The sequence below is a fragment of the Sorex araneus genome, chromosome 6 (genome assembly GCF_027595985.1).
Source record: "Sorex araneus isolate mSorAra2 chromosome 6, mSorAra2.pri, whole genome shotgun sequence".
NCBI classification, from domain to species: domain Eukaryota; kingdom Metazoa; phylum Chordata; class Mammalia; order Eulipotyphla; family Soricidae; genus Sorex; species Sorex araneus.
The window spans coordinates 167,131,508-167,198,724 of record NC_073307.1 but is presented as its reverse complement, the minus strand read 5'-3'; the positions used below and the strand labels follow the sequence as shown (position 1 = coordinate 167,198,724).

The 67,217-nt window shown below is 65.3% G+C and overlaps 3 protein-coding genes across 8 annotated transcripts in view; all 3 read right to left on the bottom strand.

Moving 5' to 3' along the window:
• Positions 1-4,028, bottom strand: part of CARS1 (cysteinyl-tRNA synthetase 1) — a 17,735-nt gene extending 13,707 nt beyond the window's left edge. For both annotated transcript variants that reach the window (XM_055142760.1, XM_055142759.1), the window contains exons 1-5: positions 3,943-4,028; positions 1,099-1,190; positions 913-1,001; positions 140-236; positions 1-10 (exon numbers count right to left, since the gene is read on the bottom strand). The exon at positions 1-10 is cut by the window's left edge and continues 89 nt beyond it. In XM_055142760.1, coding sequence (XP_054998735.1) covers positions 1-10; positions 140-236; positions 913-1,001; positions 1,099-1,190; positions 3,943-3,967 — 313 coding nt within the window. In that variant the 5' untranslated portion in view covers positions 3,968-4,028. The remainder of the gene's footprint in view (positions 11-139; positions 237-912; positions 1,002-1,098; positions 1,191-3,942) is intronic.
• A 3,705-nt stretch (positions 4,029-7,733) lies between these two features.
• Positions 7,734-21,407, bottom strand: LOC129405843 (collagen alpha-1(I) chain-like). Of its 4 annotated transcripts, none has more exons than XM_055143485.1 (11): positions 21,322-21,405; positions 18,841-18,904; positions 16,830-16,899; positions 15,425-15,504; positions 15,249-15,347; positions 14,348-14,485; positions 11,380-11,436; positions 11,268-11,293; positions 10,753-10,899; positions 9,544-9,588; positions 7,734-8,882 (listed from the first exon to the last, which is right to left on the bottom strand). In XM_055143485.1, exons 1-10 carry the CDS (start codon positions 21,367-21,369, stop codon positions 9,583-9,585), a joined length of 735 nt encoding a protein of 244 aa, XP_054999460.1. In that variant the 5' UTR covers positions 21,370-21,405; the 3' UTR covers positions 7,734-8,882; positions 9,544-9,582. The 4 variants fall into 4 exon arrangements, with proteins under 4 accessions (XP_054999460.1, XP_054999459.1, XP_054999462.1 ...); XM_055143484.1 differs by lacking the exon at positions 21,322-21,405 and adding an exon at positions 16,098-16,348 and having other exon boundaries at positions 18,841-18,909; XM_055143487.1 differs by lacking the exon at positions 15,249-15,347 and having other exon boundaries at positions 21,322-21,407.
• Positions 21,408-29,347: 7,940 nt separating this feature from the next.
• OSBPL5 (oxysterol binding protein like 5) lies at positions 29,348-66,041 on the bottom strand. 2 transcript variants are annotated; one of them, XM_055143449.1, is made up of 22 exons: positions 65,855-66,041; positions 44,611-44,761; positions 43,875-43,957; positions 42,050-42,130; positions 41,793-41,894; positions 40,454-40,657; positions 39,922-40,006; positions 38,160-38,334; positions 37,803-38,001; positions 36,838-37,022; positions 36,630-36,711; positions 35,558-35,656; positions 35,291-35,387; positions 34,933-35,031; positions 33,945-34,042; positions 33,776-33,865; positions 33,007-33,137; positions 32,765-32,920; positions 32,360-32,486; positions 31,497-31,614; positions 31,228-31,330; positions 29,348-29,917 (listed from the first exon to the last, which is right to left on the bottom strand). In XM_055143449.1, exons 1-22 carry the CDS (start codon positions 65,867-65,869, stop codon positions 29,785-29,787), a joined length of 2,613 nt encoding a protein of 870 aa, XP_054999424.1. In that variant the 5' UTR covers positions 65,870-66,041; the 3' UTR covers positions 29,348-29,784. The 2 variants fall into 2 exon arrangements, with proteins under 2 accessions (XP_054999424.1, XP_054999425.1); XM_055143450.1 differs by lacking the exon at positions 65,855-66,041 and adding an exon at positions 55,019-55,100.
• Between the last annotated feature and the right edge of the window lie 1,176 nt (positions 66,042-67,217).

Here is a 67,217-nt window from a genome sequence, read left to right as displayed (position 1 = left end):
GCCTGATGATCTGCAGAGACGGGCGAGGCCGGGCTCAGGGGGCGAGCTGGGGGCGCCCACCCCACCGGGCCCTGCGGGCCGGGCCGGGCCAGGCCGCCCCCCGCCCCCCACGCCCCACGCCCAGGGAGGCCCTGGCCACCTTGTCGTCGATGTCCGTGATGTTCATGCAGTAGAAGACGTCGTACCCGAAATAGTCGCGCATCACCCGCCGCAGGATGTCGAAGGAGATGTAGGACCTGCGGGGAGGCGGCCTCAGGGGCGGCCCCTGGACGGGGGGCGGGGGGGGGGTGGCTCGGGGACACCAGCGGGAGGGGCCGTGGGGCGCGCCCGCCCGGGTGAGCACATCCCTGGGGACGGGAGGAGTGTCCAGGGGGGAGAACGTCCGTCTGGGCAGTGTCTGCAGGGACAGTGGACGGGCCCCGGGGCCCAGCCCTCGGACACAGCCCCAGGCCGGCACCAAGACTCTGGCGTAAGGGGGGACCCGGGGCGGCCTGACCCCGCCAGGATGTGGCCCGGAGGACCGTGGGGTGTGACCCCAACGATAGAAATAAAATTAATATTTGCTTACAGCCATATTATTTATTTCGTTTTGTTTTTTTTTTTAGTTTTTTATTTTTTGCTTTTTGGGTCACACCCGGCGATGCACAGGGGTCACTCCTGGCTCTGCACTCAGGAGTTACTCCTGGCGGTGCTCAGGGGACCATATGGGATGCTGGGAATCGAACCCAGGTCGGCCGCATGCAAGGCAAACGCCCTCCCCGCTGTGCTATCGCTCCAGCCCCCGTATTATTTATTTTGAAGTAAAATAAATAACATAACAAGTTAGTCTGTAAAATCCCACGTCAACACATCTGCGACACGTGTGTTTCTCCAGCACCCTGTGTCGGCCTCCCCGCATTGCCGCGGGCCTACCTGGCGTGGCCCATGTGCGCCGCATCATACACGGTCGGGCCGCAGCTGTACCACGTGACCTTCCGCCCGTGCTGGGGGACAAACACGTCCTGCGGGCGAGGGGCCGTGAGGCGGGCGGGACGGCCGGGCGGGGCCCATGTCACCCGGGAAGTGCCCCCCCACCCCCCGCGGCCCCCGCGCCCTGACCTTGCTCCTCGTGAGGCTGTTGTACAGTCGCAGCTTGCATGGCTCCGACCCGGCCGGGGGGCTCCACTGGGGCTGTGCCCGGCGGCCCTTTCCTGGGCACAGGAAACCAGGTGACCGCCAGGACACCTGTCACAGGGCCTGCGCTGGCCCTGCAGGGAGCCCGTCCCGCCTGACCCCATCCCCCTGCCGACCTGCAGTGACCCCATCCCCCTGCTGACCCTGCAGTGACCCCGTCCCCCATCTGACCTGCAGTGACCCCGTCCCCCATCTGACCCTGCAGTGACCCATCCCCCTTCTGACCCTGCAGTGGCCCCGCCCCCCATCTGACCCTGCAGTGACCCCATCCCCCTTCTGACCCTGCAGTGACCCCGCCCCCCTGCTAACCCTGCAGGGACCCGCCCCCTTCTGACCTGCAGTGACCTGCCCCCCTACTGACCCTGCAGTAACCTGTCCCCCATCTGACCCTGCAGTGACCCCGTCCCCCCTTCTGATCTGCAGTGACCCGACCCCCTCTGTGCACGGCCCCTGGCACCCCAACGCTCAGCCCGAGGCTAGGGCCGACCCCGGGCTGCCTTGCGGCCTGCTGCCCACACTCAGTGACCAGGGTTCCACCGCCGTGTGACAGCTCGCAGAGGCCAGCTGCCTTGCGGGGAGGGGAGGGTGCCCGGGGGCGGGGGGGCAGCCACAGTGTGTCCGGAACACACCAGCCACCACCTGGGTCACATGCTCCGGGCCCACACACGGCCACGGGCTCAGCAGCCACAGCGAGAACCGAGCACTGAACACAGAGCACTGCCTGCAGTGAGGGGTCCATGGGGTGTGGGGCCCGCAGAGGCCACACTTGGGCAGAGCACTGGGCCGGGGAGTCCCCTGCCCCCCGGAAGCTGGGGCGCCCCTCGTTCATCAGGGAGACCCCCACGGCCTCAGACACACCCTCGTCAGGGTCCCCAACTGTCAGACTCCAGGCCCAGGGCTGCTGACCGACCAACGCAGCCCCACGAGGCCCGCACGCTGGGAGCTGCCCCGGCCAGCACGGGAGGACTGAGCACCGTGGTCAGAGCCGACCCGGCCAGCAGGGGGTACTGAGCACAGGGCGCACGCTCCCAACTGCTCTCTGTGCTCAGGGCTGACTCTGATCTCTGTGCTCAGGGCTGACTCTGGTCTCTGTGCTCATGGCTGACTCCCACTCTGTGCTCAGGGCTGACTCCCACTCTGTGCTCATGGCTGACTCTGGTCTCTGTGCTCAGGGCCGACTCTAGTCCTGTGCTCAGGGCTGACTCCAGGCTCTGTGCTCAGGGCTGACTCTGGTCTCTGTGCTCAGGGCTGACTCTGGTCTCTGTGCTCAGGGCTGACTCCCACTCTGTGCTCAGGGCTGACTCCTGGCGGTGCTCGGGGCACCCTAGGTGAGCTATGAGCACGGAAGTGCCTTCCCCCCCTGCCCCATCTCTCCGGCCCCAAGGCCGTCACTTCCAGGAACCAGCACAGGGAAAGCACTCGGGGGCTGAACCCAGAGCCGCAAGCCCGCCCAGCGGGTCAGGGGGCGGGTGCAGGGGCCTGGCCCTGCAGGGGGCAGCGGGCTCACAGGGAGACCCGAGCAGAGGCCCAGACTTCCGGGCTTCATGGCCAGCTCCGTGGCCCATTGTCCCCTCGCCCGCGACACCCCTTCTGCACAGCAAGACCACCCAGCTGCAGGGCGGCGGGACCCCCACGCTCAGACTCGGGGAAGCCGGGCACAGCGGGCGGGCCAGGCGGGGCTGAGAAGCTGCCTGAGAGCCGCCCCCCAGGAAGGGCAGCGGGGACAGGCCCTGGCCTCGGCGTCCCGGGTCAGGGCGAGTCCCCCCCCCCCCCCCGCCCCCTGCCCCAGGGCAGGGCCCACCTGCCAGGAGGAGCAGGGCCACGGCAAGGGCCGTGATGGGAAGCCGGGGGCCCGGGATGTCACGGCCGCTGTCGCAAGAGAGGGCACTGACCGGGGACACACGCGGGGACAGGGCCCCAGGGGAGCGTGGGAAAAGGGCAGCGCCCCGTTTCCTGCTGGGGACTCGGTGACCCAGACGGTGAGCGGCAGCCCCGAGGGTGGGGGGCGCCAATAAAGCGGGTAATAACGCTGCCCGCCCGCCCTGCCCGCCCTTTCATGTGGGCGCAGGAGCCAGGCGACGCCGCCCAGCCTGGGTGCCACCAAGCCACCACGGCCTGCCCCCACGGCCACGGAGCGCGCGGGCGGGCACGGCACACCTTCCGGGTGAGGGTGCTGGGGGCGACCACGGAGGGGCAGACCCCACCCCCAGTCACCGGGACCCCTTCCCGCCTCTCCCTCAGACCCCCGTCCCTCCCCTCCATCTCCTCAGTCCAGCCCCCTCCGCTGTCACCTGCTCCCGGGACACTCCACATCACCCCAACTCCGGGTACCCTCCCCTGTCACCCCCATTCCTGGTACCCTCCTACCCTGACCCCTGCTCCCGGGTACCCTCCCGCCCTGACCCCTGCTCCCGGGTACCCTCCCGCCCTGACCCCTGCTCCCGGGTACCCTCCCGCCGCGATCCCTGCTCCCGGGTACCCTCCCGCCGTGACCCCATTCCTGGTACCCTCCCGCCCTGACTCCTGCTCCCGGGTACCCTCCCGCCGCGATCCCTGCTCCCGGGTACCCTCCCCGCCGTGACCCCATTCCTGGTACCCTCCCGCCCTGACCCCTGCTCCCGGGTACCCTCCCGCCCTGACCCCTGCTCCCGGGTACCCTCCCGCCCTGACCCCTGCTCCCGGGTACCCTCCCGCCCTGACCCCTGCTCCCGGGTCCTCTCCCGCACCCCCACCGTGCCCGGCACCCTCCCCCCCCCCCCCCGCACTCACCCTGATCCCCGGTGGAACCCGCCATCGCAGCGCCCGAGCCGGCTTCAGAGCTCCAGAATCTGATGCAACCGCCGCCCCGGAAGTCCCACCCCGCCCGCTGGCCCCGCCTTCCGGGAACCTGGCAGCCGTCGCTAAGCAACCGGGACGCCGTCGGCGCGGGGCATGCCGGGAGCCGAGGTTCCCAGGACCTGCGGCGTCCCGGCAACAGGCGGTCTTTGCTGCCCCCTGGCGTCCCAGCGGTGTCCCTGCGGCGTCCCTGTCTCGCAGCCAGCCCGACCATTAAAAATACATACTGGGAACACTGTAGGCCTGAAACTCTACTATGAATCTCTCTGCAAACCCCAGCGCCTCAATTAAAAATAAATTTAACGGACGGTGATTTCGAATGATATACATCTTTTAAAATTTCTTAGTTTGGGGGGCCGGAGCGATAGCACAGCGGGTAGGGCGTTTGCCTTGCACGCGGCCGACCCGGGTTCGATCCCCGGCATCCCATATGGTCCCCCAAGCACCGCCAGGAGTAGTTCCTGAGTGCAAAGCCAGGAGTAACCCCTGAGCATCGCTGGGTGTGACCCAAAAAGCAAAAAACAAAACAAACAAACAAAAAAATTTCTTAGTTTGGGGCTGGAGCGATAGCACAGCGGGTAGGGCGTTTGTCTTGCCACGGCCGACCCGGGTTCAATTCCCGGGTTCCCTGAGCACCACTAGGAATAATTAAAAAAAAATAAATTAAAAAATAATTTTTTAAAAAAAGGAAAGCAGCTAAAACTCACCCACACCCCCGCGTCACGGAAGTTCACCTCCCCGCCGAGCTCAGAGACTCATGAGGTCGAAAGAGATCAACCAGCCTCAAGCTCTTCTCAGACCCTCTGACCAGGCTGAGCCCCGCAGGGTGCCCTCAGGAGGGGCCAGCCGGCAGCTGCTGCCATGCCAACGACCCAAACTGCCGAAACATTCAACTACACTAGGTTTTCTTGGCCCAAAACTTCCAAGCCTCTGGGGTTGTGGGGTTGTGGGTTGTGGGTTGTGGGGGGCGACCTTCCCCAGAGCTCCAGAAGCCCTGACGGTCACACATGACCTGCAGCCGCCACCACATTAGTTCACTGCCCAGTGGAACATTCTAGATTTTAGCACTATTCACAGTAGCCAGAAGATGGAAAACAACCTGAGTGCCCGAGAACAGACCCATGGATAAAAAAAGGGAAAAAAAACAAACTATGGTACACCTACACAATGAAATACTACACAGCTGTTAGGGAAAATGAGGCCATGAATCTGTCTATAAACGACAGACTCGGAGAGGTCATGCTGAGTGAGGTGAGTCAGAGGGGAGGGACAGATACAGGAGGCCTACATTTGGGGCTGGAGCAATAGTACAGCAGGGAGGGCGTTTGCCTTGCGTGCGGCTGACCCAGGTCCGATTCCCAGCAACGCATATGGTCCCCTGAGCATCACCAGGAGTAATTCTTGAGTGCAGAGCCAGGAGTAACCCCTGTGCATTGCCGGGTGTGACCCAGAGAGAGAGAAAAAAAGCACATACATATAACCAGTATGACACTAATACCCAATGCCAGGGAAATTGGGCCAGGAGGACTGGTCAGTGGTTGGTCGGTGGTGTGGGGGGTGGAGGGTAGTTAAGACAGAGGAGGTCCGTCACGACAACACTAGTTGGAAACGATCACTCTGGACAAGAACTGAGTGCTGAAAGCAGGTAAAAGGAGACAGCTGATAACGTTTCAGCATCACAAACCATAATGCCGAAAATGAGATAGAGACACAGAGAGAGACAGAGAGAGGAGAGAGGTGTCTGCCATAGAGGCAGGCTGGGGTGGGGGGTGGCTTGAAGGGGTGGGAGGGAATCTGCGGACACTGGTGCTGGGAAATTACACTAGTGGAGGGATGAGTGTGGAACATTGTGTGACTGAAACACGACCACGAACAACTTTGCAATGCTCTATCTCATGGTGATTCAGTTAGAAATATTGAAAAATACTCTGGATTTCCTGGCGTGGACAGCTGCATTCGTGGCCACGTGACATCTCCAAACTCTACCACATGAGCACCCCAGTAGGAGCCCGCCAGGCTGGACGGGAACGTAAGACAGAATGAGCTCAGAAGGCCCGACCAGCGACAGCAGCACAGTAAACCCTCAGACAAGGACCCACTGTCCCCATAGTGACATACAATACTTTCCATGGATTTTTGTTTGCTGAAATATATGTTTGGTTTTGGTTGTGGTTTTTGGGCCACACCTGGCGATGCTCAGAACTAGCTCGTGGCTCTTCACTCAGGAATTACCCCTGGCGGTGCTCAGGGGACCATATGGGATGCTGGGATTCGAACCCGGGTTGGCCGCGTGCAAGGCAAACGCCCTTACCGCTGTGCTATCGCTCCAGCCCCTGGTTGTGGTTTTTGGGCCACACCTGGCGATGCTCAGAATTAGCTCGTGCCTCTGCACTCAGGAATTACTCCTGGCAGTGCTAGCAGGACCGCGCGGGATGCCAGAGATCGAACCCGGGCTGGCGGTGTGTAAGGTGAGCGCCCTCCCCACTGCACTATGTCTCCAGCCCCTGTGAAATATTTTTAGATAATTCCATTAGCCACTCAGTGGTAACAAGCAATGTAAAATCAATTATTTGGGGCCTGCTATGGGGGCAGACTTGAGGTGTGGCTGGGAAAATGGGAACGGCAGGAAAGAGAGATCGGGGCTGGAATATTAGATACCTGTGACAAAGGCATCAGGAAGAACTTTGTAAACCACGATATTTAAATAAAGTGGGAAATTTTTAAAAATGCTTAAGACACAAAGACTGGCACACATCAAAAAGAACAAGAGCCAGGGGCTGGAGCAATAGTACAGTGGGTAGGGTGTTTGCCTTACACACAGCCGACCCTGGTTCAAATCCCAGCATCCCATATGGTCCCCTGAGCACCGCCAGGAGTAACTCCTGAGTGCAGAGCCAGGAGTAACCCCTGTGCATTGCCGGGTGTGACCCAAAAAACAAAAACAAAAGAACAAGAGCCAGTCCTGGCACGGATGCGGGGAGAAAGGGACCCTCACTCACTGCCGGTGGGAATGCTGACTGGCCCAGCCTTTCCGAAAAACAATATGGGCATCCCTCAAACAGCTAAACATTGAGCTTCCACACGACCCTGCAGTACCACTTCTAGGAATATACCACAGGAGCCAAAAAAGAAATAAAACACACCAAAAAGGCATTTGCTCTCCTAGGTTCACGGCCGCGCTATTCACAACAGCCGGGATCTGGAAATAACTCGAGTGTCCAAGTACAGACGTCTGGATAAAGAAACCAGGGCAATCGGGGGCCGGCGCAATAGCACAGCGGGGAGGGCGTTTGCCTTGCACGCAGCTGACCCGGGTTCATTCCCTGGCGGCCCATATGGTCCCCCCCAAGCACCGCCAGGAGTAATTCCTGAGTGCAAAGCCAGGAGTAACCCCTGAGCATCGCTGGGTGTGACCCCCCCCCCCGCAAAAAAACAACAACAACAAAAGAAACTGGGGCAATCTATGCAACGGAATACTACGCAGCTGGCAGGAAAAATGAAGTCATGAAATTTGCTTAGACATGGGGGGGACACGGAGAGAATCACGCTGAGCGAAGTGAGTCGGGCGAGTGACAGACGTGGAGTGACGGCACTCACTGTGGGACGGGTAACACAGCACGAGCGCACAGCCCGAGGGGCGGAGCAAACTCGTGCGTGCTCTGACTGCTAGCTCACAGATGCTGGGTGAACTGTGCGCCAGGAACGAGCAGGCGCGGACACAGGGGTCGCCAGCGGCAACTTTATTAGGGGCAAACAGGGTCACAGAGAGGCAAAAGGAACGAGATCCACGCGGGGTGAGAACGGGGCAAAGGGGGACAGAGAAGGGGTCAAGGGTTACATATTCACATCAGCGGGAAGGTGAAGGTGCCGGAAACGGGGGAAGTGAACGGCCAGGCCTGGGGCTTGTCCAGCACTGGCGTCAGGCTGGACGTGTGGGTGAGGAGGCAGTGACCCCGAGACGCTCGGGGGGAGCACCGGCTGGGAGCACCGTAGACTCCGCGATCAAGCCCTTCTCCCTGCAGCTGACCCCCGCTAGAAGCTGACCACACCTCGGGAAGGGCCAGTCCCAGCGGGCCCGAGGCGGAGCCGGGCCCAGGCTCTCTCTGGAGGAGGCCCGGGAGCACCACAGGGGCGGCACGCCCGCTGTGCAGTGCCGTGGGGGCTCAGGGACACGCGGAAGGTCCAGCAGGGCTCAGGGCAGAGAGATGGCACAGCGGGAACGGTGCTCCCATGGCTCGGGGCCAGGCCCAGCCCCCGTCTGGGCCCCCGAGCCCAGGCAGGAGTGAGCCCCGAGCACCACCGGGTGTGACCCAGAAAGCCAAAAAAATCTTATCAAAAGTCACAGTCTCATGACGACGTCACCTAACCTACAGTACTGGTTAAAATAATAACTGTATTATTATCATATATAATATTATGTATAATATATAAATATGCCCTTATTACATATAATATATATTGCAGCTTCGCCCACGAGGTCAGTGGCCCTTCCCGGCCTGGGTCCGCTCTCGGCCTCGCGGCTTCTCTCCGTGAGCCCATTCCCGACCTCTCAATAACCACGGACAGTGAGATAGAGTCAGACACAGTGACGTGTCCTGGGAGAAGCTGGCAGTGACGTATCCTGGGAGAAGCTGGCAGGGGCCCGGGGCCCAGGCCTGGGAGGTTTCCAGCACCAAGCTGTGGGGGATGCTTTGCCGAGCTCCGGGCCCCGTCAGGAGCCGAACAGAGGCGCCTCCTTCCCCAGCTTGATGTGCCCTGCAGGAGACTCCGGGGACGTTGCTCCGTCGCACGGTCACTGGTCCCACAAACCTCACCGGCGAGCACCCCCATCGCCCGGCACCATGACCCAAACACGCAGGAAGGCGTGTCGGGAGCTGAGGAAATAAAAACGAAAGGAAGAGTCTGCTTAGCTTCCGGGACGCGTGCAGCGTCCCCCCCCCCCCCCGCGCCAGCCAGCCACACCCCCAGAGGGCCCAGCCCCGCACGGGAGACCCCCGGCCCAGGCTCCCCAGCCCGCAGCAGCAGCCAGGAGCCCGTGAACACGGCCGGGCGCTGGGCTCAGGCCTCGAGCTCCAAGTGGTCGGGACCGAGACCTGGGCCCATTAGGACGAGACCGGGGCGAGCTCTGAGAGCCCTGCTGCCCAGTTCCACACCCTGCGCCCTGGAGACACCCCAGGGCTGCCTGGGGAAGATCTAAACGTGAATGCAGGAAGCCACAGCACCTCCCTCGTCCCTGCCACGCGAGAGGACCCCAGTGCACAGGACATCCAGCTTTTTTTTTTTTTTTTGCTTTTTGGGTCACACCCGGCGATGCACAGGGGTTACTCCTAGCTCTGCACTCAGGAATTACCCCTGGCGGTGCTCAGGGGACCCTATGGGATGCTGGGAATCGAACCCAGGTCGGCCGCGTGCAAGGCAAACGCCCTCCCCGCTGTGCTGTCACTCCAGCCCCAACACCCAGCTCTGAGCTGGCCCGCCGGCCCCTTCAGCTGACAGTCCACCAACAAGGGTCAGCCCCGGGGCGTCCAGACTCACCGTCAGGGAGGGAGGGTTGGTGAGACGCCAGGCCTGCTCCTATTCCTGGAGAGAGGAATGCAGTGAGACGAGACCTGGGGGGCTCCTGAGAGGGGTCTACTGACGCCCAGGCCCAGGGGGTGTCTGGACGCACTGGTGGGGCCTCGGCGCAAGGGCAACCCTGCGTCGGGGGCAGCGTCACCCACGCAGCAGAACTCACGGCCCACCTGGGCCCACTGGGCCACGCCCCCTGGGGACACAACCTGGAGGTGACCTGTCCACCACCCTGAGACAGCAGGGCAGGGGCCCCTAGTTTAGGGAAGGAGCAGGAGCACTGTGGGGACAGTTTGACCCCCACCCCCACGCGGTCCCCCAGCACCATGAGAAAAGGCTCCGGAGCTCGGGCCAGGAGGGCCCCTGAGCATCACAGGGATTCAGGCCTGATTTGCATATGCATCCCATTGGTTGTCCCACAGAGATGGGACTCAGGGAGGGGAGTACCAGAGTGCTGGGGGGGCAAGCTCACAGCCCTAATTTGCATATATGGTCCAATTGGTCATCCCACAGACCTTATTTGCATAAGCGCCCTGAGCGCCTCTTGCAGACCCTTATAAGGGCAGGTGCAAGCTGATTGGCCGGCCCACAGTTGCCCATCCCCATCCGCACACATCACCAGGTTGCAGGTTGCAGATGACCTCATAGGGTGGAACCAATCGGATGGCAGAAACATTAGTGGGCTGGAGAAGCGGGAAGCACAGGGAGGGGTGAGTGGTCAGGAGGAAGAGGAGCAGCTGGACAGCCCTGGGGTCACTGTGCAGTGAGGCCCGTCCTGAGAGCACAGCACCCTCTCCGCTGGGGGTCGCCACGTGCAGCCGCCCAGCACCCACCCCTGGCCCAGGCAGCTGGGGTTGTTCTGGGCAGGGCGGGCACGCTGGGTGGGGCCGGGCGGGGGAGACCCTCATCCTTACACAGGGGGCTTGTCTGAGGGGTGCAGCATGGAGCCCCGGGCCCTGTCTCTGGCCCAAGGATAGGCGAGCAGGTGTCCACCCGGTGGGGCCCGCCTCCTGAGCACTGTTTGGGATGCAGCTCCTGGGGCTGCTCGCGGGTCCCACGGGAGCAGTTTCACGGTGGGGGCAGAGCGGGGGTAGGAGGGTATTTTCAGAACTCCAGGCAGCAGCGAGACGCCGGAGGCCGGCTGCCCGTGGGCTCGGGGGCTCCCCGTTCCCTCACCTGCTCCACACGGCCGGGCTCCCGGGGCAGCAGCTCCATGCCAGGTTGGTCAGCGGGTGGGCGGTCACCGAGGCTGGCCACCGCCTCCTCGGGGTCCGGGGCGTCTCTGGAGGGCTGCGGCAGAGCCTTCAGCAGGGGGGCCGGGAGTGCAGGACAGACCCTCGGAGTCGTCAGTGCGGACAGAGCCTCGGGGACCCCCTCATGTCCTGACCCCCGGGACCACACTGAGATCACATTGTGCTCGGGGCGACTGGGAAGGGCGTGTTTCCATGAGGGGCTCAGAGCCCCGCCTCTCGACAGACTTGGGCTCCCGAAGGGAGGCGGGGAGGGCAGGTGGGGGGTTAGGGGAGGGGGGCAGGGGGCCCGGCCCCTCCCCGAGGCCCTGCTCCCTGCAGCAGCTGGCACTGCTCAGCTCCCTGCTACGGGCCCCAGTCTGAGGGCGGCTGGGGCGGGACCCTGGGCCGTCCCCGACACCCCAGGGCCCAGAGCCACGCTGCCAAAGCCCAGGTACTCACCGGGCCGCTCAGCATCCTCACCGCTCCTGAAACCCGGATGCCAGAGAGAAACGGGTCAGCGGGAAGCCAGCGGCACCGGGCAGGCGGGCAACACCAGGCCCCGCGCACTCACCTGCAAGCAGGTTCCCGCGGTCCAGGAGACACCGACGGAGCCTCCAGAGCCTCCGGCCTGGGGGTGCAGAGGGGCCCACTCAGTCCCTCTCCCGCACCCCGGGGTGGCCCCGTCCCGCCCGCCTCCCAACTGAGGGGACCCGACACCCCACCTCTGGGCAGCTGACCTGAGACACGGGGTGCAGCCCTGCTCCAGCCCGGGCTCCGGGGTGACCATGGGACACACAGACTCACACACACACAACATACTCACACAAACACATTCACACACATACACACTCACACACACACTGACATACATCACTGTATCACTGTCATCCCGTTGTTCATGGATTTACTCAATCGGGTGCCAGTAATGTCTCCATTTGTTCCAGCCCTGAGAGATAGCACAGCGGTTGGGCGAGTTCGATTCTTCCGCCCCTCTCGGAGAGCCCGGCAAGCTACCGAGACTATGGAGCCCGCGAGGCACAGCCTGGCAAGCTACCCGTGCGTATTGGATATGCCAGAAACAGTAACAATAAGTCTCTCAATGAGAGACGTTACTGGTGCCCACTCAAACAAATCGATGAGCAACGGGATGACAGTGATTCTCTCTACCACAATGAATCACTCCAGGGTACAGTTACAAACTTGCAAACCTCCGTGTTTGCATGTTGGCCATACAGTGGTCATTCACATCCCTCCACCAGTGCCCGATCTCCTCCACCAATGTTCCCAGTATCCCTCCCTCCACCCCGCCCCATCCCCCACCACCCCACCCTGCTTCTGTAGCAGGGCATCCCCTTTCGTTCTCCTTTTGGGTGTTGTAGTTTGCAAAAGAGGTGTTGAGTGGCCATCGTGTTCAGTCTATAGTCTACTTTCGGCACGCAGCTTTCAACCCGAATGGGTCCTCCCAACATCCTCTACTTGGTGTTCCCTTCTCTATCTCAGCTGCCCTTTCCCCCAGCATGTGAGGCCAGTTTCCAAGCTGTGGGGCAGACCTCCTGGTCCTTCTTTCTACTACTCTTGGGTGTTAGTCTCCCACGCTGTTACTTTCTGTTCCACAGATGAGTGCCATCTTTCTATGTCTCTCTCTTTCTCATTTCACTTAACATGATATACTTCCCATGCTGATCCACTTATATGCAAATTTCATGACTTCATCTTTTCTAACAGCTGCATAGTATTCCACTATACAGATGTACCAAAGTTTCTTTAACCCGTCATTTGTTTTTGGGCACTCCGTTTTTTCCCAAATTTTGGCTATTGTAAACAGTGCTGCAATGAACATACAAGTGCAGATGTCATTTCCACTATACCTTTTTGTCTTTCTGGGATATATTCGCAGGAGTGGAATTGCTGGGTCAAGTGGGAGCTCAATTTCTATTTCTTTTTCTTTTTTGGGTCACACCAGTGATGCACAGGGGTTACTCCTGGCTCTGCACTCAGGAATTACTCCTAGTGGTGCTCAGGGGACATATAGGATGCTGGGAATCGAACCCGGGTCGGCCGCGTGCAAGGCAAACGCCCTACCCGCTGTGCTATTGCTCCAGACCCATCAATTTCTAATTTTTTGAGAATCGTCCCTATTGTTTTCCAAAAGGGCTGAACCAGTCAGCATTCCCACCAGCAGTGAAGGAGAGTCCCTTCTCCCTACATCCGCGCCAACGCCGGTTCCAGCCCTGAGAGTTTAGCAGCCTCTCCTTACTCATCTTTCCCAAGGACTGGAGGCTCTTTCAGGGTCAGGGGAACGAGACTTATTATTGTTACTGTATTTGGCATATCGAATACGCCACGGGGAGCGTGCCAGGCTCTGCCGTGCGGGTGGGATGCTCTCCGGGCTCCCCGAGAGGCATATATATATATATATATATATATATATATATATATATATATATATGTATGTATATATATATACACACACATATATATTTCCCTCTGATTTTATGGAAAATGGGTAGGGAGCATCTTATGATGTGTCTGCGCGGTCCATGAATATGTTCACTCGTGCGTGAGGCTGGGCCCGAGCGTGTGGAAAGCGGCCTGGGGCGTGACGGCGGTTGGGCAGTGGGGGGCGGCTGCCGGGGCTGGGTCCCTCGGGGTGGGGAGGGCTCTCACCTGCCCCCTCTGGGGCGCCCCCAGTGGAAACTCTGGCGCGGAGTCCGGTGGGGTAGTTATGGGGCCTCGTCTTACGCTCCTTCCGGGAGAAGCAGCCGTGGGTTCCGGAGGTGCCAGGAGGGGGCTCATGGGCCTTACCCCGGGTCGCTGGAGACTGGGGGAAGCAGGCGGAGGATGTCTGTGCCCGGGGCCCGTGCGAGGTTGGGGTGCCCCAGAGGGGGCGGGCGAGAGCCCTCCCCGCCCCGAGGGACCAGCCCCGCAGCCGCCCCCCACTGCCCAACCCCCGCCACGCCCCAGGCCGCTTTCCACACGCTCCTGCCCAGCCTCACGCATGAGCAAAGTCCCACGGAGCCCAGGTAATGCGGGACTTTGTGACTCACATACAAACTCGCACAAACACATTCACACCCACACATACACACTCGCACACACACACACCTGATCCTAAAGCCAGAACTCCTCTGAAGAACCTTCTGGAGCGAGGCCCAGCCCATTCCCAGCCCCTGACACCGACTTTCTTTTCTGTTCTTTCTGGGTGCTCTTGGGTCACACTTGGCAGTGCTCAGGAGTCCCTCCTGGCTGTGCCCAGAGGACCCTCAGGGATCCCGAGCACTGAACTCGGGGCCGCTGAGCCCTCCCTCGGGACTCTCGCTCCGGCCCCTGCCTTTTCTTCAGAGCAGGTCCAGCCGGGACTCACTCTGGGTTTTGTTCGCTCTTATTATAGTTATTTTTATGCGACTTTCCCCCCGGGGCACCGTGGCTCACAGGCCTGCTCGTGGTGGGCTCCACACGCACCGAGTCCCAGCCCGCCCGGCCACCAGGGACCCTCCCCCCGCCCCACCCCCCGTGTGCTGTGGCCTTACGCTGCCTACCTGTGTCAGAGAGGCAGGCACGCCCCCGCGGGAACTTAATGAGCACCAGGAACACTATGGCTAAGACGGCTAAGACGGCTAAGGAGCCCAGGACGCACGCCAGGAGAGGGCCCGCACCGCCTCCGCTCCCCGAGCCTTCTGCAGGAGACAAAGCCGAGAGCCGGGCGTCAGGGGCAGCGGGGCGGGGACTGTCCTCCCAGAGAGGGTGCGGGCACCTGGATGCACACGCGGCATGGCCCGCACACCCCAAACACCCAAGTGCGGGCTCCGGGGGCGGGAAGGTTGAGTGACGCTTCCTCAGGAGGGTGTTTGCTGAGAGGGAGTGCTCCCAGGGGACCGAGAGTGCTCCCCAGGGGGCTGAGAGTGCTCCCAGGGGACCGAGAGTGCTCCCCAGGGGGCTGAGAGTGCTCCCAGGGGACTGAGAATGCTCCCAGGGGACCAAGAGAGTGCTCCCCAGGGGGCTGAGAGTGCTCCCAGGAGGCTGAGAGTGCTCCCAGGGGACCAAGAGAATGCTCCCCAGGGGGCTGAGAGTGCTCCCAGGGGGCTGAGAGTGCTCCTAGGGGACCAAGAGAGTGCTCCCCAGAGGGCTGAGAGTGCTCCCAGGGAACCGAGAGTGCTCCCCAGGGGGCTGAGAGAGGCCGAAACCCCTGCTCGGGGTCCAAGAGTCCCCAGGCACCCGCTGGAACAAGCCCAGCGGTGGCAGTGGAGGGTGGAGGGTGCGGGCCCAGCAGGGGGCCCCGAGGAGGGCCCAGCCCTGAGCCTGCGTCCCGTGCTGGGACACCCACATGCGTGATCGACTGTCCCGGGTTAGTGTCCACGCTCTCACCAGACCCAGAGAGGTGGGCACCGCTCCCGCCCCCACGCGGGGGGTGGGGGCAGAGCTGGGCGTGGCGCGGCCCACCTGTGGGTGCTGGGCCGGGGTCCCCGGCTCCCCGGGTGGGGCGCGTCCTGCCTGGGAGTCCGGTGACGGCATCGCTGCCCGAGGGTCTGGCTGCAGGGGCTAGGAGCAGACGGGCAGAGGTGAGTACCCGGGCCCGCCGAGGCGACCTTGCGAGACCCCGAGACCCACGGACTCACCGGGCCCCGGGCGCGCGTCTCCAGCACAGACTCTGTCGCTCGTGGGCGTGCAGGGGCGAGTCTCAGCAGCATTCTCACAGCTAGGAGCAAGGGGAAGGACGCCCCGGGTTACTGCCTCCGGCCTCCCAGCCGGGACACAGCACCCTCCTCGCCACGGGGGCCCAGGACGGAAGGGACCAGGCCTGGGGCACCCGCTGAGCCAGGGAAAGCGGATACACTAGGAGGACTGTGCTCTGGATGGGCACAGACACAGGAAGGAGGGGGAGGAAGAGGCCCCGGGGAAGGCAACAGGAAGCAAGTCCAAGGAAGGAAGCGCCCTGATCAAGCCACACCTGAAGGCAGCACGTGCTCGGCTGGGCAGGCGCCCAGGACCCTGCAACGGCCTTGTAAGCAGGAGCTATTTGGGGCTTTTTGTTTGTTTTTGGGTCACACCCGGCGATGCACAGGAGTCACTCCTGGCTCTGCACTCGGGAATGACTCCTGCCGGTGCTCAGGGGACCATATGGGATGCTGAGGGTTGAACCCGGCTCAGCCGCGTGCAAGGCAAACGCCCGCCCCCTGTGCTGCCGCCCCAGCCCGCAGGAGCTTCCTGTCACTGGCTGTAAGCGCCTCCCCGCAAAGGAACCCCCATACCCACTCCGGTCTAGACCCTCGGGGGACCCACGGGACCTACGCCTGCAGATGTAACGGGTTTGGGTGTCCGACAGACCCGGGCGGGCCCGAATGGCCAGGGTCCGACCGAGGGAGATTCATCAAGACGGCGAGAAGCAGAGAAGTCAGAGCCCAGACGGGCGCGAGGAGGCGGCGCGGAGACGGAGCAGAGCCGGAGAGAAGCTTTGGAAGACAGAGGCCGAGGCAGGAGGCGGCGAGGGGCCCGGCCGCAGCCCGAGCCCGCCCCGGGGAGCGCGGGCACAGACGCCCCATCTGCGGAGCCGTGAGACGGGTTCTCTGAGGTTCCAGGGCAGAGCCCGGGCCAAGCCTGGACGCCTCTGCCCCCACCCGCCCACCAGAGAGGCCGCGGCTCCTCCTCCCTCCCTGGGGCCTCTGCTCAGCCGCTGCACTGCATGTGCAGAGACGCATGAACATGTGCACATGTGTGCACCAAGCATGCCAGCACACACGTGTGCATGCAGAGACGTGTACCCACGAGTGCATGAGTGTGCTGCGTGAGCCTGCTGACGTGTGCGTGCGTGTTTGTGTACGTGTGCGCACACGTGTGCGCACGTGTGTGTCTGCACGTGTGTGTGTGTGTTTGTGCACCCACGGGTATTCGATGCAGGCGGGTGGGGGAGGGGAGCCTGGGGGTGCCTCAGCCCCCTCAGTACAAGGGGCTGAGAATCCGGGTGAGCAGAGGAAGACCCCCAGCCTGGGCGGGTGGGGGCGCCGTGCCAGCCCCCGCGGGTACCTTCGGCATGGGTGACACGTCTCCGGGTGGTCCTGGTCTTTGAAATACCCCAGGTTGCACTCGGCCGGGCCTGAGAGAGAGGAAGTGGGGCGGTCAGCGGGGGGAGGGCAGGGCAGCGGGAAGTGACCCCGCTGGAGCCCGAGTCTGCCCTGGCACGTCCTCTCGGACAGCCCGCACACACGACCCGAGTCCCGGCGCCAGCACAGCCCACGGTCCCCCCGCCCCACCAGGAGGGACCCCCGGGCACAGCAGGAGGAATTCCTGAGCCTGCTAGGGGGCACGGAACCCCTCAGGCCGCACCCGTCCTCACAGCAGCCCACAGCCCGGGCCAGCTGCCACTCACTCGGGCACCCAGGGGCACGCGGGCGACCCTGAGTGACCCCACACACGCCCCGGGGGAAACTCACTCACACTGCACACCTTTTGTCTTTATTTCTTTAATACTGCTTTTTGGGCTACACCCAGCATTACTCAGGGCTGACTCCCGGCTCTGTGCTCAGGGCAAACTCCCAGCTCTGTGCTCAGGGCTGACTCCCGGCTCTGTGCTCAGGGCAAACTCCCGGCTCTGTGCTCAGGGCTCACTCCCGGCTCTGTGCTCAGGGCTCACTCCGGGCAGGGATTCAATGACTACATGGTCAGGGGCATGTAGGACAGAAGCCCACTCTCTAGCCCCCTTATTTTTGTTTAATTTGGGGGCCACAGCAGGCGGTGCTCAGGGGACCAGACCGTGCTGGGGTCAAACCAAGCCTCCGGTGGGCCACGCGGGCCCCTGCCCAAGGGGCAGCTCCTTCCCGGGGCTGTGCTGCGGCCACAAAGCGCCTGCGTGTTGACCCTCCTTGACTGGCCCTGGCCGGTTCCCGGCCTCAAGCGTCTGGCTAGTCTCCAAGTCCGACACGGTGACTTCACGTGTTCGGTGGGTTTGGGGGCCACACCCAGGGGTGCTCAGGGAGGACTCCTGTGGGTTCGGGGGGCCCTACGGGGCGCTGGGGAGCGGCTGGGGGGGGACTGGCTCAGGGGCAGCTCCTCCCGCTGTGCTATGGCTCCCGCCCCCTCGGATGGTGCTCAGGGACCGTGAGACGCAGGGAGTGAGTGCAGGGCAGCCCCCCTCCCCTGCCCCCTCCCCACCCACCCCTGACCAGCCTCATGGCGAACAATCTGGCATCTCTCTGCGTATCGGTGGGTTTTCCTGGGGGGCGCCAGCTTTGCTCAGGCTGACCCCGGCTCTCACTTGGGCATCAGTCCTGGCAGGGCTGAGGGGCCCTGCGGGGTGCCGGGGCTTGAACCCCCAGACTCCGGCGCCTTCCAGCCGTCTGCTCACCTCACCGCGTGTGGTTTGCCAGCTGCCTCCCGATCTTCACTTGGGTTTGATATTTCCCAATGTCAAGGGCACGTTTAGAGCAGAGGCAGGCCGAGAGATTCGGGGTTCCCCGTCGTGGACACGGCCAGCTCCACCCTGTCCACGGGCTGCCTCCTCGCTCTGGCGGCAGCCCACGTGCCTCTCACCGCCCTGAGGGGCGGCATGCAGGGGGCAGAGACACGTAGAGACATGTGTGGGCCATGTACAGGGGAGGAACACAAAAGACACGTGTGGATCATGTACATGGGAGGAACACGCAAAGATATGTGTGGGCCCTGTGCAGGGAAGGAACATGTAAAGACATGTGTGAGCCATTTGCAGGGGTAGGAATATGCAGACATGTGCAGGCCATGTACAGAGGCAGGGACACGCAGGGACATGTGTGAGCCGTGTGCATGGGCAGGGACACGTAGAGACATGTGTGCACTGTGTACAGGTCAGGTGAGTGCTGGTGTGCATACATGTGCAGGTATGCAGAGAGCCAGGCAGGGCATGGGGCACAGAGGCACCAGGCTATGTATGAATGTGTGACAGTGTACAGGCGTGTTCATACAGACTGGGCCCGTGAGTTCTGTATGTTTGCGGGTGCGTGTGCTTGTGTGAGCTTGTACAGGCGTGTTCATGCAGACTGGGCGAGTGTGTTCTCGTACTCACCGGGTGGGCTTTGCTTGTCGCTGACGCCGTCCCTGGGGTCACCAGCACAGAGGAGCCCAAGGGCCTGCTGGGGGGAGAGGGGGGCGGGCTTAGGGGAGGGCGGGCACGGCCCCAGGGGCCTCCCCAGGGGGCTCTGCGTCGCTGCCCCTGGGCCCAGCCCGCCCAGACCCGCCACAGACCACCACCATGAGCATGGCCAGCGCGGCCCTGAGCAGCACAGGGCACGGCCCCGCCAACCCGCACACGCATGTAAGAGAAGCCGGCGTCAGGGGTCTGTGTGTACACACGTGCACACACATGTACACGCGTCTGCTCCTCTGTGCCTGGTCACGTCCTTTCTGCTCTTCACGTTTCTGAGGCGCAGGGAGACAGGCGCAGCCTGAGGGACCCGGCGGCCTCTCAGGAGCACCCGCCGCCCTGAGCCGACTGGGAGTGGACGCCCACCGCCAGGGCCAGCCCGCGGCCCTCCCTGCACGGGCACGGCAGCCCGCATGGCGCCCTGGCTCGGGCCGGCCAAGGCCGTCGGGTCACAGGAGCTCGGCCTCTGTCGCCGCGGCCCCCTCAGGGGAGCGAGAGCCCGTGGGGCCCGGCCTCTCTCCGCTCCGCAACGCAGCCTGCTTAGTGTTGGCGCCACGCCTGGCACCAAACCAAGACCAGTTGTGCGGAAGGCGAGAGCCGCCCCCGCAGAGCGGTGGCTCAGGCCCCAGGGCCACGACTCATGAGTGTGCCCGGAGGGACCGGGGGCTGATGATGTGGAGTCCCTGGGTTCAGTCCCAGTGTGCATGCACACGCGCACACACACGTGTGCACACACAACGCACACACATAAGTGCACACATACACGCACGCACACACATGTATGCACACATACACATGCACACACACGTGTACACACACACATACACACACGCATGCACGCACGCCCCGTTCTGTCTTCCCGTCCCCGTCTCCTCTCCACCAGGGTCTGCTCGCCTGACCCCGCCGCCCTTAGATCCCTTCCCCTTTCCTGGAAAGTGACTGACCGGTGTCTCGGGTGTCTCAGGAAACTTGTGGAAAATGAAGAAAATAAGTAGTCCAAAAGTACCAAAATAATCTAAACAAGAAATCCAGCTTGTGAGCACGCTGGAGCATTGAGCTGGATCCACCAGTCAGTTCTCGGGCCAGGGAGAAGGACGAGGCCCCGGCGTCAGCCTGGCACACGAGGACCGAGACCCCCGCGAGGGCCACCGAGTCCAGCCCAGACCCGCCTGGGGACCCAGCGCAGTGCAGCCCAGACCCACGGAGGCCCACCTGGGGTCCAGCCCCACACAGTCCAGATCCGCTGCGAGACCCACCCTGGGCCCACCCTGGGCCCGTCTGAGCAGAGCGTAGCTCCGGGGCCCCCAGCCTGATGGTCATTTCCCAGCTGGGGGTCACACAGGGGTTAAGGCAGCTGCTTTTTATTTATTTATTTATTTATTTATTTATTTATTTATTTTGCTTTTTGGGTCACACCGAGCGATGCACAGGGGTTACTCCTGGCTCTGCACTCAGGAATTACCCCTGGCGGTGCTCAGGGGATCATATGGGATGCTGGGATTTGAACCCGGGTCGGCCGCGTGCAAGGCAAACACCCTACCCGCTGTGCTATCGCTCCAGCCCCATTATTTATTTATTTATTTATTTTGCTTTTTGGGTCTCACCTGGCGATGCACTGGGGTTACTCCTGGCTCTGCACTCAGGAATTACCCCAGCCTGTGCCCCCCCACCGCCGTCCCCGCCCCCCGGCCCAAAGCCCCGCCCCCAGCCCCATCCTGTGGCCCCCCCACCCCGCCCCCGCCACCTCTGGCCCGTAGCACCGCCCCCCGGCCCGTAGCACCGCCCCGCCCGAAGCCCCGTCCCCGCCCCATCCTGTGCCCCCCACCCGCCGTCCCCGCCGGCCCGTAACCCCGCACCCCCGGCTCCAGCCTGTGCCCCCCACAGCCGTCCCCGCCGGCCCGTAGCCCCCCCCCCGCCCCAGCCTGTGCCCCCCACCGCCGTCCCCGCCGGCCCGTAGCCCCCCCCGCCCCAGCCTGTGCCCCCCACCGCCGTCCCCGCCGGCCCGTAGCCCCCCCCGCCCCAGCCTGTGCCCCCCACCGCCGTCCCCGCCGGCCCGTAGCCCCCCCCGCCCCAGCCTGTGCCCCCCACCGCCGTCCCCGCCGGCCCGTAGCCCCCCCCGCCCCAGCCTGTGCCCCCCACCGCCGTCCCCGCCGGCCCGTAGCCCCCCCCGCCCCAGCCTGTGCCCCCGGCCCCGCCGGCCCCTCCCGCTGCCCACCCTGCCGACCCACCGCTTCGCGCCTCCCCTCGGCGCTCCTGGCTCGGGTCCGCAGCGCCCATCACCCCGCGGGCGGGACCCCGCGCCGCTCCGGCCGGCCGACCCCGCGCCCTGTGTAGCCCCACGGGCGGCGAACCTACCCCGCGCCCACCGCCACGGCGGAGACCCCCGCCGCGCCCCGCACCCACCGTCAGCGCGAGGAGCCCCAGCAGCAGCCGCCCGACAGGCCGAGGCATGGTCCAGCGAAAGCGGCGGCGAAGGCAGGATGCGACCGGCGGGCACAGCCACGGGGACTGCCCGGGAGGGAGGCGGACCCGGTATTTATAGCGTACGGATAGGCGTGACCCGGCCCGGACCACGCGGACCTGTGGCACAGCGACCGCGCCAGTACGTCACGACACCGCCCCGCCAAGCCACGCCCCTGCCTTAGGCCCCGCCCCCTGCATTAGGCGGATGCGGTTGTTTGGCACCTGCGCACTCTGACCCCGCAGCTACATTAGAATAGTGACTTAATTACTTTGTTTGGGGGCCACACCCAGTGGTACGCAGGGCTCACTCCTGGCTCGGTGCTCAGAGGCCACCTAGGCGGCCTGGGGGACAACAGCTGAGCCGGGGTTGGCTGTGTCCAAGCCCTGCTCGCTGCGCAGTGCTCGGCCCTGGGTGTCACTGATTATCCCTAAAGGGTCCCCAGGGGAGGCGCAGTGGTGAGGCACCTGCCTTGAGAGCTGGAGGCCATGACCCCCACCCCCAGTTCCCCACAGGCCGTCTCCATCCCGGGACCCCACACACCCCGCCCCCACAGTTTGCCTGCAATCTCGGGCCGCAGCCAGGGACACCCCTGTGAGCACTTCAGCTAGAGAACTACGTGCACTTGGCAGGGTGCGAGCCCCTGTGCCGCAACTAAGGTGTGTGACGCCTCCCCGCACCATGGCAAGGTGCACAGAGAAGTGTGTGTGTGTCTGTGTGTGTCTGTGCTCTGTGTGTCTGAGCTGTGTGTGTGTGTCTGTGTGTGTCTGTGTGTATGTGCTGTGTCTGTATGTGTCTGTGCTGTGTGTGAGTCTGTGTGTGTCTGTATTGTGTGTCTGTATCTATGCTGTGTGTGAGTCTGTGTGTCTGTGCTGTGTATGTGTGTATATGTGTGTGTCTCTGTGTGTATCTGTATGTGTGCGTGTATTTGTGTGTGCCTGTGTATTTGTGCGTGTGCCTGTTTGTATATGTATTTCTGTGTGTCTGTGTGCGTGTCTGTTGCCATTGGTTTCGGACATAAAACCCGCCTGGAGGCGGGTCACTGGGATATGCCAGGGACCCGCCTATTTCCTGTTTCAGGCACAGTCTCAGTCTCTAGAATGGGACCCTGGGCCCGGGCGATGGGGCTCCAGCTGTGGGGCCCTCGGCGGGGCAGCGTCTGAGAGCAGGTTGGAAGCTCAGATCTGCAGGGCATCAGAAACTTGAGAAAAATGAGATTTACTAGAAAGGAAATCCACAGCCCGCAGGGACTGGGCAGCCCAAGGCCACCAGCGCGCCCGGCCTGGGGCCTCGGAGACGCAGCCTGTGCGGACCCGGGGAAGCCCGGAGCCGGCAGGGGCTCCCGCAGGATCCTCTAATGAATCCTTTCTCTCCTCTCGGCTGTGACAGGAAGTGAAGGCACACAGGCGGGTGCACTCCCTCCCCCGCCCGGCCCCCTCGTCCCCCTTGGGAACCAGGAAGGGACCCAGCCCGTGCCCCCCACGCCGCCTCTGACGCACACCCACTTCGCCATTAGTTTGCTGTTTTGGTTTTTGGGCCACTACCAGCGATGCTCAGGGCTGACTCCCGGCTCTGTGCTCAGGGCTGACTCCCGGCTCTGTGTGTGGCTGGGGATTGAACCCAGCCAGCTCGGCCGTGTGCAGGGCGAGTGGCCGGCCTTGTACTGTTTCTCTGGCTGCACTAGCTCTGAGGCAGCGGACACTCCAGGTCCTCTCACCGACCCCGGGCACGGCGTCCTCACCTCCAGCCGGGCCACAGCGTGGCTTGCCCTGTACGCCTGCTCACCGTGGGGCAGCCGAGCCTGGCTGCATGTCCGACCCCCAGGTCCACTCCTGCCGGAGCAGCGGGCGGAGACCAGGCCAGGTCAGGGAGGGGCTGGGCACTTGCCTCCTGGGACAGCTCGGGGACAGCTGCCGCCAGCACGCTAGGGCCAGTGGGGAGGCCCCGGGAGGCAGGTCTCGCCCTGCCCGGGGCCTGGGGTCTCCTGCGGGGCCTGTCCATGGACTAGGGTCGGAGGGCAGGGGTCACAGTGTGAACACACAGCCCGACCCCCACGCTGTGCCTGGGCTGAGGTCAGAGCCAGGTTCCCCGGACAGAGGGAGAGGTGCACCGAGTCGCGGGGGCCGGGGTGACGCGGTGCTTGGGGCACTCGGGACCCCCGCCCGGGCCCCCGAGACCAGCTACCTCGGCCTGTGCAGGGCTGGCCTCAGGCAGGGGCCCCTCCGGCTGTGCTGGCACAGCTTGGGTGCCCACTGGCCAGGGTTCTCATTTCCCTCATTTCCTGCTGCCCCACCTCCCCCAGGCCCCTCGGCCCAGAAGGGCGGTGCCCTGCGTGGACAGCAGCTGGACACCCTCTGCCCAGGCTGCCCACACTCCCGGGCCAGTGGCCGCCCCCGCGGGTGAGTCTGCACCCACAGTGCCAGCCTCGCCCCCGGCAGTGCTCCTGGGGCCTGCGGAAGTCCAGGCCTTGTGGAGCTGGACCCACCTGAGGGGAGGCCATCCTCACTCTCAGCGTTTATCCGGTAAGGAACCTGGAGGGATAGCACAGCGGGGAGGGCGTTTGCCTTGCACCCAGCAGATCCGGGTTCAATTCCCAGCATCCCATAGGGTCCTCTGAGCACCGCCAGGAGTAATTCCTGAGTGCAGAGCCAGGAGTAACCCCTGAGCATTGCTGGGTTTGACCCAAAAAACTAAAAATAAAATAAAAAAGAAACCTGTGGTCGCAGGGGTCTGCACACGGCAGTTCACAGGGGCTGAGCTGAGTTTGGCTCTCGGTGCTGTTCTGTTGTTTAATGTAGGAGTACTTGCTCTTTATTCAGCCGCTGATTAAGCTGATTGGATTGGCATGAACTCATTACTTTTTTTCTTTTAGTTGAATCACCGTGAGATAGTTACAAAGCTTTCATGATTGAGACTCAGCCGTACAATGATCGGCCCCCCATCCCTCCACCCGTGCACGCTTTCCACCACAGTGTCCCCAGTAGCCCCCCCAGCCCAGCCCTCCCCCTGCCTCCATGGCAGACAATTTCCCCAATAGTCTCTCTCTACTTTTTTTCTTTTTAATTAATTAATTAATTAATTTATTTATTTATTTTTGCTTTTTGGGTTACACCTGGCAATGCACAGGGGTTACTCCTGGCTGTGCACTCAGGAATTACCCCTGGCGGTGCTCAGGGGACCCTATGGGATGCTGGGATTCGAACCCGGGTCGGCCGCGTGCAAGGCAAACGCCCTCCCCGCTGTGCTATCGCTCCAGCCCTTTTTAATTTATTTATTTTGTTATTTTATGCTTTTTTTTTATGCCTCCTTTCTTTTTTTTTTTTTTTTTTTTGCTTTTTGGGTCACACCTGGGTGACACACACAGGGGTCATTCCTGCATTCCTGGCTCATGCACTCCACTCAGGAATTACCCCTGGCGGTGCTCAGGGGACCATATGGGATGCTGGGATTTGAACCCAACTCGGCCGCGTGCAAGGCAAATGCCCTACCCGCTGTGCTATCACTCCAGTCCCTATTTTATGCTTTTTTATTTGTTATTTTTATCTGCCTGTGTGGCAGATGATTTTCAATTAACTCTCTCATTGCTATGATAACATTCCATTTTTGGCCGAAAACTCACTATCATTATTTGGCGTTTTCCCCCGAATAGTCAGATCTGCCAGAATGGCATCATTAGATCGTATGCTTAGTCTCTCTCTACTTTTGGGCATTATGTGTTGCTCGAATTTTCCCACCACCATTCAAGCCTGCCTGCCTGGGGCAGACGCCAGATCATTGATTGGCCACTGCTCATTTTGAGAATCATGGGTGCCGCGGCATGTGCTTCTGGGGTCCTAGACCGTAGGTGGTCGGGTTCCGGAGACATCTCTGCAGGGCACTGATCCATTCTGGGATTCAACTGGGCGTCTCTGGACCAGGGCTGTTGGTGCGCTAAGGTGGCACCTGGAGGCACACTGTGGGGGTGATGGCCAGGCCGGCGAGCCGTCGGGACCTGGGGAGGGACAGCCCGGCCCCCCTGCCCCCACGCCGGGAGATTCAGTCCTGGAACCCACATCCCCGGGCCTTGCTTGGGGAAGCTCCTGGCTGCCGGGTTCCACCTGGAGCGGGGGTGCCTCTCCGCCCGGGCGCCCCTCGGTGCTGTTCTGAACTGAGGAGGCCGAGGCCGGGAGCCATGGGCCCAGGAAGGCTGAGGGCGGGGGAGCTACGACTCCGAGGTCCCCCACGCCCCTCCCCTGGCAGCCTTTGAAGGGTGTGGCCGACTCTTTCCCCACGAGTGGCGGTGCCAGGCCGGGTGGACGTGATTCTCCCAGGAGCAGAGGCTGGATCCTGGGCTGCAGAAGTCAGAGTCCCACAGCCGCACTGCGGGCGCCCGGCCAAGCCAGATCTCGGGATTCTTTCCCTGAAGTAACAGTTGTTTTTTTCTTTAAATTTATTTTTCCGTGTGTTTGGGCCACACCTGGTGATGTGCATGAATCACTCCTGGCAGTGCTCAGGGGACCCTATGGGATCGAACCCGGGTCAGCCATGTACAAGGCACGTGCCCTCCCGCTGTCCTACCTCTCCAGCCCCTCCTCAAGTAACACCGAGGACGCTTCTCTGTCTGGCCTTCTCAGGGTGGGCTGGAGGGTCTCTCCACCCAGGGGCAGTGCGTAAGCCCCAACAGATACTCAGACTCTGGACATTTCGGCAGGGGGCCTCGGGGGAGGAGGCCTGGGACCCCCGCTGGGCGCAGCTCCCGAGGTGCTTCTCTGTCCAGGGCAGAGAGAGGCCAAGGGTCCCTCCCGGGAGTCAATCTCCCACCTTAATCCCGCCGGGTCCTTTCACTGGTGGGTTTCCTCCGGCCCCTCCCGTAGCGCCAAACCCTGGAGTTACAGAATCACGCCCGACAGGAGGCCCTGGGGGGTGCATGGGACATACACGGTCACAGAAAGGTTACCCCGGCCCCCCCAGCCCCAGGGGTTAGGGGGAGCATGCCTCCACGCAGCCTGGCACTGCCTCTTCCCCTGGCAGCTCTTGCCGGAAATCCCTTAAACGAAGCCCCTGGGTCCCCTGGGCCTGCAGAGGGGACCGGCCCGTTTCTCCGGGTCCAGCCCTGCCACCCGGGCACCGGCTGGGAAGTCGGGACGGATGGAGTCTGCAGTGAGCCCCTGCCCGGCTCAGGGTCCCGACAGCCCCACGGCTAGCGTCAAGCCACACCTGACACCGCCTGTTCTCCCGGCATGGAGCTAAACCACCACCCGATTCCTGGGGAGCCCCGGCCTCGCGCTGGCGCAAGGAATCGCTATTTGCAGGAAAGGAGTCAGCCCGAGGCCTGGCCGGCCTGTCACAGAGAAGAATCTCAGAAGGGGCCGGAGCAATAGCACAGCGGGGAGGGCATTTGCCTTGCACGCCGCCGACCTGGGTTTGATCCCCGGCATCCCATATGGTCCCCAAGCACGGCCAGGAGTAATTCCTGAGTGCAGAGCCAGGAGTAACCCCTGTGCATCGCCGGGTGTGATCCAAAAAGCAAAAAAAAAAAAAAAAGAATCTCAGGAGAAGAGCAGAGAAGGAAACACAGGTTTTATTTGGAAATTTTGAGGAAGGGGAGAAGGGAGAAAGGGAGAGAGGGCAGAGAGACAGAGAGAGAGACAAGAGAGAGGGTGTCAGCCTCAGAGCAGGCCTCATCTTTGTTCACCAGATCTTCCAAGGACAGCCCTCTCTCCCTCGCTCCCCCACGCCCCCACTGGGTCACTCTAGCACGGACAGTGGCACCAACTGCAGAAATGCAGTTTGGGAGGCAGAAACGGGCCATGGCTCTTGGGGAGACACGCCGGGCACGGGTGCCTGCCTGGGACCAGTCCCCAGCTCCGGGAGCAGCCCTGCGCACAGCTCGGGGGACCCCCCGCCAACAGGAAAAGGAAGAAATGCCAGTCCAGCTTGCTGAAAATCACAGAGGCCTGAGGAGTGGCTGGCGGCCCTGCTCTAACAGCTTCAGCTGTGTGAGTATGTGTGTGTGTGTGTGTGTGTGTGTGTGTAGCCAACAGTAAAAGGAAGAAATGCTAGCCCTGCTTCCTGAAAATCAGAGGCCTGAGGAGTGGCAGGCGGCCCTGCTCTGACTGCTTCTGGTTGTGTGTGTGTGTGTGTGTGTGTGTGTGTGTGTGTGTGTGTGTGTGTGTGTGTGTGTGTGTGTGTGTGTGTGTGACTCCTCCTCTGCAGGGCGGCCCGGTCAGCTTCTGCTGTGTGTGTGTGTGTGTGTGTGTGTGTGTGTGTGTGTGACTCCTCTGCAGGGCGGCCCGGTCAGCACGAGTGAGGGCAGAGCCCTGTACTCTCGGACCCTGGACTCCGGGACCATTGGAGCACCAAAGGCATCCAGCCCACCCAGAGGCGGGGAAGAGGACACCCGCCCTTTCCTGGGCGCAGCTCACCGCCTGCTCCCGCTCTCCTGCAGCCTGCTCCAGGCCCCGCCCCGTGAGCTCCGCCCCTCCGAGTCCCCCGCCCCGCACAGGTCACGCGCACAGCGCCCCGCCCCGTCCACAGTCCTTGCCCCTGAGTTCTCGCAGCCCCGCGGGAGACCTAGGCCCCACCCACAGTCTCGCCCCGCCCATAGTCCCGCCCGGCCGATTCTCGCCCCGCCCAGAGTCCCGCCCCCCCCCCCCCCCCCCCCCGCCTTGCTCAGCCCTGGCTTGGGCGCTGGCGTCGTCGTCGCGGTGTGTTTCCCAGGTCCCTGCCCGCACCCAGGAGCGGCCCAGCAGCGGCCCGAACGTCTGTCCTTCCGTGTCGCGCCTGTTCTAGGCAATTTCAGCGGGGCGGGGCTTCTGACGCCTTTGAGCTCTGAGCACTATCCCGGGAGCACTCGGCTGTGCAGGGCGCACAGGGGCCCTTGGCGCCCCTTCCTTGCAGGTCAGAAGCTTGCGGTTTGGAGCCGGCTCCCCCAGACTCAATCTCCTGAGCTGCTCTGTTGGGGGGGGTCGTGGGGGATAGGAGGGCTTCTTGGGGCCTCTCCATGGGGGTACAGGAACTATCGGGGACAATCAGCGGGCTCCCACCCAGGTCTCTGGCACCCCCCACACTGCCCACCCCACAGGGGAGTGAGAGCCTGACCCACTGCCTGCAGCCCCGCCCAGGGCTTCAGAGCTTGGAGCTCACCCCCAGCTCTGTGCTCGGGGTCACACCTGGGGGCACTCAGGGCTCACCCCTGGCCCTGTGCTCGGGGTCACACCCGGGGGCACTCAGGGATCACCCCCGGCTCTGTGCTCGGGGTCACACTCGGTGGACTCGGTGACCATGTGGGGTGCGGGCATCAAACCCAGGCTGCCCCATGCAAAGCAAGTGCCTGCCTCCTGTACTATCTCTTGACCCCCATCAACCACTAGTTTTTCTGGGGTTGGGGCCATGCCTGGCAGTGCTCAGGGTGCATGCAAGGCAAGTGCCTCACCCCTGCATTGTCTCGGGGCTCCTGAGGCAGCCGCTGGCTCCCCCCCACCAGCTTGTGGGTTTCAGACCTTTGGGGCATGTCCAGCCACAGATGCCCTCCTACCCACCAGGGGCTTCCCCGGCACAGACCCCTGCCCATGTCCCGAACCCCCCAAGATCACTGCAGTGTGTGTGTTTCTATGTCTAGAACCGGGTCCTGGACTTGGACCAGAAGGTGGAACAAGAGGAAGAACAGAAAACTAGGAACCCACAGAGGCTCACGCAATGCACATGCACGCACACGCATGCTCTCACGAGGCACCCGCTCACATGTGCTCTCATGTGCACACACATGCACACATGTGCTCTCACATACACTGGCACACATCTTCACACATTCACATGCGCACACACACATGCTCTTACACATGGGCACACACGTACTCTCCTGCACCCACACAAATACACACAGGCACATGCTCACACATGCTCTCACCTGTGTACACATGCACACAGGCTCACGCGCAAACCAGCCCAGGACACGGGGACAGAGCTGAGACGCGGCGTGCAGCTGCCTACAATACCGTGGTCGCGTTTATTACAAAAGTGTAAAACCGGAAGGCCTGGGCGGGGGGCGCCGAGTGGAGGGCGACCCCGGCCGGGCCCGGCCACCCAGCCCCACCACACCTCCGGGCGCTCCCTGGCTCTGAGCACGCCAGCGGCCCGAAGCCTCGGCACCTGGCTCAGGGGTCCCGACAGCTGCCGGTGTCTCGAGCCGTGTTCGGAGGCCGCCCTGGCCCCCCCGTGCCACGGGACGGGGGCTGTGCGGGAGGCGCCGGGGACACCACGTCACTGTCATTTGGCTGTAGCGTTAAGGCCGCGCGGGGACAGGGTCTGCAGGGGCCATGCATCGCCCTGTCCGGGGGGGCCGTGGGGCCCCGGTGCCACCGTGGCCAGCGCGCTGTCTCCACGGGCGGCTGAAAGTGCGGGTGCGGGGGGCCGGGCCGAGGGCCCTACTGGAACAGGTGGGTGAGCAGCAGCTGGCAGGCCAGGACGGCGCAGAGCAGGACCCAGGAGCGCACGCTGTGCAGGACGCTGGGCGCCGGCCTCGGCTGCTGCAGGCAGCTCAGCATGACGGCCAGGTGCCTGCAGCCACAGACAGGGCTCGCCCGCGCCCACCCGCCCCTCCCCGGCTCCCCTCCTCACCCCGCCCTCTGCAGCCAGGATCCAGCCCAGCGCCACCTAGTGGCCAGCCTCACACCCCCAGGACCCGGCAGCCTGATTTATTTTTGCAGGGCAGTGGGCATCCCCTGCGATGCTCAGGGGTGACTCCTGGCTCTGTGCTCAGGAATCCCTCCTAGTGGTGCTCAAAGGAATTTATGGGATGCCAGGGATCAAACCCAGGTAAGGCACATGCCAGGCAAACACCCTCCCCACTGTACTATCACTCCGGCCCCACCCAATAGGCCTGAAACATACTAGCCAGTGTGGATCTGCTTGGGGGGGGCCTCCCTGTGGAGCCCCTCTGTGGGGATCTAACTGTGGGTATCTGTGGGGCTCTACTCATGGGGACCCATCTGAGGGGATCTACCGATGGGGATACACCTGTAGGGATCTGTGAGGATCTACTCATGGGGACCCACCCATGGGGATCTACCTGTGGGGATCCACCTGTGGGGATCCACCCATGGAGACCCACCTGTGGGGATCTGTGGGGCTCTACCTGTGAGGGCCCACCAGTGGGGCTCTACACATGGGGACCCACCTGTGGGGCTCTACCAGTGGGATCTGTGGGGATCTGTAGGGATCTACCCGTGGGGACCCATCTGTGGGGATCTACCGTCGGGATATACCCATGGGGATCTACTTGTGGGGACCCACCCATAGAGATCTACCCATGGGGATCTGTGGGACTCTACCCGTGGGACCCACCCATAGAGATCTACCCACGGGATCTGTGGGGGGGCTCTACCCGTGTGACCCACCCATAGAGATCTACCCACGGGATCTGTGGGGCTCTACCCGTGGGACCCACCCATAGAGATCTACTCACGGGATCTGTGGGGGGGCTCTACCCGTGGACCCACCCATAGAGATCTACCCACGGGATCTGTGGGGCTCTACCCGTGGGACCCACCCATAGAGATCTACCCACGGGATCTGTGGGGGGGCTCTACCCGTGGACCCACCCATAGAGATCTACCCACAAGATCTGTGGGGCTCTACCCGTGGGGCCTACCCAGAGAGATTTACCCACGGGGTCTGTGGGGCTCTACCCGTGGGACCCACCCATAGAGATCTACCCATGGGATCTGTGGGGGGGGCTCTACCCATGGGACCCACCCATAGAGATCTACCCACAGGATCTGTGGGGCTCTACCCGTGGGACCCACCCATAGAGATCTACCCACGGGGTCTGTGGGGCTCTACCCGTGGGGACCGTGCACAGGACCCACCTCTGCAGCTCCTGCTGGGTCTCCTGCATGGACAGGACGGCCTCGTGCAGCGCCTGCAGCTGCCGCTTCTCCTTCCTGCACCGTGGACACGGACTCGGGTCTCCTGGGGGGAGGGCACAGGCCCGCTGTCGGGAAGTGCGGGGGGTCTCTCCCCACTGCAGAGCCTTCCAGGCAAGGCAGCCCGGCGGGGAGTCCCGGGCCCATGGTCCCCGCCCTTGCGGTGGGGACGGGGGCCCCCCGGCAGCACCCAGCCGGCCCTTGGAACTCACCTCGGGTGAAGTCGCTGCCCTCGTCCGACTCGGGCGTGGACGTGCTGCTGTCCGTCCCCTGGCTGTGGCCCGAGGGCTGGTCACTGACCTTTCGGACCCGCTGCTCCGAGCTGGCTCTCTGCGAGAGAGGGAGGTCGCTGGGCTGGGGGACACTCGTGCCGCGGGCTGCTCCGGTGGTGTGCCCAGGGCCTCAGCCCCCCAGCCGGCAGCTGGCCACGACCACAGCCGCCCCGTGCCCCTCCGCGTCCTGCCCCCCAGTGGCCGTGAGCTCTGGGGCCCTGTCCCTGGGCGGGGGTGGGGGGGCCCTGTCCCTGGGCCGGTGGGTTCCTGATCCTGGAGGCCCCTACTCCCCTCTTCCGCCCATTTCCACTCCCCTCCTCCCCTCCCTCCCTCCCTTCTTCCCCTCCTCCCTTCCTCCTTCCCCCCTCCCCTCTGCCCCCTTCTCCCTTCCTCTTCCTCCCTCCTCCGCTCCCCCTTCCTGCTCCCCCCTTTCCCTCCTACCCCCTCAGCCCTCTCCAGGATAGACTCTGCCTCTTCCTACCTGGGCTGACCCCTGAGTAGCCCTGAGCCTCATCTTTCTCATCTGTAGAAGGAAATAGCGTGCCAATGCCCTGGGGCAGCTCTGCAGGCAGCAGGGCCAGGAGCCCCTGGCAGTGCCCAGCCTCGGGGCATCCCACGTGTGGGCTGCCTGTGTTGGGGGCCCTGTCGGGCAGCAGGGCTGCGGGCACGGAGCTGTGCTGCGGGGGGCCGAGGGCCCGAGGAGGAGGAAGCAGGGGGCAGGGCTGGGGGGTGCTGGTGCCCGTTTCTGCAGCCTGAGCGTCCCCCTTCCCCGATGGCCGCCGCGCGGTGGGCCCGGTGCTGACCTTGTGCCGGCGGCCAGGGCTGCCTGGGGCGCGTCCTTGGTGGGCCGGGGTCCCCCGCTGCAGCGTGTGCAGCGCCCCGTCGCGTTCAAACTGGGCCACGTCCTTGCGGGGGTCCCAGGGCCGGTGGCTGCGGGCAGAGAGAGAGCAGGCTGGGGCTCTGGGCGGGCGTTCCCCAACCCACCCCCTGCGGTGCCCCCTGCGCCCCAACTCACTTCTTTCTTTTTTTTTTGCTTTTTGGGTCACACCCAGCGATGCTCAGGGGTTACTCCTGGCTCTGCACTCAGGAATTACTCCTGGCAGTGCTCAGGGGACCATAGGGGATGCTGGGGATCGAACCCGGGTCGGCCGCGTGCAAGGCAAACGCCCTCCCCGCTGTGCTGTGGCCCCGGCCCCTCCCCCACTCACTTCTCGTGCTGGTAGCGCCACTCGCGCGTGGCCGGGTCCAGCTGGAAGAGCCTGGGCGCCCAGGGCCGCCTCGGCGCCGCCTCCAGCGACAGCTTCTCCCGCGCCGCGCGCTGCTGGTCGCCCTCGCAGATGGCCCGGGTCACGCGCTGCCACAGCCTGCGTGTGTGTGGGGGGTATGAGCCGGACCACCTGCAGCCCCGCCCCGCCCGCCCACCCACGCGGGACGGGCCCGCCGGCCTCACCTCTCGGACTCCAGCTCCGTCTGCTCCTCGGGCACCACCACCCGCCGCGTCAGCCGCTGCTGGCGCACCTCGCTGGGGCTCCAGAAGAGCTCGGCGCCCCGGCCCTCCTCCCGGATGAACACGTCCCGGTCCTGGGGCAGGCAGCGCCCCGGTCAGCGCCCTCCCAGCGTCCAGGGTCAGGGCCCTCCCTGGGCCCCCCGCCAGCGCCCTCCCCGCGTCCAGGGCCAGCGCCCCTCGGAGCGCCCACGGCCAGCGCCCTCCGAGCGCCCACGGCCAGCGCCCCTCCCCGCGTCCAGGGCCAGCGCCCCTCCCAGCGCCCCTGGCCAGCGCCCCTCGGAGCGCCCACAGCCAGCGCCCCTCCCAGCGCCCACGGCCAGCGCCCTCCCAGGGCCCCCGCCAGCGCCTTCCCCGCGTCCAGGGCCAGCGCCCCTCCCAGCGCCCAGGGTCAGCGCCCTCCCAGAGCCACGGTCAGCGCCCTCCCAGCGTCCAGGGTCAGGGCCCTCCCAGGGCCCCCCGTCAGCGCCCTCCCCGTGTCCAGGGCCAGCGCCCCTCCCAGCGCCACGGTCAGCGCCCTCCCAGCGTTCAGGGTCAGGGCCCTCGCAGGGCCCCTCACCAGCGCCCTCCCAGCGCCACGGTCAGCGCCCCTCGGAGCGCCCAAGGCCAGCGCCCCTCCCAGCGCCCACGGCCAGCGCTTCTCCCAGTGCCCACGGCCAGCGCCCCTCCCAGCGCCCACGGCCAGCACCCTGTGTCCTGCGCGGGCGGCCCCTACCCAGTGTCCTGTGAGCCGCGCCAGGACCTCATCCCCCGACCGGATGGTGCCCACGATCTGGTTGATGTTGGCGCTGCTCCCGAAGAAAGGCTGTGGGCGAGGGCAGAGAGCGTGGAGGGGCTCCCTTCGGAGGGACCCCCAGGCCCGGCCGGGGCGCGAGCCGCGGTACCTTCAGCTTGAACTCCAGATCGGCCCGCAGGCGCGTCTGCTGACACTCCACCGTGACGCGGCCGCCCAGCTCCAGGCTCAGCGCGCCGTACAGGATGCCTGGGACAGGGGCCTCGCTGAGACCCTGCCCTCGGACCCGCCCGAGCCCCGCCCCCGCGAGCCGGCCGCAGCAGCCTGGGCTGGCCACGCCCCTTGGTTTCCACGAACTCATTTGCCTGCAGGGGGTCACTCCCGCGAGGCCCACCCTGGTGGTGCCCGGGCCGGCCCGGGTGAGCTGGGTGCTGGGTGCTCTCTGCTGGGCTAGCTCTTCTGCCCCCTTTGATTTTTCTAATAGTTCTGGGGGTTTCGGCCACACTGGGCAGGGCCCAGGGGCGTATGTGGTGCCAAGTGCCTTGACCCAGCGCACTCCCGGACTGTGGTCAGCCCCCCTGAGCTCCATCTCCCTAAAGGAGAGAGGGTGTGTGTGTGTGTGTGTGTGTGTGTGTGTGTGTAGGGGTGTGCTCGAGAAGCTTCCGGCCCACTAGAACCGGGATCAGGCCCAGAAGTGGGGGTTCCCCGTCATGGAACTCACCAGAAAGCCCTAGAAGGAGACACTGACCCCCGCTGGCCCCCGCACCCCTGACATTCCTCCTGAGAGGGAACCTGGGCTTGCGGGGGTGCGGGTGGGAGACGGGACCTTGAGTGGGTGCCCCTGGGTTGCGGGAGGAGGGGCAGGGCTGCAGTGGGGCGGGCGCCCACCAGGGGGCAGCAGAGAGGGGCGAGGGGCTGACCCCCTGCAGATGCCACCCGGGGCCCAGAAAGGCACCAGCCTCTGAGGTGCCGCCTCCCGTGGGGACCCGGGACGGGGACCGTGCAGTGACGCCTGGTCAGGCCACAGGACTTCAACGCAGACCTCACAGTAAAACTGATCCAAGACAGACCCCCAGAGAAGCCCAAACCTCCCCGGGACAGAGGAGCAGGCCGGGGCCTGGCCAGCAGGGGGCGCTCACCTCTGCAGTGGGCGTAGGGCATGGTCAGCGTGTACTCCTCTGCCCGCTGCAGGAACCTGAGCGTGGCCTTGCCGTCCAGCACCGCCGACAGAGAGTTCCCTGCAGACGGGGAAGGCGGCAGCCGTCAGCACCCACGGGCGCACCCCGAGGCCGGCCTGGGCACCTTTACTGGAGGGCAGCTGGGCCCACCGGCTGGGTGCCTGCAGGCGGGGGTCTGGACCTCTCTGGGCTTAGCAGGGTGGGAAGCGGGGGTCGTCCTGGTCCTCCCCTGACAGAGAGGCCCAGCCTTCAGTCCCCACGGAGTGCCCGAGCGCGTGCAGCCATGCTGAGCCCCCCGGGGACCCCCAGAGCTCCGCACCGTAGAACCGGGACCTGGCGGTGACGCTGCCGCTGAGGCAGAAGCCGTCCTTGCGGTTACTGACGTGGAAGGCGGACACGGGCGGGTGGTGGGACACCTATGTGCACAGAGGGGCTCCCTGAGTGGCCCCGCGTGGGAGACCCCCGCGGCGGACAGGAGCCCCGCCCATCCCTGCCGTCCCGGGAGGCCGGGTGCGAGTCCCAGGCTGGGAGCAGACCGGAGCCAACCCTGGGCCACCCAGAACAGACCAGCCCGGCCGGCCCTTGCCTGCTCCGCGATGTAGAAGGTGTGGCTGTTGGTCTGCGGGTGGAACCAGCAGCAGCGGAAGGTCTCCCCCAGGATGGGGTTGTAGGGCTTCTTGATCCCCTGCAAGCGGTGTGCAAAGGAGCTGTGAGGAAATGGGGCCTGGGGCCCCTGGGGAGGAGAGTGGGCTGGGGAGGAAGCAGGTGGAACGGCCCGGCCCTGGGAGCAGGCAGGCAGGACAGGCCCCGCCCCTGGGAGGAGACAGGAAGGACAGGCCCCGCCCCTGGGAGGAGGCAGGCAGGATAGGCCCCGCCCCTGGGAGACAGGAAGGACAGGCCCCGCCCCCGGGAGGAAGCAGGAACAGGCCCCGCCCCTTGGAGGAAGCAGGAAGAACAGGCCCCGCCCCCGGGAGGAAGCAGAAAGGACAGGCCCCGCCCCCGGGAGGAGGCAGGAGAGTCTGGCCCCGAGGATCCTCTAAGGAGCACCCTGAGCCCTCTTTCCTGCTCTCCTGCCCCTTCTGCTCCGTCCTTTCCGTGTCCCCTCTGTCCTCCCAGTGGCGCACTGTCTCCATCGCAGGGGACACCTTCCCTATCTCCGGCCTTTCATGCTGCCTTCTGTCTGTGCCTGTCAGCTCGCCCTGGAGCCTGCAGAACCGCGTGGGCTCCCGAGGGACACCCGCTGGGGTCCTGAGCTGCTTCTGCAGATGCTGCCTTCCTCCCACCTCCTCTGTCCTGTCCCCACAGCCCTCGGGATGCAGCCACCTCCTCTGAGAAGTCCTCTGGGACTGCCTCCTCTGCTGGGACAGCCCGCAGACCCAGGATACTAAGTGTGTGCGTGCCTGACTTGCCAACGGTGGGCGGTGGGGACACTGCACCAGGAGTCCTAGGCCGGGTCGGGAGAACTTCCCTGTGACTCTGGGGCTGGGCTTCCGCCTACCCGGGCCTCAGTTTCCCTGTCTGCACAATGAAAAGACAGAGCCAGCCTGGTTCAGGGCTTCATGGTGGGGTCTGGGGCAGGGATGGGAGGACGGGGGGTTCCAGACCAGAGGGGCCTGTGATGGGTGGGGGGGCGCTCTGGGGGGCTCCCCGCGCCTCACCTTGGGCTTCTTGTAGAAGCCGGACAGGTACCAGCGCAGCACGTGCTTGAGGCGGCTGTACGGCTTCTCCTCCTGGGCGGCCCTGGGGCGAGACGGGGCTGCTGCTGGCCGGGACCCCGCCCCGGCCTCGGCGCGGTCAGGGCACCGGGGCTGGCAGGGCGCGGGGGGGGGGGGGGGGGCCGGGACAGGCTCGCGCGGCCCAGCTCACCGGGACAGCAGGTCGGCGTGGTGGTAGTGGTCGGCCAGCCTGCAGAGGAAGGAGCGGGGCTCCAGCACGAAGGTGGGCAGCGCCACGCGGGACAGGTCCAGGCCCGGCCGCAGCTGGCGCAGCAGCAGCCACAGGAAGCTCTTGTTCTCCTCCGACACCGCCTCCACCTGGCTGTCGGGGCCGGGCTGCGGGGCCGGGGCGACTCAGCCACCCTCCCCGTCTGCGCCCTGCCCCGCGGCCCCCAGTGTGGCCCCCGTTCACCCGGGCATGCTGTCAGCCCGCGTCCCATCAGGGGCAGCCACAGAGCTGGGGCGAGGGCCGCGCCCTCCCTGGGGACCCCCATCTTCCTGCTCTCACGGCGGGGCCCTCTGTGACCCCGACCCTCATGCCCGGGGTGTGGATGGACCCGGCAGGAAGTGGCCTCAGCACCCCGCCCCTCTGCCCCCCAACAGAGCACTGAGGCGGAGATGAACTGTGCCCTCGGCGGGGGCAGCAGAGAGGAGCCCCGGCCCCCCACCACCCAGCAGGCGGCTGTGGCTTTGGGGACAGGGAGCCTGGAGGGGGCCAGCTGGTGATGGCCAGTTCGGGGTCCCCCGTCTTCCTCCCCCTGTCCATGACGGCTCCTGGAGACCCTGACCCCCGCCTTCCCCACTCACCGTTTTCCTGGCCCTCTCTCCGAGCACCCCTGCGTGCAGCCCAGGACTGAGGTGCTGGGCCCGGGCCCACACCTGTGGCCACTCCTGCATCCAGACTCTGAGACCCCCATGGTCCTGCCCCCCGAGTTCCCGCCGCATCCTTCTCCAGAGGGGCCCGCAACCTGGCAGCGACTTTGGGGTGCTTCCAGAGCCCTGTGCCCCCTGTCCCCAGCAGGTCCCTCCTTAGCACCCTGCCCCCCCGGGGCCCCCCAGCAGCTTCCTGTCTCCCAGCCCGGGCAGTGTGGACCCCCAAAGCCTGCCAGGGCGCACCTCCTGGAGCTCCTCCGCCTGCTCCACGTATGTGGTCCCCATGCACACAGCGCCCCCCGGGGGGTCCGCCTGGTCACTTCTGCTCTCCGTCTTCGGGCAGCGGCTGTCAGGGGTCTCGGTGTCCAGGTCCGACTCCTCAGCGTTCTCTCGCTCCGACTTGTCGGAAAAGGCGTCATTGTCCAGGGACGAGCCGTTCATCCTGCGGGGCGTGGGGGCGTGGGTCCCTGGAGCCCCTGCCCCTGCCCCCGGCCTGGTTCTGCATGCACCCCTTGGCCCGGATGGACAAACGGGCCTTGAGGCCACCGCGCCCATGCTGGGAGACCCCAGCCCGCCCCGCAGCACCCCGGCCCCGCTCACGCGAACAGGTCCTGGTCGGTGTGGATGGAGGCGGAGGCGGGCAGCCCGCAGAGCGAGGTGGGGGAGGCGTCCGGCGAGGACCCGGGCTCCCCGTCCCGGCCCTGCCGGCTGGCGCTGAGGTGCAGGAGGCTGGAGCAGCGCAGGGCCAGTTCCAGGGCGTCCAGCCAGCAGCGGCCTGGGGGGACACGGAGCCGCGGCTCAGGACCCTGCAAGCTCCTGTCCCGAGCTGCCTCCAAGGGAGCCGGACCTGACCCTCAGTCTCCGGCCTCCCACTCCCTGGGATCTGGCCCCGCCCCACTGGGATTCTAGCCCCACCAACCGGGTTCGGCCCCGCCCACACCGGGACTCTGGTCCCGCCCACGAGATTCTACCCCATCCACCGGGTTTCTAGCCCCGCCCCACCTGATTCTGGCCCCGCCCACATCAGCATTCTGGCCCTGCCCACATGGGACTCTGCCCCCACCCACCAGATTCTACCCCACCCACCAGGTTTCTAGCCCTGTCCCACCTGATTCAGGCCCCCACCGCCCCCCCCACCGGGTGCTGGTCCTCCCCATGCTGGGACTTTGGCCCCGCCCACACTGGAATCATAGCCCCGCCCACGCTGGGATTATAGCCCCGCCCACTGAGTCTGGCCCCACGTTCTAGTCCTGTCCGTCTGGCCCAGGCCCACAGGGACCACTGAGTCTGCTCCTGTGGAGGTGGGGGGTGGCCCCTTATTTCCGGAGTGAGGCCCACCTGCAGAAGCCCCTCGCCACGCTGACGAGCCCACTCCTGACGGGCAGTTCAGGGTCTCTAAGGACTCCTGGGTGCCCATGGAGCCCGCAGGTCGCACAGGAAGTGGGGGGCAGAACCGCGCCCCCAGCGGCTCTCGTGTCTCGCGCCCCTCTGCCCGCGCAGGGCTGGGCTCCGGGTGCCCACTGACCCGGAGACGCGAGTTTCCCGCCTGCGTCCGGCACTGAGCGGGGGGCACCCTGGGCACCATGCCCGAGGGGCCGCAGGGACGCCGGGAGGCCCGGTGCACGTGGGCGGTCCCTGCGGGCACCCCAGCTGGGGTGGGGGTCCTGGGAGCGGCACGCAGAGACCGCACTGAGCTGGGCCTGGACTCTGCACACGGGTACCTTGGGGATACTACCAAGGGATATGTGTCCCGTACACCAGGCCTCTCTTGGACCTTCTTTCAGGCTTTCTCCTCCAGGAAGCCCACCCGGATAGGCATGGGGGTCATGGGTCCCCTTCCCCCTTGACCCGGGCCCCTGAGCCCCATCAGGCGCTTGATGCCCATCTGATGCTTTCTGCTCCCTGATGCCCGCCTTCACTCTGGGGCCCACACGGGCCTGCCAGCTCAGCGCTGAGCTTGAAATGGCAGAATGAGAGGGACTCAGGTCACCCAAACGCCAGCCAGCTGGGCTCCAATAGAGGACTCGGAGATCAGGCCAGGCTGCCTGTGGCGGGACCCTTAGCTGGCGGACCACAAGTAGGGATGGGGACCCCAGGGTTCTTGGCACTTTAGAGGGGAAGCTGCAATTCCCAGGAGCGGCCACTGGAGGGCGCCCCATCAACGCGCAGCGCACTTGGGGGCCCTTGTTTTCTTGGGGGCAGTTTGGCTGCGCCTCCGTTCGCACACCTGTTCCCGGTACCTGCCCTGGCTGCGCCCCGGGAGCTCGGTGCCAGAGTCGGCCACCATGCACAGGTGCCGTGGGGGAACAGGCTCACAGAGGCAGGAGCCGCGGATGCCCGGGGCGCGGGGACGCTCACTCACCGTCCGACTCGGAAGCGGCCCTGAAGATCAGGTAGCTGCTGGGGAGCGGCTGCGTGATGGAGCCCACACTCTCACCTTTGGGGCCCTGGGGAGGACAGGCCGGGGTCAGGCGCGGGGACACCAGGACATCGGGAACGTGCGGGCCGGACACGGCCATGACCTCACCGACCCTGCGGCTCAGGCACTGTCCACGCAGGCATGAGGCCAGCAGGCAGCGTGGAGGTCCCCCAGATCAGGGCGCCGCGAGCCAGGACATGCGCCCCAGGACCCCCAGCAAAATCGGAATCTCAGACAAACGATAAACTGGCCTTTACGGCCCAACCAGGGTTCATGCAGCGTCAGGGACGCTGGGAACGAATAAGTGATTCCACGTTTCCTGAAGGCGTTCGGGGCCATGGCTGCCGTGCCCAGGTTGGCCCGGGCTGCGTGCTGGGGCCCACTCCTGGCGGGGTTCAGGGGACCAGACCAGGGCCGGCTGAGTGCAAGGCCCCACGACTGCGGCCCCCCCCCCCGCGACCCCCGCGGGCGCTACCTTCACGGCCCACACGGACTGGTCCAGGGGGTGGAAGAGCTTGAAGCAGAATCCGTCCTTCTTGGAGGGCCGCTCGAGCAGCTCGCAGCAGTGCAGCAGCACCGTGCCCACCCACTGGCCCACCTTGGGGGTCTTGTAGATGAGCAGCACGCCGGGCTTCAGGACGCACCACAGCTTGGTCCAGCTCTTCAGGGTCCCGCGGATCTGCAGGAGGGAGCCAAGGGGCAGCGGGGTTGGGGGGCCCCCCCCTAGTGGAAAGTCTGGGCGTAGGCGCAGCTGGAGATGGGCGGGGCCTCACGACGGGAAGGGCGGGACTTCAGGCTGAGCTGGGCGGGGCCTAGGCTAGGGCTGGGTGTAATCTCAGCCTTAGATGGGCGTGGCCTCGTGCTGAGTGGGGCCTCATGATGGGAGGGGCCTCGCGCTGGGCAGGGTCTCAGGCCTAGATGGGCAGGGCTTCATGGTGGATAGGCTGGGCCTCGGACTGGGCGGGGACTCAAACTGAGATAGGCGGGGCCCCGTACTGGCTCCTCTGATAGGAGTGGGGCGGAGCCTCAAGCTGAGATGGGCGTGATCCTGGACTGGGCGGGGCCTTCATGCTGGGAGGGGCGGAGCTTCAGGCTGAGAGGGGCGGGTTCTCATGGTGGAATGGGCAGTTTCGGCAGAGGTGGGCGGGACCTTCGTGCTGGGGGCGGAGCTTGAGCGAAATGGGCGGGACTCCGGCTGGGCGGGGCCCAGTTTGGGAGGGGCGTGGCCTCTATTTGTTTAAGAAAAAAGTTCAAAGTGATCCTGAAGCCCCAGGACAGACCAGCTGAGGACCACATTCACTGCTGCCCAGGGTCCCGGGAGGAAGTTGCTGTGGCGGTGACGGGGGACATCTCAGGCCGGTAACTTTTGAAACTGCTATTCTTTTCACTTTTCCTTTTATTCCTTCTTCTTATTTTCTGGGCCACATCCAACAGTGCTCATGGCTGACTCCTGGCTTTGTGCTCAGTAACCACTCCCGGTGGTGCCCGAGAAACCATCTGGGGTGCCAGAATCAAACTTGGGGCAGATGTGTATGAAGCAAGTAGCCTATGTACTCTAGCCCACAGCTCATGGTTTTGTTTTTCTTTGCTTTGCTTTTTGGGGCCAGACCTGACTCCTGGCTCTGTGCTCAGGGATCACTCGTGGTGGGGATCGGGGTCCGCGGCATACAAGATGAGCTCTCCATTCTTAGCCTGCAGTTCATCTCTGACTGTGTGCTGTAGTGGGGTGGAGGAGCCCCTGGGGTGCACGTCCTTGTACCCTCTCCCTGCAGGTCTGCAGCTGAGGTGGGGCGCAGGGGCGGGGCGGGCCCTACCTTCAGGCTGTCGGCCATGATGACCACACTGGGGTCGGTGAGCGCACTGAGCAGCTGTCTCGAGGCCCGCTTCTTCTCCTGCCGGTAGTTCTCCTTCTGCGCCTGGGCCAGGGGCCAGGGGGAGGGGGATGTGTGGAGGGGCCTGCAGACCCAGCAAACGCCCCTCCCTCTCCTGGGCCTACGTGCCCTCCCTGGGCTGGCCCTCTCCTCTTCCCGAGTTTCCTCCCCGGCCCGTGTCCCCTCCCGGGCCCGATCACCTTGAGCGCCTCCTTCTTGGTGACCTTGGCCGTGAGGAACACACACTCCTTGTCAGACCCATTGTGCAGTTTCTGCTCCCCCTGCAGAGAGGCACACGGGAGGAGGTGCTGCCATGCTGGTTGAGAGCGTTCTGGACTGGAGTTGGCGGGGCAGTGCCCCACTTCCGGTGTGCTGGGCTGCCTTTCTTTCTTTTTTCTTTTTCTTTTTGGGTCACACCCGGCGATGCTCAGGGGTTCCTCCTGGCTCTGCACTCAGGAATTACTCCTGGAGGTGCTTGGGGTACCATATGGGATGCCGGGGATTGAACCCATGTTGGCCACATGCAAGGCAAACGCCCTCCCCGCTGTGCTATGGCCCAGCCCCTGGACTGTCATTCCAAAGGGGCTGGTGAGACCTCGCCTGTGGCAGGTCTGCACCCCGGGGATGCCATAGCGGCTCAGAGGGACGGGGCCTGGAGATGGGCCCCCCCTTCTCACTTTCCCAGAAGGATTCTGCCTTAATGGGTCACCCAGATGGGGCAACACAAGTTTGTCTTGTATCCAGTCAGAGGAAACAATGTGGGGAAAAAAAACCCCACTAAGCCCCCAAGAGGACGTTCTAACAGCAGTGCTGGGATGCATCCGTGGCCCCCACGGGTCACTCTCGGGACGGGCAGGGGGCTGGGGTGAGTGTTTGACTGGGCCAGAGTTTCAGTGTGGGAGAGAAAGTTCTGGAAACGCAGGGGTGTGGTTGCATGACTGTGTGCATGAGCCTGCTGCCGTGGGCTGGAATGGGGACACGGTGACAACCGTCACAGCATCACTGAATCCTTGAAAGGGGTCAAGAGCTCGTACGGGGGTTAAGGCGCTCGCCTTGCAGCCCGCGGAACCGGGCTCCAAACCCGCCACCACGGGCCAGCCCCGAGCACTGCCAGAGCTCCCTCGCCAGCAGAGCCAGGCGGAGCCCCCCGAGGCCCCCGCGTGGCTCCCGCACACCCCCCTCCATGTTAGCACGTGTGTCCATAACTGTGTCTTTGTTTTTCAGTTTTTTTTTTTTTTTGCTTTTTTAGCTCACACCCAGTGATGCACCGGGGTTATTCCTGGCTCTGCACTCAGGAATTACTCCTGGCGTGCTCAGGGGACCCTATGGGATGCTGGGAATCGAACCCAGGTCGCCGTGTATAAGGCAAACGCCCTACCCACTGTGCTATCGCTCCGGCCCCCCAGAACTGTGTCTTCATCTCAGTTGTAGTCTATCATACTGGAAAGGTGCAGTGAAGACCAGCTCCCCAGCTCAGCGGGCTCTCCGGGGGGCGCCTGCCAGCCCAGGGCTGACCCCCGCAATGCAGAGGTTCCCTGGGGCCGGCCAGGAGTGACCCAGACCTCAGGGCGTGCCCCCCACCCCGTGCCCCCTGTAAATAATTGACTTTAAACGAGGAAGCCCAGCTCAGAGGGGCTCCTGCACCCAGGGCGAGGGTGGGAAATGCTGGGGGCTGGGCCCCCCAAACGCCCAGCAGCTTCCTGAGGACACAGGGACAGAGGATGAGGCCGGCGCCTACCAAAAGTTGGACACAGAGGGTGTGGCTTGTAACTCAGGGTTCGGGGCGGGGGAGACCCGTCAGTGACTGGGTGCTGGGGAGGGGAGGAGGCTACTCTCAGTGGTCACCCCAGGCAGGGAGGGGGTGGGACGGGCAAAGTCCCTGAGGGCCGCCCCTCCCTCCGGATCCCGCCCAGTCTCATCCTGGCCTGCCCGTGGCCCCGCCTTCCAGGGCTACCCTGGGGCTACCCTGGGGTGCCTCTTCCTGGCACCGCCCCCCGTCCCCCGGGGCCTTCCCCAAGCTCTTACCGGAGGCAGGGTGGTGGCGGAGCCCGGCGTTGAGGACCCTTCGTCCCGGGTCAGTGACTGACCATTGGACTCCATATCCTTCCCTGTAATTGCAGGGGGGGCATCAGGGGGGACAGGTGGCCCCAGGGGCTGTGTGCCCAGAGGGTGCAGGGGCGGGCAGGCCAGGCTGGGTGAGGCCGGGGGCCAGAGCAGCACCGCTGCTGGGGGTCCCTGATGGAGGGGTCCCGACCGGGGACCCAGTCTATCTTGGGCGCCACAACCTGCACGAGGAACTGGGGCCCCTGAGGCTGGTCCTTGGGGCTACGTCAGGTCAGATGCCCGAGCATCAGGTGAAGGGGGTAGTTTGGGGACAGAGGAGACACTCTGGGCATCCTGAGACACTCTGGGACCCCGTGGGACACCTGGAATGTTCTGGATACTCTGGGACACCCCGGAACATTCTGGACACTCTAAGACACTCCGGAACATTCTGGACATCCTGGGACACTCTGGGGCACCCTGAAACTGCCGCTCCAGGTGACACGGGGTCCTTCCGTGTAATATGGGGTCTCTGCACGCACACGCACTGCCCAACCACTGTCCAGAGCTGGTGGCCAGTGACTGCTACACAGGAGATGCGTGTTCTGGCTCCAGGACAGGCCGGGGACAGGGTCAGCTCTGCAGCGGGGCCAGGCCAGTTCCCCCTGGCCCCTGGCCGTTCCTCCTCCCGCCCCTGCTGGACGCCCGGCCGGCTCACCTGCGCTCAGAGGTTCATTCTCGGCGCCCAGGAGCAGGTGGCGGGCGAGTCTCCGCGGCTCGGCTTTCTGAGGGGTGGACGCGGCCGGACACAGCGAGAAGCGGCGCCGCAGAAAGGCCTCCTCCTTCATGGCCGGGCCGCCGGGGGGCTTCTGGGGAAGGGGCCACAGGGGCTGCTGGGGCAGGGTCACACGGGCGGGGGGCTGCTGGGGGAGGGTCACACGGGGGCATCTGCGGGGAGGGGGGAGGGCTCACGGGGGGCGGGCAGGGCCCCTGGCTGGACACAGATGTCCTGGGTTAGGCTCAGCAAAGGGGCCGCGGGTCGCACCGGGTACCGGGGCCAGGGGCAGCTCTGACCCCAGGGCCAGAGAGGGTCGTGACGGGACGGGCCTTGTCGGGGCCCCGAGCGGGGCGCTACATGGACCTGGACATGTCCAGTGGGGCCCTGACCCGCAGGCCACCAGCAGCAGGCGTCCCCGACAGGAGACGGGCCCAGGTGGGGAGAGGCTGACCCTGAGCCCCCGGCCCCGCACCCCAGCTTAGCTCCAGTGAGGGTCAGCTCAGCGGGCTCCGCTCATGCCCAGGCCCCGGGCCGGCAGAACCAGCCCCCAGCCCGCCCCCCAGACCCGATCCTCTCCCCATCCCAGGAGCCAGCTCTCCTGCCTGCTGGCCATACCCCCATGTGGCCCCCTGGCGGCCACCTCCTCCAGGCTGTCCACCCTCCTGTCCTTCAGTCCTACCCCAAGCAGGGCCGGGCTGCTGAGGTGGCAGGTGATGGTGCAGTCCCTGTCCATTTCGCAGAGGTCATGGCGCCAGAGGGCCAGCAGGCGGTCAGGGCCTGCAGGGCTGGCACCCACACATCCTGTGCCAGTGCCTCTGGCCCTGTGCTCTGATTCCTTCCTGAGGGTAGCTTCATAAGTGCCCCCGGGCCAGGCTCCCCCTGGCCCTGCTGCCCGCCCGCTGCTTTTTTTGGTGGCCAGTGGCCTCCTGCCCAGCCACCACGACAAAGGCTGCAGGTCAGGAGCAGCCCCTGGCGGGACCACCCAGCCAGGCCTGCTGTGATGGGGGCGGGGCTAAGGGCGGGGCTCGCCAGCCTGGCCTTCTGTGACGGGTGGGCGGGACTTGGGGGGCGGGGCTAGCCAGCCTGGCCTTCTATGATGGGTGGGCGGGGCTCTAGAGGGCGGGACCACCCAGCCCGACTTGCTGACAGGTGGGCAAGCAGGGCCTTACAGGGTGGGGCTACCCAGCCTGGCCTGCTGTGACGGGTGGGCGGGACCTTAGGGGGCGGGGCTACCCAGGCTAACTTCCTGAGATGGTAGGCGGGGCCTTCTATCAGATGGGCGTGGCCTTAGGGGTGGGGCCACCCATCCAGCCTGGGCTTCTGTGGGTGGGGCTAGGGGCGGGGCTACCCAGACTGGCCCGCATTGCGGGTGGGCGTGGCCGGGCCCCTGGGGCTTGGGGTCTTCTGTTGGCAGCCCTGGCACCTCCTGTGTGCTGTGCCTGGCTCAGGGGTCCAGGGCACAGCTCCCTCACTGCCCTCTGCTCCGAGGGCTTTAGGGCAGGGGCTGATGCGGGGGTGGGTGGGCCTGGTTCTGCAGCTGTCCCCGGGCTGGCCGACCAAGGCCAAAGTCACCCTGCCTGGGGGATTCCTGAGGCGCTGGGGCGGCAGACGGGGCCAGCCACAGGGTCCCTCACAGCCTGAGACGGCCTCTGGCCAGGGTCCCCCAGGACAGGAGGGGCGGGCAGGGAGATCATGGGGAGTCGTTCCTCTCCGGCCACGCTGCCCACAGGGGACCCTCCATACCGTCCTCCGCCCCCGCCTGTCCTCACGTGCATCCGGCCCACCTGTCTCGCTTCCCACCCCTCCGCCCCCTCACCATCATTAGCCCCGTCACCGACCCCCGGGAGCAAGACACTGGCCCATGTACTCACCCACCCGACGACCCCCTGATCCATGGATCGCCCACCCACGCCTCTGCGCGAGTCCTCTATGCACACATGCGACTGTCCCCCCACACCCGCCCCTGCAGCTGTGCCAGCTGAGCTGGGGCACATCCCCAAGTCCTGGGCGGCTCTTGAGCCACGGGAAGGGAAGCCCCAGTGGCCGGGCCCTGGCTCTGGCCCCACCCAGAAGCCGGAGTAGGTTCAGAACACACGTCTCGGTTCCACTGGTCTCTGCCCCCCACGCGCTCCTGGGCCCTGCCCTCACCGCACTGCTCCCCCCCATGGGCTCCCGGGCCCTGCCCCCACCGCACTGCCCCCCAGGGCTACCGGGCCCTGCCCCTACCGCACTGACCCCCAGGGCTCCTGGGCCCTGCCCCCACCGCACTGCCCCCCAGGGATCCCGGCCACAAAGGCCCTTTATGCCACCCAGCAATCTCTCGCCCCCACCCCCGGGCTGCCAGTGCCCCTGGAATGCCCCCACCCCCACTTCTGCCAGGCCGGGGACTTCTTGTGGCCCTTTTTTTTTTTTTTTTTTTTTTTTTTTTTTTTGCTTTTTGGGTCACACCTGGCGATGCACAGGGGTTACTCCTGGCTCTGCACTCAGGAATTACCCCTGGCCGTACTCAGGGGACCATATGGGATGCTGGGATTTGAACCCGGGTCGGCCGCGTGCAAGGCAAACGCCCTACCCGCTGTGCTATCTCTCCAGCCCCGACTTCTTGTGGCCCTTTGGGTGGAGGGGCCATGTCCACAGACAAGCAGGTTCCGGGTGCCTCTCTGCTCCCCCCTTCTTCTCGGTGGACTCCTTTCCCTGTGCTCCCCACCCCCAGCCCCAGCTCCCTCCCCAGCCTTTGCTTCTGCACTGGGGCACGGGGGGGGGGGGGGGGGGGCGGGTGCGAGGGCAGCACCTGCCTAAGTGCCCAGCTTGATCCTGACCGGGTGGGGAGGGCAGGAATAATGGGCACAGTGTGTGTGGGGAGGGTCATGGTTTGCGGGCTGACTCGGGACAAGGCTCTGGGGGTCTGTCTCTGGGGGCCTGTCTCTGGGGGTCTGTCTCTGGGGAATCTGTCTCTATGGGTCCTGTCTCTGGGGCCTGTCTCTGGGGGGCTCTCAGCAGCCCCCCCGGCAGCCCTTGCTCAGGAGCCCGGAGGCTGGCCTCGTCCCCCTCCCCTTCCTGCCGGGCCCTGGGGAGGGTGTGCCCAGCCCCACCCCATGAGGCGACCTGAGCCGCAGCGTGGGGTGAGGTCCAGCCCCGCAGGCCCGCAGCAGACCAGGGCTGAGCCGCTGGCCAGTGTGCTGGTGACTCAGCTGTGCCGGGAAGGGGGCAGGGAGGTGTGGCCCTGGCCACGGGGGCAGCAGCAGGGCCAGCGCAGGGCCGGCAGCCACACTGGAACCACACAGGGGAGGCCGGAGGGTGGCCTGGGGGCGTGGCCTCGCGGAGGCGGCCTGGGGGCGTGGCCTCCCGGAGGGCGGGGCGGGGACGCAGTCAAGCCCCAGGGCAGGCGGTTCCCGGGCTCCCTCCTGAGCACAGACTCAAGACTAGCCTCGAGCACTGCTCGGGGTGGCCCCAAATCTGCCCCTTAAAAACACCTCAGAAAAGCTCAGAAGGTCCAGAGACAGTCCAGTGGGGAGGGCGCTGGCCTGCACTCGGCCGACCTGGGTTCGATTCCTGCCACCCCTAGGGCCCCCGCACCCTGCCGGGAGTGACCCCTGAGTGCAGGGCCAGGAGTGAGCCCTGAGTCCTGCCGGGTGTGGCGCCCCCCAGAAAAACCCAAACAGCAAAGCTCAAAGAGGAACCTCCCTGAACACCCTGGCCGGGGAGGCAGGATCCGGGGCCAGAGAGAACCACGCTCGGATCCCGCAGGTGGCAGGGCCCCCCCCAGGCCTGGGAGCGAACCTCGTCCTCTTTGAGAAAGCCACCAGGTCCCTCCCAGGTGGCCAGGAGCAAGCCCCCCCTCCTGGGCCAGGCCGCAGGGGCCAGGCGGAGGCGGGGACAGGAAGCGTCCGGCCCTGCTGGGGCGCGCAGGGGCGCCGTGGCAGCCGGCCTGGGTGTTCGCGGCTGACTCAGCCAGCCCAGGTGCTGGCGCCGTGGCTGGTGCCAGCCTCGGGTGCCACGGTCAGCTGCCCCGCCCACCCTCCTCTGCAGTGCCCTGCCAGCCCCTCCGCCCGTACCCAGGAAGGCCCCGGCTGTGGGGAAGGGTCCCCCTCATGGCCCTCCGGAGCAGGAGGCCAGGGCAGACGGTTGGGGTCACTCATGGCCAGCACCGGCCTCGGTGTCCACCCCAGACAGAGGTGGGTCTGGCCCCCGTGTCACGTTCCCCCTCTGCTGTGGGCTGGCCTCAGTCCTGCGCCCGGAACACTCGGGGGACACTCCCTGGCCAGGCCCTGCTGCCCCGCACATCCCCCTGGGTGGGGGCTCGCAGGACAGTTAGGGGTGCGGTGTGGGCGCAGCCATCCCGCTCCCTCCCGGGGGCCAGTACGGGGCTGCAGGGTCACTGCTGACCCCACGGGAGCCGGGGGAGCTCGAGGCAGCCCCTCTGCCCAGCCCCGGTCACCCCTCCCCCCACGGGCACACCTGCGCTTCCCCAGGCTGGGCGCTCTGGGCTGGGACCAGGGCCAGCACCAGGCCCCTGGAGCTCAGGTCGGGGAGTGCGTCCACCCCCAGGGCCCAGGGCACCGGCCCGTACCAGCCACGGAGCCCGGGAAGGTTCGGGGCCGGCCGCAGACACACTGTTCTGGTTTTTCAGAAGCTTGTTCTGGGGTGTGTGTGGGGGGTGGGTAACCCATGCGCCCAGCCCCGTGGCCCCCACGGGGAGTCCAGCAGGTGCAGGGTGCAGGGGTGGGGGGAAGCCCAGCTGCCCCGTGCGGGGAGTGGCCCCCGGCTTCCTGGGGGCAAAGCGGCCCCTTTGGCTTTTCTTTCTTTTCTTCGTATTTGGACACACCGGGGTGCTCATGGACCGCTCCTGGCGGGCTCAGGGACCACCTGGGGCGCGAGGCAAGCCCCTCCCCGCCACTGTGGCTCTGGCCCTTACGTTCTATTTTCTTGTTTGGGTCACACGCGGCAGTGCTCAGGAGTCACTCCCGGAGGTGCTGGGGGGACTCTGCAGTGCCGGGGGTCCCACGGGTCGGCTGTGTACCAGGCAGGCACCTTCACCCCGTGCTGACCTGGCTCCGAGCTGGACCCCCGCAGTGCCCCCCACGCTGACCCCACGGGCAGCCCCCCTTCTGGGGACCCAGCCCGGAGTCCAACCCGCCGGGTGGCGACTGTGCCCCCGACTCGCTCACCCGGGGCCCCAACTCGTGTACCTGCTGCCCCCCGAGTCCTGTCCCTGCCCCCGGCGCTGTGACTCCCATCCAGAGGCCCGGCTCCATGGGGGTGGGGGGCATCTGCCCAGGGTCTCACACAGCTCCAGCCCCTCCTGAGTCACCAGTGCCCGCCACCCAGGGGGTGACGTGGGCGCCCTGACTTCTGGAAAGTTCTGGGCGTCCCCGGCCCAGCTGGCCGCACCCCAGCCCTGCCTGCTGGGTCAGGAAACAGGCTCTTTCAGACCCTGTGGCTGGCAGCGGCCACAGCGGTCAGCTGGGTAGGGCCACGCCGGCCCTGGCCAGGCTCCTGCCCATCCCGCGTGTGGGACAGTCCAGGAATGGGCTGAGGTGTCAGGGCTGGTTCCCTGGGCCCCCAGGCCCGCTGCCCCCGGCCGCGCCCCTCAGTGACAGGCACCTTAGCAGGCAAGCAAAGGGGGAAAATCTCTCTGTGGGGTGGAAGGAGGTGGGGGGCTCCAGGCTTAGCATCACAGGAGGGCTTTCTGGAGGAGGCGGCTCCATGAGGACGGGGTGGGTGGGCTGAGCCTGGCTGGTCTCCCACACACAGATCCCAGGCCCTCTGTTCTGAGTCCCACGGCAGGAAGGGTCCCCCAAGCCCCCACGGCGGGAAGTGGGGCCAGACCCTCAGTGGGACCTGTGGCCCCCGGCAGCCCTGCGGCCAGCGGCCCTGCTGGGTGCCGGGCGCGGCTGCTGTGGCCCTGGGCGGGGAGAGCCCCGAGCTCACGGCCCAGACGCCCACGCATGCTCACGCCAGGGGGCTGGGGGCAATACACGTGTGTTCATAACAGGTTGGGGGCCACGCACACGCGTGTGCACACCAGCCCAGGGGAGACGGGGGTGGAAGCGGCTGGATGCCCACATGGACAGTGAGTCCCAGCCAGGCCACTGCGGGCCAGCTGCCCTGTCAGGGCCACACTGTCACGGAAGCCTCCAGAAGGCAGGGATGGAGCCTGCAGCGTGGGGAGGGGCCCAGGAGCACGTCTGGCCTGCCCGCCAGACCCCACTCTGCAGCGGGAGCTCCAGCCCAGCACAGCGGTGGGTCCGTGAGGCGCAGGGGCCCTGATGGCCACCAGGGCTGAGAAGGACAGTGGGGGCAGCGGGGCACGCACACTCCCGCAGGCCACCCCGAGAACCCCGGGCTCCACTGAGTCAGGACCCCCCCCCAACCCGGGGTCAAGGAGACCCGCTTAAGGGCAGAGACAGACTCAGGTACACACATAAACACGTGCACACACATGCACACAGGCACGCACACACGTGCACGGTGCTGGAGGGGCAGGTCGCTAGACTTGGGGGGGCTTCGGCCCGTGCAGGGAGGGAGGGAGGAGGCCGGGGGCCCTTCCAGGCCTGGGCTGGGGCTCAGGACACCCCCGGTTCCAGAATATGTGGGGGTCTCCCGGGTCACGGCCGGCCCTGTCCTGCCCGCCCCCAGACCCTGTCCCCGGGGCCGGGTCCTAGCCCGGTGAACCTGGCGGTGCGGGCCGTGTCCCGGCCGGCTCCTCCTCTCCCCCTCCCTCCCACGCCATGCCCGGGACGGGGGCGCCCACCCACCCAGCACGCCTCAGCTCCCACCCACTGGCCACGTGTGGCTCTGGCACGGCCACCGGCTCGGTCGAGAACACGAGCTCTCAGAGCCAAGGGCGCCAGGACCCACGGGTGTCGCCGCTGCTGGGCTGCCCGAGGTTTCCGAGAGGCCTGAGGCTGGGCCGGCGGTGGCGATGCTGAAAGGCCCCTGACCCCCGCAGGGCGAGAATGCTTTGTTTTTAAATGTGGGGTGTGGGGGCACAGGGCACTGGAGGCGGCTGAGTCAGCGGCGGGCCTGGGCCGGGGCGGCGGGCGGGGTGAGCGCTGGGCCCGCGGGCTCCGTGTGGGCGCGGGGAGCCGGGCTTCCTCCTGGTGCACGGACAGGCCCTGCCCAGGGCGCTCCGCTGCCTACGGGTGGGCGCGTGGGGCTCGCCTGGAGAGGGGCGGTGCGGGCAGGCTGGGGCGCCATCTCCTCGGGAACCCTCCTTGGAGACTGCGGAGGGGCTTCCAGGCTGCCCTCCTTAGGGGGGCTGCTCCCCAGCCACCTGCTGGGCCAGCACCTTGGTGACATGTCCACAGGACGCCCCCCTAAGTTCAGGTCTCTGCTTGGCCACCGCCGACCTTGGCCTCATGCCTGGGCGGGCCTGGGGGTCAGCGGCCCACTCGGGAGCCACAGGACAATGGGCTGGACGCCTGACTTGCAAGACACCAATCTGCCAGGAGTGCTCCCTAAGTGCAGTCAGGAGTGCTCCCTGAGGGCAGAGTCGGGAATGCTCCCTGAGTGCAGAGTCGGGCTTGCTCCCTGAGTGCAGAGCTGGGAGTGCTCCTTGAGTGCAGAGTCAGGAGTGTTCCCTGAGGGCAGAGCCAGGAGTGCTCCCTGAGTGCAGAGTCAGAGTGCTTCTTTTTTTTTGTTTTGTTTTTGTTTTTGGGTCACACCCGGCGATGCACAGGGGTTACTCCTGGCTCTGCACTCAGGAATTACCCCTGGCGGTGCTCAGGGGACCATATGGGATGCTGGGATTGGAACCCGGGTCGGCTACGTGCAAGGCAAACGCCCTACCCACTGTGCTATCGCTCCAGCCCCTCAGAGTGCTTCTTGAGTGCAGAGTGAGGAGTGCTCCCTGAGTACAGAGTCAGGAGTGCTCCCTGAGGGCAGAGTTGGGAGTGCTCCCTGAGGGCAGAGTCAGAGTGCTTCCTGAGTGCAGAGTGAGGAGTGCTCCCTGAGGGCAGAGCCAGGAGGGCTCCCTGGAGGCAGACCCAGGGGTGTGGCCTGAGCGCCACAGGCGTGGCCCCAAACCCAAGCCAGCCACAACCACCGGGAGCCCCAGCAGCATGCAAGCGAGAGGCACGGTGCTGCCCTCCGCCATCGAGTCCCTTCTCAGTGTCCCCCAGGCTCTCACCAGCCCCGGGAAGAGTCTCCACCAGCGCCCACGCGGGACCTGCCACTGCCGGCTGCGCTGGTGGCGGGAACACGGCACCCTGGCACCCGGAGCCCGGCTGACGCCGCGCAGCTCGGCTCTGGGGAGGCAGGGGCTGGGTCTGCTCGCCCAGGCATGCGCAGACTCTGGCCCTGCACACGGGGGCTGGAGCAGCCGCCTGTGCAGGCATGTTCCCGGGTGTGCGTATACGTGTCCACATGTGCGCTTGAGAGCACGTACATGCACACATGTGCACAAGTTGCCCAATGTGTACGTATGTGCACCTGTCTGTGTGCTGTGTGCATATGAGTATATCTGTATATGTGTGAGTATATATGTGTACGATGCACGTGTATATCTGTCCTCACCTTATGTGTACATATGCACGTGTGTATGCATACTTTTATTTGTACATGTGTGTATACATGTGTGTCCTGTGTACACATATAGGCATGTAGATTTATAAGTTTGCATGCATGGGCTAACCATGTGCATACCTTTGCACATACATGCACAGGTGTCATGTACACACAATACACATGCACATATGTATATGTATGCATAATCACACAATCACATAATCATGCATGTATACATGTACACACATGTATATATAGATGCATATATGTGTATTTGTGTGCATGTATATGTAATGTGTACATGTATGTGTACCCATGTGTATATACCCATGTGTGTGTGCCATGTACTCATGACCACACACATGTACATGTGAATATGTGCATGTATGCACAGATGTGTGTTCTTGTGTACATGAGCAACCATGTATGTGTACACAGGTATGTGTTTATGAGCACATATGTATGTGTAAACATGTGTCTATGTCCCAGTGTGTGTGCATATGCGTCTGTATGCAGACATTCACATTCCAAGGCGTGGAATTAACAGTAGGCGCGAGTGCCCCAAACACTGTCCCACCTGTCCTGTCCACACCCCACCTGTCCACCCTCGACCTATTGAACACTCTCCTTCCCTCCCCCCGGAAGAGACCAGATCACTCTCTGGGGATTGCAGGAGTGCCCGGGTGACTGAAGGCGCAGGACGCACCCTGAATGTCTGGGGCCAGTGGCGCAGGAGGAAGGATCCGGGCACTCAGGACCGGGCAGCGTCCCCAGAGGAGGCCCTGGGCCCCAGGCCTGGCCCCAGGGCTCTGGCCTGGCCGCCTGCTTTGCACTTTCCCAGACACAGCTGGCAGTGCCCGGTCGCCTCGCTGGCAGCCGGCTGTTCCCGGCACGTGGGAGCAGACAATAGGATGGAGCCGGTCAGCGTCCACAGCGGCCATGCCAGGGCTGGAGGGGGATTCTACCCTCTGGGACCTGCATTCCCTGAAGGACACGTGTCAGGGAGCGGAAGCCACGTCCCCACGATGCCTGGCTGTGTCCCTGGGCAGAGGGTGGTCCCCGGGGAACACCCGGGTCTGCCAGTAAAAGTCACCTTGAAACCTGGACACACACGCAACTAACTGCCTTGCAGACAGCGGGGCAAGGGGGTGGGATGTCCAGGACGGGCAGGGGGCGGGACGGCCAGTGCCGGCGGCCAGCCCAGGGGGCGGGGCAGGGTCTGGGGAGAGTTGAGAGGAGCCCCCACCTGCCGCTCAAGTCGCGGGTCACCTGGATCCCTCCGGACAGGGCGTGGGCAGCGGCTCGCGGCCTCCCAGCACACCCCGCACGCACGCAGCTGGGCGACGCACACCGGGTCCTCTCGGGGGGCACCTGTGCCCTCTCCAGGCTGCTCTCTGCAAGCCCAAGCGGCGCGCGCGCTGCGGACGCTCCCCGCGCCCGGCCGCACCCGCGCCCGCGCCCCCCGCCCGCTGCCGGCGCTCCCCGCGCCCCCGGTCCCTCGCGATCCCCGCGTCCCCAGGTCCTCCGGGTTTCCCGCGACCCCAGGTCCCCTGCGCTCCCCGTCCTCCCCCCGTTCCCCTTGGCCCCCGCGATCCCCGTGTCCCCAGGTTCCCCGGGTCCCCCGCGATCCCCGCGTCCCTACGTCCTCCGGGTCCCCCAGGCTCCCCGCGCCCCGCGCCCCCCCCCCCCGCCTCCCGGGCTCGGGTCCAGGCGGGGGGTGGCGACTGCGGCGCGGGGCTCCTCCAACCCCGCAGCCGGCGGCCCGCGGGGCCCTCGGTCCCCTTCCCGGACTCCACCCCGCGCGCCCGCCCCGCCGCGCCCCGGCCCGCCGCGCTCCTACCGCGAGCTCCGGGCTGCGCTGGCGGCGGCCGGGCTGCAGGAAATGCCAGAGGACGAGCCCGCCGCGGCGCGGGAGGGGCGGGGGCGGGGCGGGGCCGCGGGCAGAGGACCAGCCCGCCGCGGCGCGGGAGGGGCGGGGCCTGGGGCAGGGGCGGGGCCACGGGCGGAGGACGAGCCCGTAGCCGGGCGGGAGGGGCGGGGCCTGGGGTAGGGGGCGGAGTCGCGGCCGCGGCCGCGGGCAGAGGACAAGCCCGTCGCGGTGCGGGCGGCGGAGGGCGGGGCCGGGGAGGAGCCTGTGGGGAGTGGGAACGGGGCGGGGCCTCGGGGAGGGCGTGGTCTGGGCGGGGCCAGCCGTAAGGCCAGAGGAGGACTCGCGCCCACAAATCCCTGCTGCACTCCCCCGCCCTGGAGCGGACCCTGGGTTCCCTGGCCTGCCAGGCCGCCAATCCCTTCACGGCCCCGCTCAGGCACATGCCGGGGCCCCATGTCATGGAGGGGCCAGGGGCCAGGCCCGAGCACAAACAGGCATCAGGCTGGGTGCACAGTGGCCAAGGGCTTGGCCTCCGTGGGCTCCTCACTTAGGGGTGCTGGACGCGGCGTCACGGCTGTGTGTGCAGAGTGGGTGTCCTGGCTCTCTCTGAGCCAGAGTCCCCATTGCTCCTCAGCGGGCTGGCTTGGGGCCACACGGAGCCGTGCTCAGGGCTCACGCCTGGCAGTTCTCGGGGGACCATACGGGGTGCTGGGGATCAAACTGGGGTCAGACATGTGCAAGAGCCTCGACCCCAGCACTATGCAGGAGCCACCGTCTCGAACGCTACCATGGAAGCCGCCGGAACACGCAGAAACCCACCCGTTGTTCAAATCCTACAGATGTGCTGCAGAAGCCCCCTTCGGCCCACTAGCTGCTGCTTACGCCTCCCACTCCCGCTTCCTTCCCGCCGGCCCCCTCTGCTCTCCTGGCCCCCCTTTGGATGCTCCTCCCTCACGACCCTTGCATAGCAAAGACTCTAATTCCACCGAACAGCCCCAATTCCACAGATGTGGGCTGAGGCCCCAGGAGCTGTGAGCCCCAGATGGCCCCGAACTCATAGCTGTGTCCCCCGGCCTGGGGGTACCTCCGCATCTGTGCCCCGGCTGCCACCTGCAGCCAGTGACGCGGGGAGACCCCAACAGTGCCCAGCCATCTGCCCTGCACCCCGGCCTCGCAGCCACCCTCACACCGGCCACACAGAGCCACGAGCCCGTCGTGCCCATTAGCGGCCCTGGGCGTGTGTGACCAGCTCCGTGCCCCACCCCTCGGCGGGGCCTGGCCCTGCGCCCCTCACCTTTTGGGGTGCCTGGATGCAGAAGTGCTCAGACAGGAGGCTCAGGGCCATCGCGGGTCTCGGCACTGGGGGACTGCGCCCCACGTGTTGGGACTCCAGAGAAGCCGCACACAGCGCGGCGGTGGCCAGAGCCTGGCACCCGCCGGTTGCCGGGGCTGGTCCTCAGGGGACAGGCTGGCAAACAAACCCGTCCCCGGGCGCTGTCTCCAGGGCTGGCCGGGAAGTTTCCAGTCATTCAGAGGCACCACGACGGTCCCCAAGGGCTCCCGGGGCCAGCCGTGCGCGCGCGCACACACACACACACACGCACACACACACACACTCTCTCTCTCTCTCTCTCTCTCTCTCTCTCTGCCCCTGACTTGACGGGGCCTGTGGCCGAGGCCTCTGCATGGCCAGTTGGGACAGTGGGCCGAAGGCGGCGCTGCCCAGATGGTGCCGGACTCTGGTCGCGTCCCCCTGATGACGCCGCCCCCGTGGACGCCAGGGCTGGGGTAAGCCCAGAGCAAAGCTGCCCCCCCTGTATGTGTGCCCGCCTCCCCACTGCACCCCTCCCATCTCACGGGCTAGGTCGGGGTGCCGCGGGGGCAGCCGGGGGACAGGAGGAACTAGGACGAGGCTGCAAGGCCAGCGCCCTCCGCTCTGCTCTCTCCGGCCCCTTCACTCCCTTTTATCAAAATCTTGCTTTTGGGCCACACCAGCCTGTGCTCAGGGCTGACTCTTGGTTGTGCTCGGGGGGCTGTAGGGGTGCGGGGATTGAACTTGCGCCCCTGCTGTCCCCTCTGGCCTGCCTGCCTGCCTTTCCTTCTGATCCCTGCCGGGTGTGGGGGGGCCTTTCCCTGCCGGCCTGAGCCTCACGGCAGGCCTGGCCACCCCGAGGATGGCAGACGGCTGGTGCGGGACTCTGGCCTCTCTGCTCGGTGACCACTGTCCCCTGGCGACCACCCGAGGCCCCCAAGGCGCAGAGTTCTGGCAAAGCCACGAGGGCGGGGAGGGCGCTGGATGCTGCGCAGAGAGGGTCCACACTCGCTCTGGAGTGTGGAGGACAGCGACTCTCAGAGTGCTCCCGAGCCCTCGGGGCGCAGGGCTACAGCTGTCTAAGACCCCGGTTTGGCATCCCAGCCCTAGGGCGACGGTGCCAATCTCCTACCAGCTGCAGTGAGAGTTTCGGGCGCCATACGGGGCCCCGCTGGCTTCTGCTGAGGCAGATGAACAGGTTCCTCGACACGTCAAAGGGCCCCACGCTCACCAGGAAACGCTGCTCTCCCCTGGGAAGTCCTGGTGCTGCCTGGAGGTCACTGAGCCAAAGCCAAACCCCACCCCCGGCTAAAAGAAAGAGAAAGGATCCTAAGATGAAAAGCTGGAAGGAAACCCACTGATGCAGAAAATGCTAGAAGGTGATCATCATCACCACCATCACTGTCACTGTCATCACCATCACCACAATAATCACCATCACCATCAGCACCATCATCACCACCATCACCATCACAATCATCACCATCATCACCATAACCATCACCACCATCATCACCACCATCACCATCACCACCATCATCACCATCACCACCATCACCATGACCATCACGATCATCACCATCATCACCATCACCATCACCACCATCACCATCATCATCACCACCATCACCGTCATCACCATCACCACCATCACCATCACCATCATCACCATCATCACCGTCATCACCATCACCACCATCACCACCATCATCACCATCACCACCATCACCACCATCACCATGACCATCACAATCATCACCATCATCACCATCACCACCATCATCACCATCACTGCCACCACCATCATCACCACCATCACTGTCATCACCATCACCACCATCACATCAGTATCATCACCACCATCACCATCACCACCATCACCATCATCACCATCAGTACCATCATCACCACCATCACCACCATCACCACCAACATCACCACCATCACCATCACCACCATCAGCACCATCATCACCGCCATCACCACCATTATCACCACCACCATCACCATCACCACCATCACCATCACCACCATCACAATCAGTATCATCACCACCATCACCATCATCATCATCACCATCACCATCACCATCACCATCACCACTGCCATCCTCATCACTGTTTCCTCTTTCTTGAGCACATACTATGTGCCGGGCAGGGCTGAGGCATGGCTCACTGCACTGTCATTTGCTTTCTTCAAGTAGGGATTATTATTAGTTTGCAGATGGGAGGGTTGTGCTTCTGTGCCCATCGGGTCTGGGCGCCTTTCTACATTCATCGGTGCCTCTGTGCCCCTCTTCAGGGCCCCTCACGACACTCCACGCCTTGTCCTTCTCCTGCCTGCTGTGGTGATCTCTTTTCTCTTGGGGGGAGACACCTGGCAGGGCTGGGGGTTGCTCCCCACAGTGCTCAAGGAGCCACGTGTTGCTCGGAATCAGCCCTGGGCCTTGGGCTTGCCACGGGACCGTTGCCCCTTTATACCCGGGGCTCCGCGGGCGCTCCGGGCAGGGCTGCGTCTGTCCCGCCGTGCTCCGGGCATGAGGGCACGTCTGGCTACCTTGGGATTTGTGGAGGCGTTTTTCTATTTGACAAAACTGGGCTGCGGAGAGAGAGGGCACCGAGCACCAGGCACCTGCTGGCGTGAGGCTGCGGCCGAGGCACCAGCGGGTCCCCAGGGCCACGTCCAGTCCCCCAGCACCACCCGGCACGGCCCCCGGGCACCGCGGGGTGTGCCCGGCCCTCCCACAGAAAACCCCAAACCAGAGCGAACAAAGTCTCTTTCACTTCGGGGGCTGAGGAGAGGCAGGGCGGGCGGGGCGGGGTCCTCGCCCTCGGGCACCTCGCAGGGTCCCCTGCGCCCTACAGGAGTGACCCCTGGGCACATAGCCCATAAGCAAAACAAAACAACATTCCTAGGGCCAGAGCGACAGCCCAGCAGGGAGGGCGTTTGCCTTGCACGCGGCCGACCTGGGTTCCATTCCTGACATCCCATATGGCCCCCCCCCCCCGGGCACTGCCAGGACTAATTCCTGAGCACAGAGCCAGGAGTAACCCCTGAGCATCGCCAGGCAGGCATGACCCAAAAAGCCAAAATATATATATATATATAGTTTTTTAAAAAATGTGTTTATCGGGGCTGGAGTGATAGCACAGCGGGTAGGGCGTTTGCCTTGCACGCGGCCGACCCGGGTTCGAATCCCAGCATCCCATATGGTCCCCTGAGCACCGCCAGGGGTGATTCCTGAGTGCATGAGCCAGGAGTAACCCCTGTGCATCGCCGGGTGTGACCCAAAAAGCAAAAAAAAAAAAAAAAAATGTGTTTATCGCAGCTTACTTAAAATGGAACCTTTTTTCTTTTGCGTCACCAGGGCCTGAGCCAGGTCCTCAAACACGGGCAGCGCGGGGACGGGCTGGGCGCCTTCCTGCCGCAGCCTTTGAAGCCCCTGTGGAGACAGGACAGGCGCCTGGGGACGAGGGGGCCCGGCGGGGACTCGGCTGCTCAGGGGCGCCCGGCAGGAGGAATGAGCCCGGCTTCCTCCCCCGACACGGTGGCTCTCCTGCCAAGGCTCGGGACCCCCAGGCCCCACGCCCACGGGGAAGAGACATTTCACACGGCGCGACGAGGAAGGCCTCAGCCAGGGCCCGCAGGCCCCGGGAAGTTCCCGAGGCCGGGAGAGGGCCTGGGCAGACAGCCACCGGGCTTGGAAGAAGCCGCTACCACCCCACTGTGACTGCGAAAGGGGCCGGGCGGGTGTGGATACCAGGGTAGGGAGCAGGGTCAGAACTGCAGGGGGCCTGAGAGAGCACGGGGATAGGAGTGAGCCCTGAGCACAGAGCCGGGAGTCAGCCCCGAGCACAGAGCTGGGAGTGAGCCCCGAGCACAGAGCCGGGAGTTAGCCCTGAGCACAGAGCCGGGAATCAGCTCTGAGCACAGAGCCAGGAGTCAGCCCCGAGCATAGCCAGGTGTGGTCCTAAAACCCAAAATAAACAAAACAGAAAAACAAGCCCCAAGCCGGGGCCTGCTGGGTCTCCGGCCACTCTGCCCCGCGCCCTTCCTTCTCTCCCCCGCTGACAGGCCGTGCAGGGCTTCCGGAGGCCACTCAGCCTCCACCACACCTGCCTCCCCATTTCCTCTTTCCTCCACTGACCACCACTTTTGCTTTGGTTTGCTTTGTTTGCCACACCCAGCAGTGTTCAGGGCTGACTCCCGGCTCTGTGCTCAGGCTGACTCCCGGCTCTGTGCTCAGGGCTGACTCCCGGCTCTGTGCTCAGGCTGACTCCCGGCTCTGTGCTCAGGGCTGACTCCCGGCTCTGTGCTCAGGGCTGACTCCCGGCTCTGTGCTCAGGCTGACTCCCAGCTCTGTGCTCAGGGCTGACTCCCGGCTCTGTGCTCAGGCTGACTCCCGGCTCTGTGCTCGGGCTGATTCCCAGCTCTGTGCTCTGGCTGACTCCCGGCTCTGTGCTCAGGCTGACTCCCGGCTCTGTGCTCAGGCTGACTCCCGGCTCTGTGCTCTGGGCTGGCTCCTGGGGGCCGCAGGGGCCGTGTGCGGTGCTGGTTGGGCGCCTGCAAGGCCAGCTCCTCCCTGTCTCCGCCTCCCAGGAGCTGCAGACCAACGAGGTGTGGGTGTGTCCCCCACGGCTACTCCCGTGTCCCCGGCCTGGCACGGTGCCCCACTCCCCCCTCCCCGGGCAGGGCCTGGCCACCTCCCGGTGGCCACCGCAGCTGCTGCAGTGCCGCAGCTCCCAGGGACGATCTGTAGAAACACAAATACCCACGTGGGCTCCCGGGGGGACGGGCGAGAGCGGCGCCCCAGCTGGCAGTGGCGTCACTGCAGTGACAGGCGTGACGAGGGGGCGGGCTCGGGGCCCAGACGGGACCCAGCGTGGGAAGGGGCCACCCGCACCCTCTAATGCAGCAAGACAAGCCTCCCGGCCCCGCTCCGGGCGCTCGCGCACGGCCCACAGCCCTCTGGCGAGCAGGGGCCTCCGGCGGGTGCACGAGACCCTCCCGGAGCCAGCAGGCGCCACGCGGGGTGACACATCTGCGGGTGCAGGAGCCACGCGGGGTGACACATCTGTGGGCGCAGGAGCCACGCGGGTGACACATCTGTGGGCGCAGGAGCCACGCGGGGTGACACATTTGCAGACAGGGGGTCTGGGGGCTGGGGCGGGGCCGGGAAGTTTCTCCTCACGCACAGTAGCCACGCCGGGAGCTCACTCCACGAGGCTGTCCCCGCGGCAGGAGGGCCAGAGCCCGGGACCCCACTGCCCGCACCCTCGCTGCCCCGGCGAGCCGGCCCCTCACAGGCCACCCAGCTGAATCCCAGGGAATGTGATGTGCACGCACAGCAGTACACACGCCCCTGCACCCCTGTACACACACACCAGTACACACGCCCCTGCGCACATACAGCAGTACACATGCCTCTGCACACACACACACACACACCAGTACATACACGTCTGTGCACATATAGCAGTACACACGCCTCTGCACACACACACCAGTACACACGCCCCTGCACACATACAACAGTACACATGCCTCTGCACACAACACACACACCAGTACACACACCCCTGTGCACATAGAGCAGTACACACACTCCTGCACCCCTGCATACACCCCCGTATACAGGCCCCTACACCCCTGCATACACACATCCATATACATGCCCGTGCACACACTCACACACACCAGTACACACGACCCTGCACACACACACCAGTGCACATGCCCCTGCACACATACCAGTATACATATCTCTGCATACATATACATACTTAGTATACACCAGGCACACACCACTCTGTATGCACACAGACACACTGTATCTGCACTGCATATACAGCCCTTCTGCACACACACACACACACACACCGCTCCTATACAGACACCACTCCTGTACGCACACATACCCTGCTCCTATACACACACACACACATACACACCCTGTTCTTGTACACACACACACCACTCCTATATTCACACATACCCTGCTCCTGTACATGTACACACACACACATGCACACACATCCCGCTCCTGTATGCACACATACCCTGCTCCTGTACACGCACACACACACATACGTACACACCCCGCTCCTGTACGCACGCAGGCGCCCTCACGCAGATGCGCATGGTCCTCCCTGGCTGGGTGAGACCTGGGGGTCTCTGAGGTGGGGCCCTGCGGGAGGGAGGCGACCTCTCAGCGCATGCTCGGGGTGGCGGGGTGTGTGTGCCCCTGGCCAGCCCAGGCCTTGAACCGGTCACTGAGAGATTCTGGGGCGGAACAGGCGCCTCCTGGTGCCAGACGGGCGCTGGCCTCTCTGACCTCTGACCTGGGTTGAACTGCACGGCGGGCACCAGGGTCCCCAGCGGACAAGAGGCAGGGGTGGACATGTCCCCCGGGGGTGGGGTGAGGGAGAGGGGGCCGGCAGTCCGTCCCGAGCCTGTGTCCGTCCAGACCCAGGAACCCTGGCGCCTGGGCCCGCAGCCCCCCGCTCCCCCCCTCGGGCTCTGTCATGCTCCCCCCCCCACTGCAGCCCGAGACAGAGCCGGCTCGGGTGCGGGGACCCCCGGGAGGAACCGGCGGGCTCTGTCCTCACCCCTCGGCAGGGTGGGCCTGGACAGACCCCCGAGACCAGGCCGACGCCAAACTCTACCCCCCACTGCCCCTCCTCTCTGCCAGACAGGGCATGGGTGACGCCCTCTGCTCAGCCCACACCCAGTGCCCGCTGCCCGCCGGGCCCCCGGCTCCCCCAGGGCCTACTGGCCACTGCCCACTGCCCGCCGCGCCGACTGTCGAATTCCTGCGGAGAACCAAAGCCCCCAGGACCGAGTGGGAACGAGCGGGCCGTCCCTCCGGAGTGGACGGGGCAGGGCGGCCCTCGCGTGCCGGGGTCCCCACACCCCTAGGAGCCCACTCAGGGGCTGTGGCCCCTCCTGGGCTTCCCTCAGTGCCCCCAGCCCGGCCCTAAGGTGGACACCCCGAGACACTCTCCCCTGCCGGAGAGAGCAGGCCCCAGGCGTGCCGTTGACCAGCGCTGGGCGTGGTCTCCACCCACCCTGCTCACAGAAACCCCAAATAAAGCCGGGGAGACAGGGGGGAGGGGGCTGCCTCATGCCCAGCTCGCGCCTGTCTGCTCCCGGGCGACGCACAGGGTCCCCCGAGCCCTGACGGGACCCCTGACCCCAGCCCAGCTGTGGCCCCTCCCTGCAGGGGCGCAGACGCCAGCGTCTCTACAGTGGCCCGGGGCAATGCCGCTGTGGGCCTGGACAGCAGGACTTCCGCGCGGCCACCCCTGCTCCGGGCCCCGATGGTCACTCTGGGCCCCGCTCGCCTGCCTGCAGCCGAGGCAGGAGCAAACGGAGCCCCGCAGCGCCCCCTGCTGGGAACGGAGGGACTGGCTGGCGCTGGGCAGGTGGACACACCAGCTGCCTGCCTGGGCCGCGGCTTCACAAGCGTCCTTCAGGCCCATCCTTAGTGGCCAGAGGTCTGCGGAGGGCCAGAGGCGGGGGTGGCCGAGGGCAGTGCCAGGGGAGGGGAGTGGTGTGGGACCGTGGGGACCTCCCTGGCGGGGGTCAGAGAGGGCAGGGCCACCGGACGGTGACCTCGGGAGTCAGACGGCTGGTGCCCAGGTGGCTGCAGTGCGGGCTCAGACCCCGAGGGTCCCTCCCTGGGGCTGGTCTCCCATGTCACAGCACCGGATCCTCGCCCAACGCCCTGCCTGCCACTGTCCGCGCCCAGTGTCCCCCGTCCTGCCCACCCGGTGTCCCTGCCCACTGTCCCCTCCTGGTGTCCCTCCATCCTGCCCAGTGTTCCCGACCCTCCCGCCCGCTGTCCCCGTCCCTCCCGCCCGCTGTCCCCGTCCTTCCCGCCCGCTGTCCCCATACTTGAGACCCTGCCGTGGCTCCTCAGCGTGGGACCGTAAGGGACGTGTCGCGGCCACACCCACGGGGACCCGGGCTGGGGGGCTGTGCAGGGCTGGGGTGGCCAGCCCCCCCCACAGCTGTGTGGGAGTGAAGGGGCGGGGCCTCGCGGGGTCCCAGACGAGCAGGTCCACCAGAGCCCAGGGATGTTGCCCTGCGGCTGAGACGAGGTGGGCACAGCAGTGGGGGACATGCTGCCCCCCACCCCGGGGAGCTGTCCACAGACTGTCCACAGTCCGGCCGGGACCAGCGCGAACGTGGGGGAGGGGCCGGGGCAGGGTCCCCCCTGGCCAGGCGGGACAGCGGCCTGGGGCGGGCCGCGGCTGGGGGGGTTGTCCAGGAGGGGCTTTCGGCTCCCGCCCCCGTGGCGCAGTGGGAGGGCACTGCCTTGCAGGCGACCAACCTGGGTTGGATCCCTGCACCCACAGGGTCCCGGGGCCCACCAGGAGGGGCCCCTGAGCGCAGAGCCAAGACTCAGCCCTGGGGCCACCGGGTGTGGCCCCGAACAAACAACAAGTGACCAGAATCGCGGCATCTCAGGTGCCCAGGGCACGCCCGCGAGTCACAGTGGGCGGGGCAGGGGAGGGACAGGAGGCGGGGGAGGGGCAGGCGGGGACCTGTGACCGGGTGTCCTGGGGGCCGCTGACCCTCACAGACCATCCTGAGATGTCCAGTCGCCGGGAGAGGGAGGCTGAGACCGGGATCCCACGCCACGGGCCGGGCAGCGAGGCACAGGGGCAGAGGCCGCGAGGCCACTCGTGTCCCTGCCCGCCCCTGTCCCTGCCCGCCGTGTCCCCTGTCTGCCCGTGTCCCTGCCCGTACGTGTCCCTGCCCGCCAGGGTCCAGGTCAAATGGGGTGGTCAGTTTCAGGCCTCCCCCGGCCCTGTGCTGACCGCTGTGAGGCTGCTGGTCCCCCGCGCGGAGCCGGACCTTGCGATTCATGTGCGGGTCTCGGCTCAGGACTGGAGAGTGGGGTGTGCGCAGAGCAGCGCGGGTTGCACCCCCAGACCCGGAGCTGGAGGGGGTGACCCCACCCCATGCTGACCCCCACGGGAGACCCGGACACAGGCCGGGGGACCCCCGAGCCCCAGCTCGGCCCCTCTCTGGCCCCCTGCCCGGCGGCTCCACCGTGATGGGCAGAAACCGGGAACGTCCTTCTCAGGGGCGCTGGGAGCTGGGGTCAAAGGGCAAGGGTGCGTGTGGCTCCAGGCCCCAGGCCCCCAGCGCTGGGCTCCGGGCCGCGGGGTGGGGCCCGGGCAGGGGGAGTGGCCGGGGCGGGTGCTCGGCGCGGCACGGTGGGGGTCTGCGGGGGCTCCGGGGAACTTGGCCAAAGTGGCGGAGAGCCGCGACCCCGCAGACCCCCACCTCCCGCTGCACGGGCGGAGCCGCCGCCCCGCGTGACCCCGCGCGACCCCGCGCGACCCTGCGCCCGCGCCCCGCCGACCACCGCCTGCCCGGCCACCGCTCCCGGTCACCGCGCCCGGCCACCCCCGGCCACCCCCGGCCACGGCGCCCGCCCCCGGCGCCCCCCGGCCCCCGCCCCGGCCCGCCCCGGCGCTCACCGTGCAGCAGGGCATGGGCGCGGCTCCCGGCCTGTCCGCTGCGGCCCGGGCGGCGACACTGACACTGCGGCGGGGCCGGGCGCGGTGACGGTCCCCGCCGTTACCTAACGCGCCCGCGCTGCCCTCGCCGGGACACGCGCCCCCTCCCGGCCGACCTGCGGCGGCGGCCGCCCCGCCCCCAGCCCGCCCGGCGGCCCTCCCCCTCCCCCTGCCCGCATCCTTTCCCCTCCCCGCCCCCTCCCTGCCCCCTGCCCGCATCCTTTCCCCCCACTCCCCGCCCCTCCCCGCCCCGGCCCCTCCCCGCCCTCCCCGCCCCCTCCCCGCTCCTCCCCGCCCCGGCCCCTCCCCTCCCCGCCCCCGGCCCCCCTGAGTGTAGGGGTGAGTGTAAGTGTGCATGTGTGTTTCAGTGTGGATATGTGTGTCTCAGTGTGTTTGATAAGTGTGTTTAACTGTGTGTATGTGTGAGTGTGTATGTGTGTCTGAGTGTATATGTGTGTGTTTCAGTGTGTACTTGTGTGTTTGATGAATGTGTGTCTAAGTGTGTATGAGTGTGTGTGTTTGAGCGTATGTGCGTGTGTATGTGTGTGTGTGTCTGAGTGTGTTTGAGTATATGTGTGAGTGTGTATGTGTGAGTGTGAGTGTGTTTGAGTATATGTGTGAGTGTGTGCATGAGTGTGTGTCCCTGAGTGTGTTTGATGAGTGTGTGTCTAAGTGTGTATGTGTGTGTTTGATGTATGTGTGTTAATGTGTATGAGTGTGTGTTTGATGAGTGTGTCTAAGTGTGTGAGTATGAGTGTGTTTGAGAGTGTGTGTGAGTGTATGTGTGTATGTGTGAGTGTGTGCGGGTGTGAGTGTGTGTGTGAGTATGAGTGTGTGAGTGTGTGTGTGAGTGTGCGTGTGAGTGTGTGTGAGTGTGTGTGAGGGCTTGTGTATGTGTGAGTGTGTGAGTGTATGTGAGTTTGTGTGAGTGTGTGTGAGTGTATGTGTGTGTGTGAGGGCTTGTGTGTGAGTGTATGTGTGAGTGTGAGTGTGTGTGAGTGTATGTGTGTGTGAGTGTGCGTGTGTGAGTGTGTGTGTGAGTGTGTGTGTGTGTGTGTGTGCGCATGGATGTGTGGGGAGCTCCTCCTGGACGCGGCCGTGAGGGCAGGTGTGAGGGCAGGGCAGCGGCAGCAGCGCCCCCTCTTGCAAGCCCCCCGCCCTGCAGTGACAGGCAGGGCCTAGGCTGGCCTCTCCCAGGCCGCGTCCTCGGCTGGCGCATCCCCGCAGTACCCGGGAGGTGGGCACGGCCTGTCCCCATCTGCCCCGCTCGCCCCCTGCGGGTCAGGGTGACCAGTGAGACGCCTCCTGCAGCCCCCGCGTCCCT

Bases quoted from the DNA above. Each gene is read 5' to 3' on its own strand.
- LOC129405843 (XM_055143484.1), bottom strand. The intron at 15,348-15,424 runs GTGAGTCCGTGG...GTCTGCTCCTAG, and splicing joins AGACGCGCGCCCGGGGCCCG to CCCCTGCAGCCAGACCCTCG. The intron at 11,294-11,379 runs GTGAGTGCGCGG...TCCGGGTTTCAG, and splicing joins CCGCGGGAACCTGCTTGCAG to GAGCGGTGAGGATGCTGAGC.
- OSBPL5 (XM_055143449.1), bottom strand. The intron at 38,335-39,921 runs GTGAGTGAGCGT...GTGTCCCCCCAG, and splicing joins GGCCGCTTCCGAGTCGGACG to GCCGCTGCTGGCTGGACGCC. The intron at 32,487-32,764 runs GTGAGTGGGGGA...CTCTGCCCGCAG, and splicing joins TGGCGCTACCAGCACGAGAA to CCACCGGCCCTGGGACCCCC.